This window comes from Cetorhinus maximus, chromosome 27, assembly GCF_964194155.1.
Source record: "Cetorhinus maximus chromosome 27, sCetMax3.hap1.1, whole genome shotgun sequence".
Taxonomy (NCBI): Eukaryota; Metazoa; Chordata; class Chondrichthyes; order Lamniformes; family Cetorhinidae; genus Cetorhinus; species Cetorhinus maximus.
The window spans coordinates 2501547-2573635 of NC_135905.1; the positions used below are offsets into that span (position 1 = coordinate 2501547).

Consider the following 72089-nt stretch of genomic DNA (forward strand, 5'->3'; position numbering starts at 1 on the left):
AAGACCATTCCAATGGTACAGGCCCCCACTTTCCCCAGTACTGGTGCCAGTGCCCCACAAACCGGAACCCACTTCTCCCACAGCAATCTTTGAGCCACGCATTTACCTCTCTAATCTTATTCACCCTCAACGAATTTGCATGTGGCTCAGGTAATAACCCAGATATTACCACATTTGAGGTTCTGCTTTTTAATTTAGTGTCTAGCTCCTCTTACTCTCCTCTTTCTTAGTCTTATCTATGTCATTGGCACCTACACGGACCACTCCCATTGCAAGTTTCTCTCTAGCCCTGAGCAGATGTTCTTAGCCCTGGCACTGGGCAGGCAACACAGCTGTCTGGACTCCTGCTCACGACTGAAGAGAACATTATCTATCCCCCTGACTATGCTGTCCCCTATCACTACCACATTCCTCTTCACTCCCCCGACTTGAAGGACATCCTTCACCATGGTGCCTTGGCCAGTCTGCTCATCCCCCTTGCATTCCTCCTCCTCCACACAGCACCTCGTACCTGTTAGGCAATGTCAGGGGCTGAGGGTCCTCTATTATTACGAGCTGATTGTCCTTCCCTGCCTGACTCACTGTCACACCCTCCTGTCCCTGATCATTAACCAACTCTAAAATTTTGCCTAACCCAAGGGGAGTGACTGCCTCCTGGAACAAAGTGCCCAGGTAACTCTTCCCCCTCCCTGATGCCCCACAGTGTTTGCAACTCAAGACTTCAGCTCAGCAACTCTGAGCCAAAGTTGCCTAAGCTGCAGGCACTTGCTCCAGATGTGGCTGCCTGGGATTGCAGTGCATTCCACAGATACCCACTTGCAGTCACGGCACACCACCAGCCCTGCGTTTCTGTCCAACCGTACTTATTTAATTAGTCAATTAGTTAATAATTAACACAGATAAAGTATTAGAAAGTTGCACTCACCGAGCTTGGAGGCAAAGGAAGAAAACTCACTAACTACCGGAGGCTGAAAAAAAGGAGCATTTCTTTGCCCCTGTGTCCCTCATTCACACCTGAACCAAATTCCCAGCTCCTCACCCAATCCACGTCTCCCTCAGGCCTGGTCTGGTGTCCGCGCTCCCCTTGCTGAAGATTAGGAAATAGTGTTTGACACCCAGCCCACAGAAAGATCCAGAGAGGGACCTGGCACACTCAGCAATGCTGACTGAAGAAGAAGGAGAAATTGCTGAAGTATATAAGCATTTTTATTTAACAGTGTTCACAAAAGGAATGGGGGGGAATGGAGAAATAGCGGAATTGGGACACAGTTTTGAAGGTGAATGGCGACAGAAACATTTCAAAATCACAAGAGAGGACATGTCGGCAGCTAAGGCTCCTGGTAACCTTCAACCAAGGGTCACATGACTGCAAATTGTCTTGTGGATGTTTTTCAGGGCTTACCGGGCCCTGGTCAGGGTCAACACAACCACCTAGAATGAGCTTGTGGATGGAAAGGCTTTGTTTCAAAGGCGAATGGTTCAGGGAGATGCAGAGAAGGATGGGTGGGAAGTGGGAGGGCTGAGTGGGCCGGGGGAGATGTCGGAAAGTTGCATTAATATTACACCTTTCACTGCCTCAGGACATCCCATCATCAAACCAAGGTGAACTGTCAAATTTGAGAGCTGTAAACCTCACCCATGTTGTTAGGATAATGTGTGATACTATGATAAGGGTTTAAATGGGGCAGCATTTTCAGGGACGTGAGTTAACATGAGGCAGCGAGCATAGCTTTTAGAGTGGGATATACTGCTTCATTGGATTTCCTAGAGAAGACAGACCAGGTGGCTGGGAGAGAGAGACAGTGGCTGTTGTCAACTTGAATTTCAAGGTGTCACATATAGAACACATTTCAGTCACATACACAAAACATGTTTCAGAGTCTGCCTGGCATCAGTCTGAATTCTTCCTGTATATCTTACCATTCATCCCACTCGTGCTTTTGTCTGTCCCTCATAAAATATAAGGAAAATATTTGCTAAACTGAAGCTTAAGCTACAGTTCTGATGTTTATAAAGCTTGGGTTAAAGTCTGAATAACAGGGTGAGCTCAATTTGTCCATCTGGTTTACCAGCCACTCGAAAAAGCTGCCTGGATTTTCTGTGTTTCTTTGATAGTTTTAGAATGATTTTGATCTCTTTTTTCCATTTTAATTGCACTACCCCTGTTTTATCCGCACCCCCCCCCACCCCCCACCCCACCACCTTCACGTTATTAGCTCCCAAAGCACTGTGTCTGCGAGAATGGGTCAGGTTCCGGTCAGCTGCAGTTCACCTCCGCTGCTGAGTCGGGCCTAGCTTGTACTCTGAGGCCTCCCATTTCCCTAACACTGAGTGTATAAGAGGCAGAAACAGACTTCCACCCAGGTACGAGATCCCACTGACACCTCTCTGCATTTCCCCCTAGCTGAGGGGCCGGGTGGGTGGGTCGGGTGTACATTGGGAACTATAGAATTCAGCTGTTGAGGTGCTGCAGGGTATCTGGAATCCAGGCCTTCCCTCTAGCTTCATCCTTGTAAAAGCCATAGACGGTGAAGTTATGAAGCCTTTAAGTTCAGTGCTCCAGAGTGAGCAGAGTTTCTACAGAAAACATTCTTTCTCTCATTCTAATAACGATTGGCTGACATGTTAGTGTGTTCTGCCACTCCCACACTCCAGGCTGGACTTCAACCTCTTGCTCACTGACAGACTGATTCCCGGGTGGTGCTGACTGTGCCCTCGCTCGCTGACCCGGCTCCTCTTTGACCCACACACCCCCCGCCCCTGCCCCCGGCCGCTTGATTCTCGATCTCACAGCCGGACGGAGAAAACCTTCCTATTGCAGCTGGAGCCCGGGGGGGGTGGGAGGGTAGTGAGGGGGTGAGGAGTGGGGGGAATACACAACCCAAACTGTGCTCCACAAATACTGGGAAAAAAAATTAAAAATGCACATTTGTTGCACTGTTTTAGTATTATTTTATTTTGTTGCATATTTGGCGATCCAGAGGGTGGTGAGAATGTGGAACTCGCTACCACTGAGAGTGGCTGAGGTGAATACAATAGAGCATTGAGGGGGAAGTTGGATAAACCCACAAGGCAGAAATGAACAGAAGGAAATGCCAACAAAGTGAAATGAAGAGGGGTGGGAGGAGGCTTGAGTGGAACATAAACACTGGCACAGACCAGGATAGCTGCAGGTTCCTGTATCGGTGCTGTAAACCTGGTCTGTAATCCTGTGACATGTGCATTTAATTGATCCGTGTGCATTTGTCTCTCTCTATTGGGGAAGTCCGATGGTAACTCTGATCCATTCATGGAAACCGCTTTAGATTTTCATAGACTGGTTCAGCTGGTGCTTGGTCCAGCTGGTCAGACCTGGGCTCCAGCATCTTATTACAGCCTGCTTCTGTCCGGCTGGGCTTCACGGGCTCAGCTTCTTTCTGTGAAACATTGACATACACAGCTTCGTTGATGGTGTTACAGTACACCTGCAAAACAACAAGGTCAACATTACACCAAACTCCTTCACCACTGAGGGGTCTCTTTATTTCATTGAACAAGGCCAGGCAGATTTCCTTCTTTGTCCCTGTCAACTTTCTCCGTCTCTCTCCTGAGTGCAGGAATTACTTTGAGGTTTCATGCTGTCCTCACTCATGTCAGTCAGAACAGTGAGTGTCGATAATCCATTCAATTGCTCGCTAACCCCCTGCCCCCTCTCCCGCCACTCCCCTCCGCACACCTCACCCACACACTCCATAACACCCAGGCAGGAATCAAGGAATGTTCTAGCACAGGAACAGGCCAATCGGCCCACCAAACCTGGTCAACGCTTTTTACAGCATCAATCGCCCAATCTCCCATCATTTCACTGGACTCCTTATTGTCCCTCTTTTTCAAACAACGTGCTTTTTTAAAGGAACTATGGACTCTGCCACAGAGAGACTCAAACCTGTGACAGTCTCTCCTGGAATTATAGAATCTTACAGAGCCAAATGAGGCCATACAGCCCATCAGGCAGGTGCTGATTCTTTGACAGAACTATCCAATTAGCTCCATGTCTCTCCTTTTTCCTTTAGCCTGACGATTTTTTCCTTTTCGAGTATTTATCCAATTCCCTTTTTGATAATCACATCTCCTCTGGTTACTTGCCTCCTGCCACTGAAACATTTCCACATATTTACTCTTATCAAAAGCCCTCTCATTTTGAACACCTCCATTAAATCTCCTCTTAACCTTCTCTGCTCAAAGGAGAACAATCCCAGCTTCTCAGGTTTACACCTCATCCCTCAGGCCATCCTCATCTGCATCTACTCCACAACCTTGACATCTTTCCTGAAGTGTGGTGCCCAGAGTAGAACACAATCCTACAGCAGGGCTCTAACGAGTGCTTTATAAATGGTCAGTGCAAATTCCTTCCTTCTCAATAACTCTATGTCTAAGCCCAAGTGCCCATGTGCCTTGTTAATGGTATTTTAACCTGTGACACTATACTTCAGTGGCTGACAAAGGATCTGTGGCTATTTGTCCTCATCTGACCCCATGTAAACCAGACCAGGAAAGGACTATGACTGACCACAGGACAGTGACTGATCATAGGACAGAGACTGACTGCAGGACAGGCTCTGACCGCAGGTCAGCGACTGACCACAGGACAGTGATGTCCACAGGACAGTGACTGATCATAGGACAGAGACTGACTGCAGGACCGAGACTGACCGCACGATAGCGACTGACCACATGACAGCTACTGACTGCAGGACAGCGACTGACCACAGGACAGCGGCTAACTACAGGGCAGAGACTTACAGCAGGACAGTGACTGACCACAAGACAGCGGCTAACCACAGGGCAGAGACTGACCACAGGACAGTGACCGACCACAGGACAGCGACTGACCACAGGACAGTGACCGACCATAGGACAGTGACCGACCACAGGACAGTGACTGACCATAGGACAGTGACCGACCACAGGACAGTGACTGGCCACAGGGCAGAGACTGACCACAGGACAGTGACTGACTACAGAACAGTGGCTAACCACAGGACAGCGACTGACCACAGGACAGATACTGACCACAGGACAGTGACTGACTGCAGGACAATTACTGAGAACAGGACAGATACTGACCACAGGACAGCTACTTACAGCAGGGCAGAGACTGACCATAGGACAGGGACTGACCACAGGACAGAGGCTTGCCACAGGACAGCGACTGACCGCAGGACAGTGACTTACCACAGGACAGTGACCGATTACAGGACTGTTACTGTCCACAGTATAGTGACTGACCACAGGAGAGTGACTGACCATAGGACAGCCACTGACCACATGACATTGACTAACCACAGGACAGGGACTGACTGCAGGACAGTGACCGACCTTTTGGTAGCAACTGACCTCAGGACAGTTACTGACCGCAGGACAGAGACTGACCGCAGGACAGTGATGAACACAGGACATCGACTGACCATAGGACAGAGACTGACTGCAGGGCAGTGACTGACCGCAGGACAGAGACTGACCACAGGACAGTCACTGACCGCAGGACAGCCACTGACCATGGGACAGCCGCTGACTGCAGGACATCGACTGACCGCAAGACAGCGACTGATCACAGGACAGCGACTGACCACAGGACAGTGATTGACCACAGGACAGCGACTGACCAGAGGACAGTTACTGACCACAGGACAGCCACTGACCATGGGACAGCCACTGACTGCAGCACATTTACTGACCACAGGACAGAAACTGACCACAGGATGGTGATTGACCACAGGAAAGCAACTGACCACAGGACAATGATTGTCTACAGGCCAGCAAATGACCACAGGACAGTGACTGACCATAGGACAGCGACTGACTGCAGGACTGCGAATGACCGCAGGACAGTGACTGACCACAGGACAGCGACTGACCATAGGACAGCGACTGACTGCAGGACAGTGACTGACCACAGGACAGTGACTGACCATAGGACAGCGACGGACTGCAGGACTGCAAATGACCACAGGACAGTGACTGACCGCAGGACAGTGACTGATCGCAGGACACCTACTTACAGCAGGTCAGCAACTGACCACAGGATGGTGATTGACCACACGACAGCGACTGACCACAGGTCAGCAACTGACCACAGGATGGTGATTGACCACACGACAGCGACTGACCACAGGACAGCAACTGACCACAGGACAGTGATTGTCCACAGGCCAGCGATTCACCACAGGACAGCGACTGACCACAGGACAGCGACTGACCGCAGGACAGCGACTGACCGCAGGACAGCGACTGACCGCAGGACAGTGACTGACCACAGGACAGCGACTGACCGCAGGACAGTGACTGACCACAGGACAGCGACTTACAGCAGGGCAGTGACTGACCACAGGACAGCGACTTACAGCAGGGCAGTGACTGACTATAAGACAGTGGCTGACCACAGGACAGAGACTGACCACATGACAGTGACCGACCGCAGGACAGTGACTGACCACAGGACAGCGACTTACAGCAGGGCAGTGACCAACCACAGGACAGTGGCTGACCACAGGTCAATGACTGACCACATGACAGTGACTGACCACAGGACAGTGACCGACCACAGGACAGCGACTGACTGCAGGACAATTACTGAGAACAGGACAGATACTGACCACAGGACAGCTACTTACAGCAGGGCAGAGACTGACCATAGGACACGGACTGACCACAGGACAGAGGCTTGCCACAGGATAGCGACTGACCACAGGACAGTGATTGACCACAGGACAGCCACTGACCATGGGACAGCCACTGACTGCAGCACATTTACTGACCACAGGACATAAACTGACCACAGGATGGTGACTGACCACAGGAAAGCAACTGACCACAGGACAATGATTGTCTACAGGCCAGCAAATGACCACAGGACAGTGACTGACCATAGGACAGCGACTGACTGCAGGACTGCGAATGACCACAGGACAGTGACTGACCGCAGGACTGCAAATGACCACAGGACAGTGACTGACCATAGGACTGCAAATGACCGCAGGACAGTGACTGACCATAGGACAGTGACTGACCACAGGATGGTGATTGACCACAGGACAGTGACTGACCACAGGTCAGCAACTGACCACAGGATGGTGATTGACCACAAGACAGTGACTGACCACAGGTCAGCAACTGACCACAGGATGGTGATTGACCACAGGACAGTGACTGACCACAGGTCAGCAACTGACCACAGGATGGTGATTGACCACAGGACAGTGACTGACCACAGGACAGCGACTGACTGCAGGACTGCGAATGACTGCAGGACAGTGACTGACCATAGGACTGTGAATGATCACAGGACAGCGACTGACCACAGGACAGCGACTGACCGCAGGACAGCAACTGACAACAGGACAGTGATTGTCCACAGGCCAGCGATTCACCACAGGACAGCGACTGACCACAGGACAGTGACTAACCACAGGACAGTGACTGACCACAGGACAGTGACTGACCACAGGACAGTGACTGACCACAGGACAGTGACTAACCACAGGACAGTGACCGAACACAGGACAGTGACTGACTGCAGGACAATTACTGAGAACAGGACAGATACTGACCACAGGACAGCTACTTACAGCAGGGCAGAGACTGACCATAGGACAGGGACTGACCACAGGACAGAGGCTTGCCACAGGACAGCGACTGACCACAGGACAGTGACTTACCGCAGGACAGTGACCGTTTACAGGACATTTACTGTCCACAGTATAGCGACTGACCACAGGAGAGTGACTGACCATAGGACAGCCACATGACATTGACTAACCACAGGACAGGGACTGACTGCAGGACAGTGACCGACCTTTTGGTAGCAACTGACCTCAGGACAGTTACTGACCGCAGGACAGAGACTGACCGCAGGACAGTGATGAACACAGGACATCGACTGACCATAGGACAGAGACTGACTGCAGGGTAGCGGCTGAACACAGGACAGTGTCTGACCACAGGGTAGTCACTGACTGCAGGACAGTGACTGACCGCAGGACTGCAAATGACCACAGGACAGTGACTGACCATAGGACAGCGACTGACTGCAGGACTGCGAATGACCGCAGGACAGTGACTGACCGCAGGACTGCAAATGACCACAGGACAGTGACTGACCACAGGACAGTGACTGACCATAGGACAGCGACTGACTGCAGGACTGCGAATGACCGCAGGACAGTGACTGACCATAGGACTGTGAATGATCACAGGACATCTACTTACAGCAGGTCAGCAACTGACCACAGGATGGTGATTGACCACAGGACAGTGACTGACCACAGGTCAGCAACTGACAACAGGACAGTGATTGTCCACAGGCCAGCGATTCACCACAGGACAGCAACTGACCACAGGACAGCAACTGACCACAGGACAGTGACTGACCACAGGACAGTGACTGACCACAGGACAGCGACTGACCACAGGACAGTGACTGACCACAGGACAGCAACTGACCACAGGACAGTGACTGACCGCAGGACAGCTACTTACAGCAGGACAGTGACTGACTATAAGACAGTGGTTGACCACAGGACAAAGATTGACCACAGGACAGTGACCGAACACAGGACAGCAACTGACCACAGGACAGTGACCGACCACAGGACAGTGACTGACCACAGGACAGTGACCGACCACAGGACAGTGACTGACCACAGGACAGTGACCGAACACAGGACAGCGACTGACTGCAGGACAATTACTGAGAACAGGACAGTGACTGACCGCAGGACAGTGACTGACCGCAGGACAGTGACTGACCACAGGACAGTGACTGACCACAGGACAGCTACTTACAGCAGGACAGTGACTGACTATAAGACAGTGGTTGACCACAGGACAAAGATTGACCACAGGACAGTGACCGAACACAGGACAGTGACCGACCACAGGACAGTGACTGACCACAGGACAGTGATCGAACACAGGACAGTGACCGACCACAGGACAGTGACTGACCACAGGACAGTGACCGACCACAGGACAGTGACCGAACACAGGACAGTGACTGACCGCAGGACAGTGACCGACCACAGGACAGCTACTTACAGCAGGACAGTGACTGACTATAAGACAGTGGTTGACCACAGGACAAAGATTGACCACAGGACAGTGACCGAACACAGGACAGTGACTGACCACAGGACAGTGACTGACCACAGGACAGTGACCGACCACAGGACAGCGACTGACCACAGGACAGTGACTGACTGCAGGACAATTACTGAGAACAGGACAGATACTGACCACAGGACAGATACTGACCACAGGACAGAGACTGACCACAGGACAGTGACTGACTGCAGGACAATTACTGAGAACAGGACAGATACTGACCACAGGACAGCTACTTACAGCAGGGCAGAGACTGACCACAGGACAGGGACTGACCACAGGACAGTGACTGACCATAGGACAGGGACTGACCACAGGACAGAGGCTTGCCACAGGATAGCGACTGACCACAGGACAGCGACTTACCGCAGGACAGTGACCGTTTACAGGACATTTACTGTCCACAGTATAGCGACTGACCACAGGAGAGTGACTGACCATAGGACAGGGACTGACTGCAGGACAGTGACCGACCTTTTGGTAGCAACTGACCACAGGACAGCGACTGACCGCAGGACAGAGACTGACTGCAGGACAGTGATGAACACAGGACAGTGATGAACACAGGACATCGACTGACCATAGGTCGGTGACTGACCACAGGACAGCGACTGACCACAGGACAGTGTCTGACCACAAGACAATGACTGACCGCAGGAGAGAGACTGACCACAGGACAGAGACTTGCCACAGGACAGCCTCTGACCACAGGACATTTACTGACCACAGGACAGCGACTGACCACAGGACAGCGACTGACCGCAGGACAGTGACTGAGAACTGAACAGATACTGACCACAGGACAGCTACTTACAGCAGGGCAGAGACTGACCATAGGACAGTGACTGACCATAGGATAGAGACTGACCATAAGAAAGCGGCTGACCACAGGGCAGAGACTGACCACAGGACCGTGACCGACCACAGGACAGCGACTGACCACAGGACAGCGACTGACCACAGGACAGTGACCGACCACAGAACAGAGACTGACCACAGGTCAATGACCGACCACAGGACAGCGACTGACCACAGGACAGTGACCGACCACAAAACAGAGACTGACCACAGGTCAGTGACCGACCACAGGACAGTGACTGAGAACTGAACAGATACTGACCACAGGACAGCTACTTACAGCAGGGCAGAGACTGACCATAGGACAGTGACTGACCATAGGATAGAGACTGACCATAAGAAAGCGGCTGACCACAGGGCAGAGACTGACCACAGGACCGTGACCGACCACAGGACAGCGACTGACCACAGGACAGTGACCAACCACAGAACAGAGACTGACCACAGGTCAATGACCGACCACAGGACAGTGACTGACCATAGGACAGAGACTGACCACAGGACAGAGGCTTGCCACAGGACAGCAACTGACCACAGGATGGCAACTGACCATAGGACAGCGACCGATTACAGGACTGTTACTGTCCACAGTATAGTGACTGACCACAGGAGAGTGATTGACCATAGACAGCCACTGACCACACGACATTGACTAACCACAGGACAGGGACTGACTGCAGGACAGTGACCGACCTTTTGGCAGCAACTGACCACAGGACAGTTACTGACCGCAGGACAGAGACTGACTGCAGGACAGTGATGAACACAGGACATCGACTGACCATAGGACAGAGACTGACCGCAGGGCAGCGACTAAACACAGGACAATGTCTGACCACAGGGTAGTCACTGACCGCGGGACAGTCACTGACCACGGGACAAAGACTGACCGCAGGACAGCCACTGACCACAGGATGGTGATTGACCACAGGACAGCGACTGACCACAGGACAGCGACTGACCACAGGACAGTGTCTGACCACAAGACAGCGACTGACTGCAGGACTGTAAATGACCACAGGACAGCGACTGACCACAGGACAGCGACTGATCATAGGACACCTACTTACAACAGGTCAGCACCTGACCACAGGATGGTGATTGACCACAGGCCAGCGATTCACCACAGGACAGCAACTGACCGCAGGACAGCGACTGACCGCAGGACAGCGACTGACCACAGGACAGCGACTGACCGCAGGACAGCGACTGACCACAGGACAGCGACTGACCACAGGACAGTGACTTACAGCAGGACAGTGACTGACCACAAGACAGTGGCTGACCACAGACAGCGACTGACCACAGGACAGCGACTGACCACAGGACAGTGACTGAGAACGGGACAGATACTGACCACAGGACAGCTACTTACAGCAGGGCAGAGACTGACCATAGGACAGGGACTGACCACAGGACAGTGACTGACCATAGGACAGTGACTGACCATAGGACAGCGACTGACCACAGGACAGAGACTGACCATAGGACAACGACTGACCACAGGACAGAGACTGACCATAGGACAGCGACTGACCACAGGACAGCGACTGACCACAGGACAGTGACTGAGAACGGGACAGATACTGACCACAGGACAGCTACTTACAGCAGGGCAGAGACTGACCATAGGACAGGGACTGACCACAGGACAGTGACTGACCATAGGACAGTGACTGACCATAGGACAGCGACTGACCACAGGACAGAGACTGACCATAGGACAGCGACTGACCACAGGACAGTGACTGAGAACGGGACAGATACTGACCACAGGACAGCTACTTACAGCAGGGCAGAGACTGACCATAGGACAGTGACTGACCATAGGATAGAGACTGACCACAGGACAGAGACTGACCACAGGACAGCTACTTACAGCAGGGCAGAGACTGACCACAGGACAGTGACTGACCATAGGATAGAGACTGACCACAGGACAGCGACTGACCACAGGACAGTGACTTACCGCAGGACAGCGACCGATTACAGGACTGTTACTGTCCACAGTATAGTGACTGACCACAGGGGAATGACTGACCATAGGACAGCCACTGACCACACGACATTGACTAACCACAGGACAGGGACTGACTGCAGGACAGTGACCGACCTTTTGACAGCAACTGACCTCAGGACAGTTACTGACCGCAGGACAGAGACTGACCGCAGGACAGTGATGAACACAGGACATTGACTGACCATAGGACAGAGACTGACCGCAGGGCAGTGACTGAACACAGGATAGTGTCTGACCACAGGGCAGTCACTGACCACAGGACAGCCACTGACCATGGGACAGCCACTGACTGTAGGACAGAGACTGACCGCAGGACAGCGACTGACCGCAGGACAGAGACTACCACAGGACAGAGACTTGCCACAGGACAGCCACTGACCACAGGACAGTTAATGACCACAGGACAGTGATGAACACAGGACATCGACTGACCATAGGACAGAGACTGACCGCAGGGCAGCGACTAAACACAGGACAGTGTCTGACCACAGGGTAGTCACTGACCGCAGGACAGCCACTGATCATGGGACAAAGACTGACCGCAGGACAGCCACTGACCACAGGATTGTGATTGACCACAGGACAGCGACTGACCACAGGACAGCGTCTGACCACAAGACAGCGATTGACCGCAGGACAGAGACTGAACACAGGACAGAGACTTGCCACAGGACAGCCACTGACCACAGGACAGAGACTGACCACAGGACAGTGACTGACCGCAGGACATTTACTGACCACAGGATAGCGACTGACCACAGGACATTTACTGACCACAGGACAGCAGGACATTTACTGACCACAGGACAGAGACTGACCACAGGACAGTGACTGACCGCAGGACATTTACTGACCACAGGATAGCGACTGACCACAGGACATTTACTGACCACAGGACAGCAGGACATTTACTGACCACAGGACAGTGTCTGACCACAAGACAGCGACTGACTGCAGGACCGAGACTGACCACAGGACAGAGACTTGCCACAGGACAGTGACTGACCGCAGGACAGCCACTGACCACAGGTCATTTACTGACGACAGAAAAGTGACTGACCGCAGGACAGCGACTGACCGCAGGACATTTACTGACCACAGCACAGCTACTTATAGAAAGACGGTGACTGACCACAGGACAGCGACTGACCGCAGGACATTTACTGACCACAGCACAGCTACTTATAGAAAGACGGTGACTGACCACAGGACAGCGACTGACCGCAGGACATTTACTGGTCACAGCACAGCTACTTACAGAAAGACGGTGACTGACCACAGGACAGCGACTGACCGCAGGACATTTACTGGTCACAGGGCATTTACTGACCACAGGACAGAGACTGACCATAGGACAGTGACTGACCACAGGACAGAGGCTGATCACAGGACAGTGACTGACCACAGGACAGTGGCTGACCGTAGGTCGGTGACTGACCACAGGACAGCGACTGACCACAGGGCAGTGGCTGACTGCAGGACAGTTACTGACCATAGGACATCGACTGACCACAGGACAGCGACTGACCACAGGACAGTGACTTACCGCAGGACAGCGACCGATTGCAGGACTGTTACTGTCCACAGTATAGCGACTGACCACAGGAGAGTGACTGACCATAGGACAGCCACTGACCACACATGTTGACTAAGCACAGGACAGGGACTGACTGCAGGACAGTGACCGACCTTTTGGCAGCAACTGAGCACAGGACAGCCACTGACCGCAGGACAGAGACTGACCACAGGACAGTGACTGACTGCAGGACAGCCACTGACCACAGGACATTAACTGACCACAGGACAGCGACTTACCGCAGGACAGCGACTGACCGTAAGACATTTACTGACCACAGGACAGTTACTGACCACAAGACAATGACTGACCACAGGACAAAGACTGACCACAGGATGGTGATTGATCACAGGACAGTGACTGACCACAGGACAGCAACTGACCACAGGACATTTACTGACCACAGGACAGTTACTGACCACAAGACAATGACTGACCACAGGACAAAGACTGACCGCAGGACAAAGACTGACCACAGGCAGGATGGTGATTGATCACAGGACAGTGACTGACCACAGGACAGCAACTGACCACAGGACATTTACTGACTACAGGACAGTTACTGACCACAAGACAATGACTGACCACAGGACAAAGACTGACCACAGGACAAAGACTGACCACAGGATGGTGATTGATCACAGGACAGCGACTGACCACAGGACAGCGACTGACCACAGGACAGCAACTGACCACAGGACAGTTACTGACCTCAAGACAATGACTGACCACAGGACAAAGACTGACCGCAGGACAGAGACTTGCCACAGGACAGCCACTGACAGCAGGACATTTACTGACCACAGGACAGCTGCTTACAGCAAGACGGTGACTGACCGCAGGACAGTGACTGACCGCAGGACATTTACTGACCATAGGACAGCAGGGCATTTACTGACCACAGGACAGTGACTGACCGCAGGACAAAGACTGACCGCAGGACAGCCACTGACCACAGGACAGCAACTGACGACAGGACAGTGATTGTCCACAGGCCAGCGATTCACCACAGGACAGTGACTGACCACAGGACAGCGACTTACAGCAGGACAGTTGCTTTGGCAGATAATGTGAAGGTAAACCCGAAGGGTTTCTACAAGTATGTTAAGAGTAAAAGGATAGTAAGGGACACAATTGGTCCCCTTGAAGATCAGAGTGGTCGTCTATGTGTGGAGCGTCACGAGATGGGGGAGATCTTAAACAGTTTTTTTGCATCAGTATTTACTCAGGAAACTGGCATAGTGGATAAGGAAGGAAGGGAAACAAGCAGTAGTTTCATGGAACATATAGAGATTAAAGAGGAGGAGGTTCTTGCTGCCTTACAGCGAATAAAGGTAGATAAATCCCCCGGGCCTGACATGATATTCCCTCGGACCTTGAGGGAGACGTGTAGAAATTGCAGGGGCCCTGGCAGAAATATTTAAAATGTCCTTAGCCACGGGTGAGGTGCCGGAGGATTGGAGGGTAGCTCATGTTGTTCCGTTGTTTAAAAAAGGCTCCAAAAATAAACCAGGTAATTACAGGCCAGTGAGCCTGACGTCAGTAGTAGGTAAATTATTGGAAGGTGTTCTGAGAGATCGGATATATAATTATTTGGACAGCCAAGGGCTGATTAAGGATAGTCAGCATGGCTTTGTGCGTGGTAGGTCGTGTTTAACGAACCTTGTAGAGTTTTTCGAGGAGGTTACCAAGAAATTAGATGAAGGAAAGGCTGTGGATGTTGTCTACATAGACTTTAGTAAGGCCTTTGACAAGGTCCCACATGGGAGGTTAGTTCAGAAGGTTCAGACACTTGGTATCCATGGAGAGGTTGTAAACTGGATTCGAAATTGACTGTGTGGGAGAAGACAGAGAGTGGTAGTGGATGATTGCTTCTCAGGCTGGAGGCCTGTGACTAGTGGTGTGCCTCAGGGATCTGTACTGGGACCATTGTTGTTTGTTGTCTATATCAATGATGTGGATGATAATGTGGTGAATTGGATCAGCAAGTTTGCTGATGACACTAAGATTGGAGGCGTTGTGGACAGTGAGGAAGGCTTTTAAAGCTTGCAGAGGGATCTGGACCAACTGGAAAAATGGGCCAGAAAATGGCAGATGGAATTTAATGCGGAAAAGTGTGAGGTGTTGCATTTTGGAAGGACAAACCAAGGTAGGACATACACAGTAAATGGTAGGGCACTGAGGAGTGCAGAGGAACAAAGGGATCTGGGAGTTCAGATACATAATTCCCTGAAAGTGGCGTCACAGGTAGACAGGGTTGTAAAGAAAGCTTTTGGCATACTGGCCTTCATAAATCAAAGTATTGAGTATAGGAGTTGGGATGTTACGGTGAGGTTGTATAAGACATTGGTGAGGCCAACTTTGGAGTATTGTGTGCAGTTCTGGTCGCCTAACTACAGGAAGGATATCAGTAAGATTGAGAGAGTGCAGAGAAGATTTACTAGGATGTTGCCGGGTCTTAAGGAGTTGAGTTACAGGGAAAGATTAAACAGGTTAGGACTTTATTCCTTGCAGCGTAGAAGAATGAGGGGAGATTTGATAGAAGTTTACAAAATTATGAGGGGTATAGACAGAGTAAATGTGAGTAGGCTCTTTCCAATTAGATTAGGAGAAATAAACACGAGAGGACATGGCCTTAGGGTGAAAGGGGAAAGGTTTAGGGGGAACATTAGGGGGAACTTCTTCACTCAGAGAGTGGTGAGAGTGTGGAACGAGCTACCATCTGACGTGGTAAATGCGGGCTCACTCTTAAGTTTTAAGAATAAATTAGATAGATACATGGATGGGAGAGGTCTGGAGGGTTATGGACTAGGTGCAGGTCAATGGGACTAGCGGAATAATATTTCGGCACAGACTAGAAGGGCCGAATGGCCTGTTTTCTGTGCTGTAGTATTCTATGGTTCTATGGTTCTATGGTTCTATGGACAGTGACTGACCACAAGACAGCGGCTGACCACAGGGCAGAGACGACCACAGGACAGTGACCGACCATAGAACAGTGACTGACCACAGGACAGTGACCGACCAGAGGACAGTGACCGACCACAGGACAGTTACTGAGAACAGGACAGATACTGACCACAGGACAGCTACTTACAGCAGGGCAGAGACTGACCATAGGACAGTGACTGACCATAGGACAGAGACTGACCACAGGACAGAGACTGACCACAGGACAATGACCAACCACAGGACAGCAACTGACCATAGGACAGTGACTGACCACAGGGCAGAGACTGACCACAGGACAGTGACCAACCACAGGACAGTGACCGACCACAGAACAGAGACTGACCACAGGACAGTGACCGACCACAGGACAGCGACTGACCACAGGACAGTGACCGACCACAGAACAGCGACTGACCACAGGACAGTGACCGACCACAGGACAGTGACTGACCACAGGTCAGTGACTGAGAACAGGACAGATGCTGACCACAGGACAGCTACTTACAGCAGGGCAGAGACTGACCATAGGACAGTGACTGACCATAGGACAGAGACTGACCACAGGACAGAGGCTTGCCACAGGACAGCAACTGACTACAGGCTGGCGACTTACCGCAGGACAGCGACCGATTACAGGACTGTTACTGTCCACAGTATAGCGACTGACCACAGGAGAGTGACTGACCATAGGACAGCGACTGACCACATGACATTGACTAACCACGGGACATGGACTGACTGCAGGACAGTGACCGACCTTTTGGTAGCAACTGACCTCAGGACAGTTACTGACCGCAGGACAGAGACTGACCGCAGGACAGTGATGAACACAGGACATCGACTGACCATAGGACAGAGACTGACTGCAGGGCAGCGACTGACCTCAGGACAGAGACTAACCACAGGACAGAGACTTGCCACAGGACAGCCACTGACCGCAGGACATTTACTGACCACAGGACAGCTACTTACAGCAAGACAGCCATTGACCTCAGGACACTTACTGACCACAGGACAGTTACTGACCACAAGACAATGACTGACCACAGGACAAAGACTGACCACAGGACAGCAAATGACCGCAGGACAGCAAATGACCACAGGATGGCGACTGACCATAGGACACCAACTGACCACAGGACAGTGATTGTCCAGAGGCCAGCAATTCACCACTGGACAGTGACTGACCGCAGGACAGCAACTGACCACAGGACAGTGATTGTCCAGAGGCCAGCAATTCACCACTGGACAGCGACTGACCGCAGGACAGCAACTGACCATAGGATGGCGACTGACCATAGGACAGCGACCGATTACAGGACTGTTACTGTCCAAAGTATAGCGACTGACCACGGGATAGTGACTGACCATAGACAGCCACTGACCACACACATTGACTAAGCACAGGACAGGGACTGACTGCAGGACAGAGATTGACTGCAGGGTAGTGACTGAACATAGGACAGAGACTGACCACAGGGCAGTCACTGACCACAGGACAGCCACGGACCATGGGACAGCCACTGACCATGGGACAACCACTGACTGCAGGAAAGAGACTGACTGCAGGACAGTGATGTACACAGGACATCGACTGACCATAGGTCGGTGACTGACCACAGGACAATGACTGACCACAGGACAGTGTCTGACCACAAGACAGCGACTGACCGCAGGACAGAGACTGACCACAGGACAGAGACTTGCCACAGGACAGCCACTGACCGCAGGACAGAGACTGACCACAGGACAGCGACTGACCGCAGGACAGCCACTGACCGCAGGACAGAGACTGACCACAGGACAGCGACTGACCGCAGGACAGCCACTGACCGCAGGACATTTACTGACCACAGGACAGCTACTTACAGCAAGACGGTGACTGACCGCAGGACAGCCACTGACCTCAGGACATTTACTGACCACAGGAAAGTTACTGACCACAAGACAATGACTGACCACAGGACAAAGACTGACAGCAGGACAAAGACTGACCACAGGATGGTGATTGACCACCGGACAGCAACTGACCACAGGGCAGTGATTGTCCAAAGGCCAGCGATTCACCACTGGCCAGCGACTGACTGCAGGACAGCAAATGACCACAGGATGGCGACTGACCATAGGACAGTGAATGACCACAGGACAGCTACTTACAGCAGGGCAGAGACTGACCGCAGGACAGTGACTGGCCAAGGGACAAATATTAAGTGCAGGATAGTGACTGACCATAGGACAGGGACTGACCACAGGACAGAGACTTGCCACAGGACAGCTACTTACAGCTGGTCTGCAACTGACCAAAGGTCGGTGACTGACCACAGGACAGTGACTGACCACAGGATGGTGACTGACCATAGGACAGCTACTTACTGCAGGTCAGCAACTGACCACAGGATGGTGACTGACCACAGGACAGTGACTGACCACAGGATGGTGACTGACCATAGGACAGCTACTTACTGCAGGTCAGCAACTGACTACAGGATGGTGATTGACCACAGGACAGTGACTGACCACAGGACTTCAACTGACCACAGGACAGTGACTGGCCACAGGACAGTGACCAACCACAGGACAGTGACTGACCACAGGACAGTGACTGACCACAGGACAGTGACTGACTGCAGGACAGTGACTGAGAACAGGACAGATACTGACCACAGGACAGTGACTGGCCACAGGACAGTGACCGACCACAGGACAGTGACTGACCACAGGACAGTGACCAACCACAGGACAGTGACCGACCACAGGACAGTTACTGACCACAGGACAGTGACTGACCACAGGACAGTGACCAACCACAGGACAGTGACCGACCACAGGACAGTTACTGACCACAGGACAGTGACTGGCCACAGGACAGTGACCGACCACAGGGCAGCGACTGACCACAGGACAGTGACCAACCACAGGACAGTGACCGACCACAGGACAGTTACTGACCACAGGACAGTGACTGACCACAGGACAGATACTGACCACAGGACAGCTACTTACAGCAGGGCAGAGACTGACCACAGGACAGGGACTGACCACAGGACAGTGACTGAGAACAGGACAGATACTGACCACAGGACAGCTACTTACAGCAGGGCAGAGACTGACCATAGGACAGTGACTGACCATAGGACAGCCACTGACTGCAGGACAGCCACTGACTGCAGGACATTTACTGACCACAGGACCGCGACTGACCGCAGGACAGTGTCTGACCATAGGACAGCCACTGACCTCAGGACATTTACTGACCACAGGACAGTGACGGACCACAAGTTAATGATTTACCATAGGACAAAGACTGACCACAGGACAGCCACTGACCACAGGATGGTGATTGACCGCAGGACAGCGACTGACCACAGGACAGCAACTGACCACAGGACAATGATTGTCCACAGGCCAGCGATTCACCACTGGACAGCAACTGGCCATAGGATTTTGACTGACCACAGAACAGCTACATACAGCAGGGCAGGGTCTGACCGCAGGACAGTGACTGGCCAAAGGACAGAGATTAAGTGCAGGGTAACGACTGACCATAGGACAAAGACTGACCACAGGACAGAGACTTGCCACAGGACAGCCACTTACAGCAGGTCAGCAACTGACCATAGGTTGGTGATTGACCACATGACAGAGACTGACCACAGAACAGTGACTGACTGCAGGACAGTGACTGAGAACAGGGCAGATACTGACCGCAGAACAGCTACTTACAGCAGGGCAGAGACTGACCATAGGACAGAGACTGACCACAGGACAGAGACTAACCACAGGACAGAGACTGACCACAGGACAGCCACTGACCGCAGTACATTTACTGACAACAGGACAGTGAGTGACCACCGAACAGCGACTGACCACAGACAGCTACTTGCAGCAAGACGGCGACTGACCACAGGACAGCGACTCACCATAGGACAGCCACTGACCACTGGACATTTACTGACCACAGGACAGTGACTGACCACAGGACTGTTACTAACCACAGGACGGCAACTGACCATAGGACGGCAACTGACCACAGGACAGCTATTTATAGCAGGTCAGCAACTGACCATAGGTCGGTGACTGACCACAGGACACCGATTGAAAGCAGGACAGTGTCTGACCACAAGACAGTGACTGACCACAGAACAGCGACTGACCACTGGACAGCTACTTACAGCAAGACGGTGGCTGACCACAGGACAGTTACTGACCACAGGACAGTGGCTGACCGCAGGACGGTGATTGACTGCAGGACATTTACTGACCACAGAACAGAGACTGACCACAGGACTGTTACTGGCCACAGGACAGTGTCTGACCACAAGACAGTGATTGACTGCAGGACAGTGACTAACCATAGGTCGGTGACTGACCACAGGACAGTGACTGACCGTAGGACAGTGTCTGACCACAGGACAGCGACTGACCGCAGGACAGCCACTGACCGCAGGATATTTACTGATCACAGGACAGTGACTGACCACAGGACCAAACTGACCACAGGACAGTGAATGACCGCAGCATGGTGACTGACCACAGGACAGCTACTGACTGCAGGACATTTACTGACCGCAGAACAGAGACTGACCACAGGACTGTTACTGGCCACAGGACAGTGTCTGACCACAAGACAGTGGTTGACCACAGGACAGTGACTGACCACAGGACAGCTACTTACAGCAAGACGGCGACTGACCACAGGACAGTGTCTGACCACAAGACAGTGGTTGACCACAGGACAGTGACTGACCACAGGACAGCTACTTACAGCAAGACGGCGACTGACCACAGGACAGTGACTGACCACAGGACAGCTACTTACAGCAAGACGGCGACTGACCACAGGACAGTGACTGACCACAGGACAGCTACTTACAGCAAGACGGCGACTGACCACAGGACAGTGACTGACCACAGGACAGCTACTTACAGCAAGACGGCGACTGACCACAGGACAGTGACTGATGCAGGATGGTGACTGACGCAGGATGGTGACTGACCATAGGACAGCTAATGACCACAGGACAAATACTGACCACAGGACATTTACTGACCACAGGACAGTGACTGACCATAGGTCGGTGACTGATCACAGAACAGTGACTGACCGTGGGACAGTGTCTTACCACAGGACAGCCACTGACCACAGGACAGCCACTGACCGCAGGATATTTACTGATCACAGGACAGTGACTGACCACAGGACCATACTGACCACAGGACAGCGAATGACCGCAGGATGGCGACTGACCACAGGACAGCTACTGACTGCAGGACATTTATTGATCGCAGGACAGTGACTGACCATAGGTCGGTGACTGACCACAGGACAGCGACTGATCACAGGACAGTGTCTGACCACAAGACAGTGACTGACTGCAGGACAGAGACTGACCACAGGACAGCAACTGACCACAGGACAGCTACTTACAGAAAGACGGCGACTGACCACAGGACAGCTACTGACCACAAGACAAATACTGACCGCAGGACATTTACTGACCACAGGACAGTGACTGACCATAGGTCGGTGACTGGCCACAGGACAGTGACTGACCGTAGGACAGTGTCTGATCACAAGACAGTGACTGACCACAGAAGTGCGACTGACCGCAGGGCAGCGACTGACCACAGGACAGCGACTGACCACAGAACGGCCACTAACCCCAGGATTTTTACTGACCACAGGACAGGGACTGACCACAGGACTCTGATTGTCCACAAGACAGCGATTCACCACAGGACAGTGACTGATCATAGGACAGCTACTTACAGCAGGTCAGCAACTGACCATAGGTTGGTGACTGACCGCAGGACAGTGTCTGACCACAGAACAGTGACTGACCACAGGACAGCTACTTACAGCAAGACGGCAACTGACCACAGGACAGCCACTGACTGCAGGATATTTACTGACCACAGGACAGTGACTGACCACAGGACCATACTGACCATAGGACAGCGACTAACTGCAGGGCTGCGAATGACCACAGGACAGCGACTGACCACAGCACAGCGACTGACCGCAGGACAGCTACTTACAGCAGGTCAGCAACTGACCACAGGATGGTGATTGGCCACAGGACAGCGACTGACCACAGGACAGCAACTGACCACAGGACAGTGATTGTCCACAGGCCAGTGATTCACCACAGAACAGTGACTGACCGCAGAACAGCAACTGACCACAGGACAGCTACTTACAGCAAGACGGCAACTGACCACCGGACAGTTACTGACCACAGGACAGTGACTGACCACAGGACGGCGACTGACCACAGGACAGCCACTGACCGCAGGACAAATACAGACCGCAGGACATTTACTGACCGCAGGACAGTGACTGACCATAGGTCGGTGACTGACCACAGAAGAGTGACTGATCACAGGACAGCGACTGACCGCAGAATGGCCACTGACCCCAGGATTTTTACTGACCGCAGGACAGAGACTGACCACAGGACAGTGATTGTCCACAAGACAGTGATTCACCACAGGACAGCGACTGATCATAGGTCAGTGACTGACCGCAGGACAGTGTCTGACCACAGGACAGCAACTGACCACAGGACAGCTACTTACAGCAAGACAGCAACTGACCATGGGACAGCCATTGACTGCAGGACAGCCACTGACCACAGGACATTTACTGACCACAGGACAGTGACCGACCACAGGACTGTTACTGACCACAGGACAGCGACTAACTGCAGGGCTGCGAATGACCACAGGACAGCGACTGACCGCAGGACAGTGACCGACCGGAGGACAGCTACTTACAGCAGGTCAGCAACTGACCACAGGATGGTGATTGACCACAGGACAGCAACTGACCACAGGACAGTGATTGTCCACAGGCCAGCGATTCACCACAGGACAGCGACTGACCACAGGACAGCGAATGACCGCAGGATGGTGACTGACCACAGGACAGCTACTGACCGCAGGACATTTACTGACTGCAGGACAGTGACTGAACATAGGTCGATGACTGACCACAGGACAGTGTCTGACCACAAGACAGTGACTGATCGCAGGACAGAGACTGACCACAGGACAGAGACTGATCACAGGACTGTTACTGACCACACGACAGTAACTGACCACAGGTCGATGACTGACCACAGGACAGTGACTGACCATAGAACAGTTACTGACCACAGGAGAGCAACTGGCCACAGGACAGCTAATTACAGCAAGATGGCAACTGACCACAGGACAGTTACTGACCGCAGGACAGCGACTGACCACAGGACAGTTACTGACCACAAGACAATTACTGACCACAGGACAGCTACTGACCACAGGACAATTACTGACCGGAGGACATTTACTGACCACAGGACAGTGACTGACCACAGGACCAAACTGACCACAGGACAGCGAATGACCACAGGACAGCTACTGACCACAGGACAGTGACTGACCGCAGGACAATTACTGACCGCAGGACATTTACTGACCACAGGACAGCAACTGACTGCAGGACAATTACTGACCGCATGACATTTACTGACCACAGGACAGCTACTGACCGCAGGACAATTACTGACTGCAGGACATTTACTGATCACAGGACAGTGACTGACCACAGGACCAAACTGACCACAGGACAGTGAATGACCGCAGGGCGGCGACTGACCACAGGACAGCTACTGACCGCAGGACATTTACTGACTGCAGGACAGTGACTGACCATAAGTCGATGACTGACCACAGGACAGTGTCTGACCACAGGACAGTGTCTGACCACAGGACAGTGTCTGACCACAGGACAGCAACTGACCACAGGACAGTGATTGTCCACAGGCCAGCGATTCACCACAGGACAGTGACTGACCGCAGGACTGTTACTGACCACAGGACAGTGTCTGACCGCAGGTCGATGACTGACCGCAGGACAGTGACTGACCACAGAACAGCAACTGACCACAGGACAGCTACTTACAGCAAGATGGCGACTGACCACAAGACATTTACTGACCGCAGGACAGTGTCTGACCATAGGTCGGTGACTGACCACAGGACAGTGACTGACCCTAGGACAGTGTCTGACCACAAGACAGCGATTGTCCACAGGACAGCGATTCACCACAGGACAGTGACTGATCATAGGACAGCGACTGACCGCTGGACAGTTACTGACCACAGGACAGCGACTGCCCAGATGTTGTGAAGAGGGAAGACTAGGGAACCAATCCAAGACTGAATTGTTTTGAAATCAACTTACCGGTTGGTCTGGAGTCTCATGAGCTGCAGCCTACAGGAGAGAGAGAAACAGGTTAGAATCTCAGTAAAGACGGGACAATCAGATTCATTCGCGTTAGGGTAAGTCATGTCAACTAATTTAGTTGAATATTTGAGGAGGTCACTAAAAAGGTGGATAAGGGAGTGTCTATGGATGTTATCTCTATAGATATCCAGAAAGCCAAAAGTAAAACTGAACGGCAAAAATTAGTAGCAAAGCTGAGAGAGAGAGCATGGAATTGGATGTGACCGTTTGACTTGGGTTAGAAATTGATTGGGAGGTAAAGGATGAAAGGGGACAGGAATTCCTGAAATGTGTGCAGGACTTACTAGACGAGCGTGTGTCCAGCCCCCTGAGGAAGGAAGCAGTGGTCAATGTGATGGAGTGGGCCAAGCGGAACATGTTTCAGTCCGAGAGCATTTGGGAAACAGCAGTTTGGTTTAGAGTAGCTATGCAAAATTGGCAATGGGCAATCAAATGTGGAAAAATACTGAACAGAAAGGGGGCTAAATCCAGTGAGATAAGAAATCTGGTCACGGTCAATTGGAAATGAAGGTTGGCAGCTAAATGAGCAATGAGAGACCTTCAAAGAAAATATGGCTGGTGCACAGATGAGACACATGAGATAGAAAGGGAGGGCACCTAAAGCCAGAGTTCCTTGGATGACGAGTGGTGCAGGAGTAGAGTTCAGTGGACACATTCAGCAAATTCCAGCGCAATCGTATCGAAAACTGTGGCTGTTTTGAAAAGCGATGTTCCCCTCTCCCCCCACCCCCGCCACTCCAAGATTTTTGCTCAGTCATTTGCACAGCATCGAACACAAAGCCTGCCACGAGCCAGAGCAATTGGACACAGTTTTAAAACATAACTCCGGTAAAAAGAATGTTGCTTTCAAAATATTCCTGGATATCTATAAGAGCAGTAACTCAGAAGTTTGATTAATGCAACTGAAAATGGATTGATTGCAAAAATATAGCCACTTATCATCACAGCGTCAGTCCATGTAAGCAACCCAATTTTAAATTACTGAAAATAAGATTTAAAACACAGGCAGAACTGTTAGCCCATTAGAATGGGTCACAGTAAATTAGTAAATTTAATTCATTGTAAACCTTTCAGCAAGTCCCCATTTACATTCTTACTTCCAAAGTGGAGGAGTTTCCAAACTGCGCTACAGCTGATACAAGAATAGGGAAGTGGGCTGAATGGACATCACTTTCAAGGAGGTGGCACAATGTCCAAACGGCCTTTTCCTGAGCTGCCTTATTCAATGGTAACACAAGTTTCTAGATTACCATCCCTCATTCCTTCCTGTTTCAACGCAACATGGATTTAACTGTGTCAAACTCTTAAATTCTAATAAAGCTGTATAAGTATCTCCACTGAATGAAGCTCCAATTTCAGGATGTGAGATCAGTGAACTGTTGCCCCAGAACAGACACTGGTGACAATCTGGGGCTCAGTGCAGCTGCTGGCTGTAGGTGAGGAACAGGACCACACGGACCCTCGAGCCTACTCCGCCATTCAGTACGACCATGGCTGATCTTGGACTTCAACTCCATTTTCCCTCCTGCTCCCCATACCCCGTGATTCCCTGAGAGACCCGAAATCTGTCTATCCCAGCATTAATTATATTCAATGATGGAGCATCCACAACCCACTGGGGTAGAGAATTCCAAAGATTCTCAACCCTTAAAGTGAAGAAATTTCTCCTCATCTCAGTCCTGAATAATTGGCCCCTTATCCTGAGACTGTGTCCCCCCCCCATGTTTTGGACTCCCCAACCAGGGGAAACAACCTCTCAGAGTGCACCCTGTCAAACGCCTTCAGAATCTTATACATTCCAATGAGATCACCTCTCATTCTTCTAAACTCCAGAGGATATCGGCCCAATTTACTCAGCCCCTCATCATAGGCCAAATCCCTCAGCCCAGGGGCCAATCTAGTGAACCTTCGCTGTACCAACCCCAAGGCAAGTATATCCTTCCTTAAATGTGGAGGCCAAAACTGTGCACAGAATTCCAGATATGGAGTCACAAACGCCTGTACAACAGCAGCAAGACTTGCTTATTCCTGTACTCCCATCCCCTAACAATAAAGGCCAGCATACCATTTGCCTCTGTAATCACTTGCTGCTTCTGCCTGCTAACTTTCTGTACTCCTTGTGAAAGTACACCAAGGTTCACTGAACATCAACACTTATACGTTTCACACATTTTAAAAAAGAATCTGACTTTCAAAAAGTGGAAAGTAAAACAACACTTGCCACATTATACTCGATCTGCCACTTAGTTATTTAACCACTTCACCTGTCACAGCCTCTGTGTCCTCATCACAGATTATATTCCCACCCACTATGTACTGACAGCAAATCTGGATACATTATTCTCTGTCTCTTCACCGAAGACATTAACATAGATTGTAAAGAGCTGAGGCCCCATTCAATTCATTATCTGTAGCACTGTACCTCAGAGGGAGTCAGTGTGTGTAAAACTGTGGCCCAGTGACAGTTGCTGCCTGCCGAACTGTACCCCAGAGGGAGTAACTGTGCATGGAACTGTACCCCAGGGAGAGTCAGTGTGTGTGGAACTGTACCCCAGTGAGAGTCAGTGTGTGTGGAACTGTACCCCAGTGAGAGTCAGTGTGTGCGGAACTGTACCCCAGTGAGAGTCAGTGTGTGTGGAACTGTACCCCAGTGAGAGTCAGTGTGTGCGGAACTGTACCCCAGTGAGAGTCAGTGTGTTGTACAGTACCCCAGTGAGAGTCAGTGTGTTGTACAGTACCCCAGTGAGAGTCAGTGTGTTGTACAGTACCCCAGTGAGAGTCAGTGTGTTGTACAGTACCCCAGTGAGAGTCAGTGTGTGTGGAACTGTACCCCAGTGAGAGTCAGTGTGTTGTACAGTACCCCAGTGAGAGTCAGTGTTTCTGGAACTATATCCCAGTCAGAGTCAGTGTGTGTAGCAATGTATGACAGTGAGAGTCACTGCCTGTTCAAATGTATCCCATTGAGAGTCAGTGTGTATGGAACTGTACCCAGATGAGAGTCAGTGTGTGCACAACTGTACCCCAGTGAGTGTCAGTGTGTGTGGAACTGTACCCAGATGAGAGTCAGTGTGTGCACAACTGTACCCCAGTGAGAGTTAGTGCATGTGGAACTGTACTCCAGTGAGAGTCAGTGTGTGTGGGACTGTACCCCAGTGAGAGTCAGTGTGTGTGGGACTGTACCCCAGTGAGAGTCAGTGTCTGTGGATCTGTATCCCAGTGAAAGTCAGTGCAGGTGGAACTGTACCCCAGTGAGTGTCAGTGTGTGTGGAACTGTACCCCAGTGAGAGTCAGTGTGTGTGGAACTGTACCCCAGTGAGAGTCAGTGTGTGTGGAACTGTACCCCAGTGAGAAGTCAGTGTGTGTGGAACTGTACCCCAGTGAGAGTCAGTGTGTGTGGAACTGTACCCCAGTGAGTGTCAGTGTGTGTGGAACTGTACCCCAGTGAGAGTCAGTGTGTGTGGAACTGTACCCCAGTGAGAGTCAATGTGTGTGGAACTGTACCCAGTGAGAATCACTGTGTGTGGAACTGTGTCCCAGTGAGAGTCAGTGTTTGTGGAACCTGCACCCCAGTGAGAGTCAGTGTGTGTGGAACTGTACCCCAGTGAGAGTCAGTGTGTGTGGAACTGTACCCCAGTGAGAGTCAGTGTGTGTGGAACTGTACCCCGGTGAGAGTCCATATCTTCCTTGCTAAAGCAGAAAGGGGAAGGTGAGTTTTTGTAAATTAAGGTGGGGGTGGTTGCTGGTGGAGTATAGTTTCAGTTAATTGAGAGAAGTGGTTAAATTCTCACCTGGTTGTGATGAATTATAGCGTGTGCATAGTCATCATTTGGATTTCTTCGCTTAGTCTGATGAAGAAATATAAAGATGTTAAAACTGTGGTTGTACATGTGACGTACAGGACTCAGAAATCAACAATCACAGGGAGTTTGGTCAGACACTGACCTCCCTCCTTGTCATACACCCCAGAGTAAGAGTGATGAGGTGAAATGCCCCTTGCTGGACAGGCCATTGTCCAGACAAACCTCATGCCTTTTCAGAGCTGTTTTAAAAGAGAAGGAACTTGCAAAAAACCCAAGCCTTCTCTGGGTGTCCCATTGACTGAGGTACATTTGAGGGAATCTGTAGCCACTGGTGTAATGTAGCAGACGCAGCAGTCAATTTGTACACAGCAAAATCCCATAAACGGCAATGTCATCACGACTAGATAACCTGTTCTAGTCACGAAAATAAAAGCAAAATACTGTGGATGCTGGAAATCTAAAATAAAACCAGAAAATGCTGGAAATACTCAACAGATTGGCAGCATCTGTGGAGCAAGAAATAGTTAACATTTTAATTCTGTTTGACTCTTCATCAGAACTTTGACAGGTTAACTCTGTTTCTCTCCCCACAGACACTGCCAGACCTGCTGAATTTTTCTGGCATTTTCTGGTTTTATATCTGTTTTAGCAATGTTGGTTGAGGGATAAATTTTGGCCAGGACACTAGGGAGAACCCCTTTGCTCTCCTCCCAATCACGCCGTGGGATTTTTTTTTTTACATCCACTTGAGATGGGAGCCGGGCCTCAGTTTAACATCTCATCCGAAAGATGGCACCTCTGACAGTACGGCACTCCCTCAGTACTGTCCAGCTGTGTGGGGATGGTGATCCTGAGCACATGAGGTGCACAGGGAGTGACCCCTGCACCTGGACGGTGAGCCTGAGACACAACCAATATTGGGTGTTCAGTGTCATTATCATTGGGCTGGCCACATGTATTCATGGTTAAAGATCAGACCTCTCCAAAAGCAAGTAAATGAAACGCCAGTGAATGGGGGGTGTTATTGGTAAGGACGCAGTGGCTAGGGTGAGGTAAGGCAGCAATGGACCTACCGTCAAGTGTTGATCATCGCTTTGCTTCTCATTAGCATCTCTTGGCTTTCTCTGGAACAAGAAATCGAATTCAAATCTCCAATTTCCAATCTCCTCACTCCGAAAGTAACAATGTCTTCACTGAAACAATGAACCATTCACAACAGTGCGGACTGCTGTGCGAGGGGAGTTATACTGCCCGCTGTGCGAGGGGAGTTATACTGCCCGCTGTGCGAGGGGAGTTATACTGCCCGCTGTGCGAGGGGAGTTATACTGCCCGCTGTGCGAGGGGAGTTATACTGCCCGCTGTGCGAGGGGAGTTATACTGCCCGCTGTGCGAGGGGAGTTATACTGCCCGCTGTGCGAGGGGAGTTATACTGCCCGCTGTGCGAGGGGAGTTATACTGCCCGTTGTGCGAGGGGAGTTATACTGCCCGCTGTGCGAGGGGAGTTATACTGCCCGCTGTGCGAGGGGAGTTATACTGCCCGCTGTGCGAGGGGAGTTATACTGCCCGCTGTGCGAGGGGAGTTATACTGCCCGCTGTGCGAGGGGAGTTATACTGCCCGCTGTGCGAGGGGAGTTATACTGCCCGCTGTGCGAGGGGAGTTATACTGCTCGCTGTGCGAGGGGAGTTATACTGCCCGCTGTGCGAGGGGAGTTATACTGCCCGCTGTGCGAGGGGAGTTATACTGCCCGGTGTGCGAGGGGAGTTATACTGCCCGCTGTGCGAGGGGAGTTATACTGCCCGCTGTGCGAGGGGAGTTATACTGCCCGCTGTGCGAGGGGAGTTATGCTGCCCGCTGTGCGAGGGGAGTTATACTGCCCGCTGTGCGAGGGGAGTTATACTGCCCGCTGTGCGAGGGGAGTTATACTGCCCGCTGTGCGAGGGGAGTTATACTGCCCGCTGTGCGAGGGGAGTTATACTGCCCGCTGTGCGAGGGCAGTTATACTGCCCGGTGTGTGAGGGGAGTTATACTGCCCGCTGTGCGAGGGGAGTTATACTGCCCGCTGTGCGAGGGGAGTTATACTGCCCGCTGCGCGAGGGGAGTTATACTGCCTGCTGTGCGAGGGGAGTTATACTGCCCGGTGTGCGAGGGGAGTTATACTGCCCGGTGTGTGAGGGGAGTTATACTGCCCACTGTGCGAGGGGAGTTATACTGCCTGCTGTGCGAGGGGAGTTATACTGCCTGGTGTGCGAGGGGAGTTATACTGCCCGGTGTGCGAGGGGAGTTATACTGCCCACTGTGCGAGGGGAGTTATACTGCCCGGTGTGCGAGGAGAGTTATACTGCCCGCTGTGCGAGGGGAGTTATACTGCCCGCTGTGCGAGGGGAGTTATACTGCCGGGTGTGAGGGGAGTTATACTGCCCGCTGTGCGAGGGGAGTTATACTGCCGGGTGTGAGGGGAGTTATACTGCCCGCTGTGCGAGGGGAGTTATACTGCCCGGTGTGCGAGGAGAGTTATACTGCCCGGTGTGTGAGGCGAGTTATATTGCCCGCTGTGCGAGGAGAGTTATACTGCCGGGTGTGCGAGGGGAGTTATACTGCCCGGTGCGCGAGGGGAGTTATACTGCCCGCTGTGCGAGGGGAGTTATACTGCCCGGTGTGTGAGGGGAGTTATACTGCCCGGTGTGTGAGGGGAGTTATACTGCCCGGTGTGCGAGGGGAGTTATACTGCCCGGTGTGTGAGGGGAGTTATACTGCCCAGTGCGAGGGGAGTTATACTGCCCGCTGTGCGAGGGGAGTTATACTGCCCGGTGTGTGAGGGGAGTTATACTGCCCGATGTGTGAGGGGAGTTATACTGCCCGCTGTGCGAGGGGAGTTATACTGCCGGGTGTGCGAGGGGAGTTATACTGCCCGGCGTGTGAGGGGAGTTATACTGCCCGGTGTGTGTGGGAAGTAATAATGCCTGTTGTGTGAGGGGAGTTATACTGCCCGCTGTGCGAGGGGAGTTATACTGCCCGCTGTGCAAGGGGAGTTATACTGCCCGGTGTGTGAGGGAAGTAATAATGCCTGTTGTGCGAGGGGAGTTATACTGCTCGGTGTGCGAGGGGAGTTATACTGCCCGGCGTGTGAGGGAAGTAATAATGCCTGTTGTGCGAGGGGAGTTATACTGCCCGGTGTGCGAGGGGAGTTATACTGCCCAGCGTGTGAGGGAAGTAATAATGCCTGTTGTGCGAGGGGAGTTATACTGCCCGGTGTGTGAGGGGAGTTATACTGCCCGCTGTGCAAGGGGAGTTATACTGCCCGGTGTGTGAGGGGAGTTATACTGCCCGGTGTGTGAGGGGAGTTATACTGCCCGCTGTGCGAGGGAAGTTATACTGCCCGGTGTGCGAGGGGAGTTATACTGCCCGGTGTGTGAGGGAAGTTATACTGCTCGGTGTGCGAGGGGAGTTATACTGCCCGGTGTGCGAGGGGAGTTATACTGCCCGGTGTGTGAGGGGAGTTATACTGCTCGGTGTGCGAGGGGAGTTATACTGCCCGGTGTGTGAGGGGAGTTATACTGCCCGGTGTGTGAGGGGAGTTATACTGCCCGGTGTGCGAGGGGAGTTCTACTGCCCGGTGTGTGAGGGGAGTTATACTGCCCGGTGCGAGGGGAGTTATACTGCCCGCTGTGCGAGGGGAGTTATACTGCCCGGTGTGTGAGGGGAGTTATACTGCCCGATGTGTGAGGGGAGTTATACTGCCCGCTGTGCGAGGGGAGTTATACTGCCCGGTGTGCGAGGGGAGTTATACTGCCTGGTGCGAGGGGAGTTATACTGCCCGCTGTGCGAGGGGAGTTATACTGCCCGGTGCGAGGGGAGTTATACTGCCGGGTGTGCGAGGGGAGTTATACTGCCCGGTGTGAGGGGAGTTATACTGCCCGATGTGTGAGGGGAGTTATACTGCCCGGTGTGCGAGGGGAGTTATACTGCCCGGCGTGTGAGGGGAGTTATACTGCCCGGTGTGTGAGGGAAGTAATAATGCCTGTTGTGTGAGGGGAGTTATACTGCCCGCTGTGCGAGGGGAGTTATACTGCTCGCTGTGCAAGGGGAGTTATACTGCCCGGTGTGTGAGGGAAGTAATAATGCCTGTTGTGCGAGGGGAGTTATACTGCTCGGTGTGCGAGGGGAGTTATACTGCCCGGCGTGTGAGGGAAGTAATAATGCCTGTTGTGCGAGGGGAGTTATACTGCCCGGTGTGCGAGGGGAGTTATACTGCCCAGCGTGTGAGGGAAGTAATAATGCCTGTTGTGCGAGGGGAGTTATACTGCCCGGTGTGTGAGGGGAGTTATACTGCCCGCTGTGCAAGGGGAGTTATACTGCCCGGTGTGTGAGGGGAGTTATACTGCCCGGTGTGTGAGGGGAGTTATACTGCCCGCTGTGCGAAGGGAGTTATACTGCCCGGTGTGCGAGGGGAGTTATACTGCCCGGTGTGTGAGGGAAGTTATACTGCTCGGTGTGCGAGTGGAGTTATACTGCCCGGTGTGCGAGGGGAGTTATACTGCCCGGTGTGTGAGGGGAGTTATACTGCTCGGTGTGCGAGGGGAGTTATACTGCCCGGTGTGTGAGGGGAGTTATACTGCCCGGTGTGCGAGGGGAGTTATACTGCCCGGTGTGTGAGGGAAGTAATAATGCCTGTTGTGTGAGGGGAATTATACTGCCCGGTGTGCGAGGGGAGTTATACTGCCCGGTGTGTGAGGGGAGTTATACTGCTCGGTGTGTGAGGGGAGTTATACTGCTCGGTGTGTGAGGGGAGTTATACTGCCCGGTGTGTGAGGGGAGTTATACTGCTCGGTGTGTGAGGGGAGTTATACTGCTCGGTGTGTGAGGGGAGTTATACTGCCCGGTGTGTGAGGGAAGTAATAATGCCTGTTGTGTGAGGGGAATTATACTGCCCGGTGTGCGAGGGGAGTTATACTGCCCGGTGTGTGAGGGGAGTTATACTGCTCGGTGTGCGAGGGGAGTTATACTGCCCGGTGTGTGAGGGGAGTTATACTGCTCGGTGTGTGAGGGGAGTTATACTGCCCGGTGTGTGAGGGAAGTAATAATGCCTGTTGTGTGAGGGGAATTATACTGCCCGGTGTGTGAGGGGAGTTATACTGCCTGTTGTGAGCTCTTGGCCACGTAGTTCAGTATCACTTTCGGTTGAATTCACAGTCTGTGCTAAGTTAGTTGCCCTCAACAGTGTTGGTCCCAAAGACTGTGTTAGAGAGAAGGAATCAGCCAGTGTTCCTGCTCCTCATCACTGTCCAGTGACCACTGGGTTAGAGAGAGGGGGAGTGAGCCAGGGATCCAGTTCCTGACCAGTGACCACTGGGTTAGAGAGAGAGGGAATCAGCAGATTATGAATCACAGCCTCTGTGTCCAAACAATGGTTGTGATGACTGTCACTTTAAGACGAGTTCAACTGCGTAGGGGTAACATGATTTGTTCAACCAATGTGTGGCTAGCACAGGGGAACCAATTCTGTGGCTGGGTCTCCTGGGAAGCGATGGCTGTATGAGGGGGAGGGGCTGGCTAAATACAAACAGCCCTGGAAGCTCCCATACAAATAAAGTTTGTTTTGTTTGGCTAAGAAGCCTCCCAGAGCCCTGGTTCTCCAATTATACAATCCAATTTCAGCCTAAAGAGATGAACAGAGTTGGAGAGGAAAGGATGTTTGACTATGGGCCAGTAGTTAGTGTGAACAATGGGTTCAGGGTAGGTTATTTGTTGACAGTTTATATGGGAGGGGTCAGTGTCTGAAAAGAGGAAAACATTTCCAATCTCAACAAATTTGGGAACTAAACCCCAGCCCTTCTTCATGGCTGTTCTCTGCTGATGTTTATTTTTAAACCTTGTTTCTCATGTCGAGTTTGTTGGCGATGTCGCTGGCATTGGTGAAGGTGCTGGCAAGGGCCATAGCCAGAGCGTTGGTGAGGTTATGGTGTTGGTGTGGGCAGTGTGTCTGTGCTGGTACTGATGTATGTCGATAACTCCAATACCATTGTCTGATTGTCTGTAATGACCATATTGAAATGACTGTAATATTCATTGATTGTATTGATGCACCTTGTGATCCATGTGTAAAAGTTGAATCTGATTGTACTTTGTGATGGTGATTTTGAAATGTTTTGAAATGTTCTTCCAGATATTTTATGAATAAAGTATATTTTTCAACAAAAAAAAATGTGTCTGTGCTGGTACTGCCTGAGGTACTTGCAGGGCTGCAGATTGTCCCTGCTGCAATCTCAATGGGCCGAATGGCCTCCTTCCCTGCTGTACCATTCTGTGATTCTATTCTATAGCTGGAGAGCTGCGGACAGCATGATACATGCCTGTGAACACAAAGTTCAGGAATAGCACTGATCAGGTTACAGGGATTCTTGTTTCTATGAAACAGAAGAGGAAGTAACGAGACATTAAAAAAGAAAACAATCAGCCCCAGCTGATAAATTAACATGCAGCTTATTAAATGCAAACTCAAGAGGCACTAGGTCCCAGGCTAAGACAATTCTCAGCTTGGTTTCTTCTCACTCTTGTTGAGAATCATTCCAGTTTGAGATGAGGGCAGTGACAGAATCAGGGAGCTGTGGAGACTAACTCTTTCCAAAAGTTGTTGGGTAAATATTTGGTGCGGAGATGATTAGAGATTAAGGGGAGAGAGTTCAGGTGACCAAATGCCCACTGATCAGAATCAGCATTGCCTGGAGATGGGGAGACAGTGGTGCAGTGGTAATATCACTAAACTAGTAATCCTGAGGTCCAGGGGATGTTGGTTCAAATCTCACTGTAACAGCTGGTGGGATTTAAATTTAATTAATAAAATAGGAATATAAAGCTAGCTTTTTTAAATGCTTTAACGGGATGTGGGCTTCGCTGGCTGGGCCAGTATTTATTGCCCATCCCTAGTTGCTCTTGAGAAGGTGGTGGTGAGCTGCCTTTCCTGAATCGCTGCAGTTCATGTGGCATAGGGACACCCACAGTGCTGTTAGGGAGGGAGTTCCAGAATCTTGACCCAGTGTCAGTGAAGGAACGGCGATATATTTCCAAGTCAGGAGGGTGAGTGACTTGGAGGGGAACTTGCAGGTGGTGGTGTTCCCATGTACCTGCTGCCCTTGTCATTATAGATAGTAATGGCTGTCAGCTTGGAAGGTGCTGTCTAAGGAGTCTTGGTGAATTCCTGCAGTGCATCTTGTAGATGGTATATACTGCTGCTACTGTGTGTCGATGGTGGTGGAGGGAGTGAATGTTTATGGATGTGGTGCCAATCAAGCGGCTGCTTTGTCCTGGACGGTGTCGAGCTTCTTGTGTGTTGTGGGAGCTGCACTCATCCAGGCAAGTGGGGAGAATTCCATCACACTCCTGACTTGTGCCTTGTAGATTGTGGACAGGCTTTGAGGAGTCAGGAGGTAAGTTACTTGCCACAGGATTCCTAGCCTCTAACCTGCTCTTGTAGCCACAGTATTTATATGGCTAGTCCAGTTCAGTTTCTGGTCAATGGTAACCCCCCAGGATGTTGATAGTGGGGGATTCAGTGATGGTAATGCCATTGAATGTCAAGGGGCGATGTTTAAATTTTCTCTTGTTGGAGATGGCCATTGCCTGGCACTTGTGTGGTGTGAATGTTACTTGACAGCACCATTGATGAACCCTTCCATCACTTTACTGTGCACAGGACATATCTGGGCAATTTTCCACATTGCTGGGTAGATGCCAGTGTTGTAGCTGTACTGGAACAACTTGGCTAGGGGCATGGCAAGTTCTGGAGCACAAGTCTTCAGTACAATTGCCGGAATATTGTCAGGGCCCATAGTCTTTGCACTATCCAGTGCCTTCAACTGTTTCTTGATGTGATTTGGAGTGAATCGAATTGGCTGAGGACTGGCATCTGTGGTACTGGGAACCTCTGGAGGAGGCCGAGATGGGTCATCCACGATGGAGGGTATCCTCAATGTGAATACGGGACTTCATCTCCACAAGGACTGTGCGATGGTCACTCCTACCGATACTGTCATGGACAGATACATCTGCGACAGGCAAGTTGGTGAGGATGAGGTCAAATGTGTTTTTCCCTCTTGTTTCTTCCCTCACTACCTGCCGCAGACCAAGTTTAGCAGCTATGTCATTTAGGACTTGGCCAGCTCAGTTAGTAGTGGTGCTACTGAGCTACTCTTGGTAATGGACACTGAAGTCCCCCACCCAGAGTACATTCTGCACCCCTGTCACCCTCAGTGCTTCTTCTAAATGATGTTCAACATGGAGGAGCACTGATTCATCAGCTGAGGGAGGGCGGTATGTGGTAATCAGCAGGAGGTTTCCTTGCCCATGTTTGCCCTGATGCCATGAGACTTCATGGAGTCTGGAGTCGATGTTGAGGACTCCCAGGGCAACTCCCTCCTGACTGTATAACACTGTGTCACCACCTCTGCTGGGTCTGTCCTGGACAGGACAAACCCAGGGGTGGTGATGGTGGTGTCTGGGACATTATCTGTAAGGTATGATTCTGTGAGGATGACTATGTCAGGCTGTTGCTTGACTAGTCTGTGAGACAGCTCTCCCAATGTTGGCACCAGCCCCCAGATGTTAGTAAGGAGGACTTTACAGGGTTGACAGGGCTGAGTTTACTGTTGTCGCTTCTGGTGCCTAGGTCAGTGCTGGGTGTTCTGTCTGGTTTCATTCTTTTTTATTGACTTTTTAGTGGTTTGTTACAACTGAGGCCATTTCAGGGCAATTAAGAGTCAATCACATGGTTGTGGGTCCGGAGACACATGTAGGCCAGGCCAGGCCAGGTAAGGGCGGCAGATTTCCTTCCCTGAAGGTCACTAGTGAACCCGATGAGTTTTTACAACAATCGACAATGGTTTCATGGTCACCATTAGAATTTTAATTGCAGATTTTCTGCTGTGGTGGGGTTTGAACCTAACTCCCCAATTACCCTGGGTCTTTGGATTACAAGTTCAGTGACAATGCCAGTATGGCATCGCCTCCCCTAGTCTCAGTGAAACATCCTGCCCAGTATTTCTCTATTGACTCAAAGACTTAAAACCAGCTGTTAAATCCCCTCCTTGACTCCCTCTCTGGAGTATTGTTCATCTCTGTCTTTTTAATTATATTTGCTCCTCCTGTAACAATGCAGAAAAAAGGACAAACCAATCAATTGCATCCCTGTCTCTTACATCAATAACTGATACATTGACTGTCAGACTAATGACCCTCTGAGAGAAGAAATTCCTCCTCATCTCCGTCTTAAATGGGAGACCCCTTATTCTGAAACTGTGCCCCCCTAGTTCTAGATTCCCTCCACGAGGGGAAACATCCTCTCAGCATCCACCCTGTCAAACCCCCTCAGGATCTTACATGTTTCAATAAGATCACCTCTCATTCTTCTAAACTCCGAAGAAGTTAAGGTTCTGTTTTTACCTGGTTTTTCTTTTTCTGATAAACATAAGCAGTTGCTGCGAGGAGTCCCATCACCAACAGAAACAACGGTAAACCCACGCCGAGTCCGATCACCAGGTCCTGATCTATCTTGAAATAAAAACACCAAAACACTTTACACAGCATTGGCAGGGCTTCTAAACTCCGACTTGGGTGAGACCCATTTTAATTCTGTCCAATGAGTTAAAATCTCACCCCCACTCCCCTCCCCGTCCCCACACCCTATTCATACCCCTCCCACCCCCAAAAATTACATCGCCCTCATTTTAAACAGCCCCTCAATTTAAACACAGCGCCGTGTTACAGCCATTTTAACCCACCTGTTTCATAACCCTGATTTACATCTCTCCTTGTTTTATGTCTCTCTGGTTAACTAGGCCCCCATGTTATAAAAATGGTACTTTATTCAAGAAGCAGGTATACAGCCTGAATTGCAGTGTAATTTACAATGAAAAATTTACTAAATAATCAGGTTTATAACATGCAACAAGTGACAATTACATATTAGCAAAAATAGATAAACAAACTCAGTAGGTAACGGGAGTGGTGGGAGGGATATTAAAGGAAGGCTAATGTTGAATTGAAATTATATAAAAATTACAAACCAATACACCATTACTACATTCCAGGCGCTGAAGTAGGTATAAATTTCATAATTTAAATGCTTCATTGAGGCCCCTGCCATTGCCATGTTAAGGAATAAGGCTACGTCGGTGGTTTTCTGTCCTACATCTTATGGGGCTGAATTTATTTGAATTTCTGAATGGCCTCGATTGCCCTGGGTGAAGTGGGGGGTAACCAGTTCTGAAATTGGGTCGATTGCGTAAGGGATTTTCCAAACTTAGTGGAAATATTGTCTCTTCTTGGTGCAGAGTTTTGAGTTTTGTGGCATGAGGGGGGTTGTCCTACCACTGGTACCCGGGGCCCAACATCAGTTTTGACGTGAGTGTCTGTATTCTTCCGATTTGGGCAGTTAGTGCGCGCGAGGAGAGGATGTCACACAGGCACAGTGTGTTCAATCGCGGGAGCGGGGTGGTCAGTGTGGGTCAACAGCAGGTCATGGGCAGGGAGTCTGAAAGGGATGAGGGATCCGAAGGTGAATATCCATTTGTTTGGGGTTTTTTTTTGGCCATCCCACATCAAGTCAGTTTGAATGTGTTTAGCCATCAGGATGTTCATGGCTTCCACCTCTGTCAGGGTGTAACTGCCTGATTAATGTCAAGGGACATGTGCTCATCCTGTATTTCCCACACACACTGAGGACGTTAAGATTTCCAGAACCTCAGTGTCTGCACCCCATGACCCAGGCTCTGCGACTGTTTCCAGTGTGAGGCCTGAAGGATAGAGCGCATCAGGATTGGGAAAAGGATCGCTCGGAGCTGTGTCAGCTGCGGTTAATTAAAGACGTTCGGATGGACACCCATGGGATCTGACATACTCAACGCTTTCAGTTACTCCTATTAACACCCCATCCCAATTTACACTGCCCCTCGCCCACCCGATTTATACCCCTCCCTGATTTACACTGCCCCTCGCCCACCCGATTTATACCCCTCCCTGATTTTCACTGCCCCCCCCACCCAATTTATACCCCTCCCTGATTTTCACAGCCCCCCCACCACCCCCAATTTATACCCCTTCCTGATTTTCACTGCCCCCCCCGCCCCGGTTTGTGGTCCAGCCGTGTTCTCGGCTGGTGGGTTAGGTCTGAAGTGGGGGAGGTAGACTCGCCATCGCGAGCACTTTATCAACATCAAATCATTCCAAAGAAGGAATCAATGGGAAAGGGAAGTTGCGGAGGGGATAGAGGCACCTTTTACTCAGGACATTGACCTGTTTTATACCTCAGAAACAAATTTAAAAACATGAAAACTCAATTGCTGTAGAATTTCCCTGGGGTACATTGCCGAGGTCCCTGATAGATCAGCTCCCAGGGATCGTGGGGTGGATGAGGATTGAAATGCCGAGGGGCCCATTGCTTTCTGGTAACCATGGAGACCCTGGCCTCCAAACCTGGCTACAACAGGACATCACCTTTATCGCTCTAGTTCAGAAGCTCTCAGTTCAGTGTGAGGATTCACCCACTCTCCCTCCAGCGAAGCAATACGAGGCCCTCACCCGGCACTTTGAAAGCTTTTTATTCCCTTTCAGATGTGAAGGAACACAATCTTGCATCCCAACATTCCTCCAATCTTTCTTCCCCTTCCCTTTCCTCTGACACCATCCCTTCTTCCAATCTCACCCCTTGCAAGTTTCAATAACCCCCTCTGATCGTCCTCCCTCTGGCTCTGAACAACCTGTCCTCAAAGGGTTCAGTTTTACCCCTTGCGCCCCCATCTCAATGACTTTCGAGTTGAGTGTGATGCTGAGCTTCTCTCCCATCACCGCTTCACTCGCCTCCTCACCCAGGGGCCTGCCCTCTGCACAGCGCACCTTTTTACCCATCTCCAGGATTCTCCCTCCGCCTGGACCCCTCCCTTTGGTCTCTTACCCTCTCTAAAGTGTTGGTGTAACATCGACAGTCTCAATTTCTCTGTACCCATCACTCACTCGAACCGACCTCCCTCTGAACTTCCTGCATTCCTTTCTCTCAATCAGTAAACCTGCCGACAAGGAGGGGGTGGGGGGAGCTGTTGTTGTTTGACAAACCGGCCTGTACCTTCCAGAGGCTGAACGTTAACTCTCCGACACTTTCTCCTACCCCCCTGCTGACCATGACCCCACTACCAAACATCAAGCCAGGACTCTCACTGACCTCATCTCCTCTGGAGATCTCCCCTCCTCAGTCTCCAGCTTCATAACCCCCTGACCCCGAGAAGCCCACTCCTACCTCCTTCATGAGATCCACTAACAGAACTGCCCTGGCAGAATGTTTGTTTCAGCCTGTTCTCACCCAACAGAAGTGATTTCTTTCTATCTCATAAAGAAACAGACACAGAGGGAGGCCATTCGGCCCATTGTACTTCTGCCAGCCAGTGAAACATTACCCAGTCTAATCCCACCTTCCAGCTCTTGGTCAGTAGCCCTGTTGCTCACTGCAATTCAAATCATAGCCAAGTGTTTTTTTTTAAATGCAGTGGGGGTTCCAGCCTTCACCATCTTTCAGGCGGTGAGTTCCGATCCCCCACCACCCTCTGGGTGTAATATTACTCCTCAAACTCCTCTCTAAATTTTCACCAGTTACATTAATTCTATGCTCCCTTGTTATTGTTCTCTCTGCTAAGGTTAATAGATCCTCCCTTCACTCTGTCTCAGTCCCTCATAACTTTAAGCAGCTCAATTAAACCTCCCCTCAGCCTCCTCTGTTCTAAAGAAAGCAAAACCAGCCTATTCAATATTTCCTCACAAATAAAATTCACCAACCCTTTCCCTTCCTATAGCACCTTCCCATGCAAATACAGGGGATGCAACACATAAAAACAGAACCTTCTTCATTCCTAGCAACATCCTCATAAATCTCCTCTCTAACTGTGATCACAACCTTCATGTAACGCGGTGTCCAGAACTGCACACAATACTCTAGTTGCAGTTTAACTAGTGTTTGTTACTGTCCTAGCATAACCTCCCAGCTCTTATATTCCAGGCCTTGGCCAATAACTATCCTGTACACCTCAAGACTGCCTTATCCACCTGTTCTGCTACCTTCAGGGATCTGTAGACATCTCTGTTCCTCTACACTTCTCAATATCCGATCATTTATTGTATTCCCTTGCCTTGTTTTTCTTCCCCAAATGCCTGACCTCACACTTCTCTGGTTGGAATTCCATTTGCTACTTCTCTTACCACCATTAATATCATCCTGCAGTCAAACAGCTCTCTCCCTCACTAATACCACAGGGTCAATTAGTGTATCATCTGCAAACCTTTTAATCATGTCCCCATATTTAAGTCTGAATCATTGAAATATGCCACAAAAAGCAAGGGGCCAGCACTGAGCCAAATGGAACCTCACTGGAAACAGCCGTCCAGTCACAAAACTGCCCATCAACTGTAACCTTTTGCTTCCTGTCACTGAGTCTGGTTTGGATCCAGTTTGCCACTTGTCCTTGGATCTCATGAACTTTTCATTCATTGACCAGTCTGCCATGCGGAACTTAATCAAAAGCTTTGCCAAAACCTATGTAAATTACATCAAACCCACTACCCTCATTGACCCTCCTTGTTACCTCTTCAAAAAATTCAAACAATTTAATCAGACACGATCTTCCCTTAACAAACCCACGCTGGCTCTCCTCGATTATTGTGTGCCTTTCTAAATGATGTGCCTTACTGTCACTAAGAACTCTTTGCAATAATTTTCCCACCACCGAGTTAGGCTGTTTGGCCTGTAATTGTCCATCCAATTCCTCCTTTTTTAAACAATGGTACAACATTATCGGTCCTCCACATCTGGCGCCACACCTGTGGCCAGAGAGGATTGGAAAACAGCAGCCAGAGTCTCCACTATTTTCTCCCTTAGCAGCCTTGGATACAATTCCACTTTCAAAGATGCTTAAATCTCTTTATATTTCCTCTCTTGCTATGCTTACCCCATCCAATATTCCACATTCCTCCTTCTATACTACAATGCCTGCTTCATCCCACTCTCTTGTGAAAATTGATGTAAAGGATTCATTAAGAACCATATCTGTGTCTTATCCCTCCAGACACAAGTTACCTTTTAGGCCTCAATTCTAGTTTTTCTCCTCTTGTCCAGACTCTTCCCACCTAAATCGGAATTCTTCCAACATCCTTCGCCACACCCACAGTCTCCAGTTTCCTGGGCCTAGACGTCCCCTTTTAACCTTGGGCCAATCTCTGCACCTCCACATCCCGATTCAGAGTGAGCGCCTACCTTGACAACCAGCCTCCATCCATCGCCATCCCTCCCCTGCCTGAACTTGTTCTCACACTGACCAGCCTCTTCTTCGAACATCTTCACTCACTCCCTCCAAGAAAAAGATGTTGCTATGGGAACGCATGTGGGTCCTATCCACGCCTGCCTTTGTGTGGTCCTGCTCAGGCCCCTCCCTCACATCCTTTTCCGGTCTATCCTGTATCAGTGCCGCGTCCTGCTCTCACCCTGAACTGGAAAATTTCCTCAACTTTACTTCCCATTTCCACCCTCCTCGGTTTGACGTGGTCCATTTCTGACTCTTCCCTTCTCTTCCCTGACTTTCCTGTCTCCATTCCTGGGGATAGGCTGTGGACCAATACCCACTGAATCCCACAGCCACGTCAGTGACGCCTCCTCAGACCTGGGGCAGACTCTTGCCCTTATTGGACGGGCCCACTATGGACGGTCAGGAAGCCGCCCACGATCGAGGCCGGAAGGTGATTTCAGGCTGGTGGGCCAATTAAAGCCCGCCCGGCATGAATGGCGAGTGGCAGCGCTCAGCGCCTACCTGTGCAGGTGGGGGCAGGAGGGCCAACATGCGTGTGAATAAGCACTTGAAAATCTCCCTGAGGCACAGAGCTGCCTCGGGGAGATGGAGAGCTTTTTTAAAATAATAAAGAAATTAAAAATGTTATAAAACACAGGGACATGTTATTAATTAAGTTTTGAAATTTTTATTTAATATTTAATTGCTGTTGGAAACCTCATCCCGCCCGGGGATGAGGCTTCCTAAAAAGTGCAAAGGCCGCTTGGCCTTTTCGCCAACCGTAAGGTTGGATTGGCAGCGAAAAATTTCTTTTCATCGGCCTCTTCATTTTCAGTGGGCGCACTGCCAACTCCAGCGCCTGCCCACTGACCGGAATATCGTGCTACTGCACGTTGACATTGCGACACTCGCTGGTCATTTTACGCTCACCCGCCAAGGTAAAAATTTTACCCCAGGGTTCCTGCAAGCACTCGATTCCATTCTCACAGTTTCTGCATAGCCATTGTATCTGTTCTGATGATGTAACCTGTCCTACTTGTGCTTCTGAGGTGACTTCCTTCTTCCTCAACTGAGGATTCCCTCTCCACCATGGTTGACAGGGCCCTTGACTATGTCTGACCCATTTCCCGCATTTCTGCTCTCACTCCTTCCCCTCCCACCCAGCACCATGAGAAGGTGTTCCTTATCCTTACCTTCAACCCTATTGTATTCAATGGATCATCCTTCACTATTTCCACCATCTCCAGCGTGATGTCACCACCAAACACATCTTCCCCTCCCCTTTCAGAGTTCTGAAGGGATCATTCTCTCCATGACTGCCTCAATCACCCTCGACAAACCTTCCCCTTCCTATTGCACCTTCCCATGCAAGCACAGGAGGTCCAATAGATAGGAACATAAGAAATAAGAGCAGGAGTAGGCCTTTCGGCCCCTCGAGCCTTTCATGGCTGATCTGATTGTGACGTTCCTGTCTACCCCCCCATAACCCTTGTCGATCAAAAATCTGTCTAACTCAGCCCTGAATATATTCAATGACCCAGCCTCTACTGCTCTCTGGGGAATAGAATTCCAAACACTACAGCTCTCAAGAGTTGAAATTCCTCCTCATCTCTGTCTTAAATGGGAGACCCCTTATTGTGAAACTGTGCCCCCTAGTTCTAGATTCCCCCACGAGAGGAAACATTCAGCATCTACCCTGTCAAACCCCCTCAGAACCTTATATGCTTCGATAAGATTACCTCTCACTCTTCTAAATTCCAGCGAGTACCGGCCCAATCTAAAACAGAATTACCTGGAAAAACTCAGCAGGTCTGGCAGCATTGGTGGAGAAGAAATCAGTTAACGTTTCGGGTCTTCATGACCCTTCGGCAGAACTGAGTATAGTCAGGAGAAAAGTGAAATATAAGCTTTTTGTTTTTATCTCAGGCCCAATCTGCTCAACCTTTCCTCATAAGCCAATCCCTTCATCCCAGGAATCAACCTAGTGAACCTTCTCTTCCATTGTGAATATATCCATCCTTACATAAAGAAACCAGAACTGTATTGAGTACTGTAGGTGCAGTCTTACCAATGCTCTGTACAGCTGTAGCAAGACCATCCTAATTTTATATTCCGCCCCCCGTTACCATAAAGGCCAATATTCCATTTGCCTCCCCGATTACTTGCTAACACATACGCACTTTTTGTGATCTTTTAGCTCCTCTCTCCTCACAGTCCGATACTCCAAACATTCCTTGGAGGTGAAGCAGCGATGTACCTGTTCAATTTAGTATCACTGCCCACCATGCAGCCACCTCTACATTGGGAAGCCAAATGCAGATTGCGTGACTGCTTTGTTGAATGGTTCCATTCAGTCTGCAAGTGCAGCCCGAGATTTTGGTCGCTGTCGTTTTAATTTTCTGCCCCACTCTCACTCTGACTCGCGGCCCTCGGTCTCCTGCTCTATTCTAATGAAGGTCGACACAAGCTCTGGGGACAACACCTCACCTTTCGATGAGGTAGTTTATAGCCTTCTGGAATCCATTATTTTGGACAGTAGCTGCTGGTGACGATTCTGCCACTACCATTTACACCTCCTCTAGACACATCTTTTGTTTCTTTCCTTGTCCCATTATCACCCCCTTTTGTCTTGCATCATCATCCCTTTCGTCATTTAATCTCTCCTGCATCCAGCCAATCACACACCTTCCCTTTTGTTCTTTACCCACCACCTCTCTTTTTATGCCTCTGCACTTACTTAAAACCTGTGACCTCTCTAACTTTCCCGGCTCTAATGAAAGGTCATCGACCTGAAATGTTAACTCTGTTTCTCTCTCCACAGATGCTGCCGGACCTGTTTTTATTTAATCCAAATGAGACTTTAGCAATTTAATTTTAAAAAGGACAGTGAAATTTGCGCAGGATGTTTATTTTTTATTCATTTATGGGATGTGGGCATCGCTGGCTGGGCCAGCATTTATTTCCCATCTCTAGTTGCCCTTGAGAAGGTGGTGGTGAGCTGCCTTCTTGAGTCACTGCAGTCCATGTGGTGTAGGTACACCCACAGTGCTGTTAGGGAGGGAGTTCCAGGATTTTGACCCAGCGACAGTGAAGGAACAAGTCAGGATGGTGAGTGGCTTGGAGGGGAACTTCCAGGTGGTGGTGTTCCCATGTGCCTGCTGCCCTTGTCCTTCTAGATGGTAGTGGTCGTACTGTCTAAGGACCTTGGTGAATTCCTGCAGTGCATCTTGTAGATGGTACACACTGCTGAAACTGTGCGTCGGTGGTGGAGGGAGTGAATGTTTATGGATGTGGTGCCAATGAAGTGGGCTGTTTTGTCTTGGATGGTGTCAAGCTCCTCGAGTGTTGTGGGAGCTGCACTCATCCAGGCAAGTGGGGTGTATTCCATCACACTCCTGCCCTGTGATTGGTAGATGGTGGACAGGCTTTGGGGAATCAGGAGGTGAGTTACTCGCCACAGGGTTACCAGCCTCAGACCTGTTGACAATCACTGCAAAATTTGTTGTGTAGTGCCTGTAATTTTAGCACCTTCAGGTCCAAAGTGGCGTCTGCTCTGAATGTGAACATGTCTCGAGCTGGCCACACTGTGTTGCTCAGGGTGTTAGTGTTGGTCCTGGGAGCTTGTGCATCAATCCTGTAGATTAGAGAGATGGTGACATCAGTCAGTGTGTGATGCTGCTTTGTTCCAGTGGTACCATTTTGGACCTTGTTGCTCTGGTTAATGCCCTCTCTTAACCTTGAACAGCTTGAAAAGTGTGTTGGGCAGCAGGAAGGGACCCTCACCAGCGTTACTTAAAGGGACCAACTCCTCCCAGGTTAATTACTGATTGATTTCTATTGGCTGTTGCTAAGTTAGTCGATATGCTTGGTGGTTTGAATTCCTATTTAAATGTGCCGAACTCTTCGGGAATGGAGCAGCATGTGGTGAAAGCCTCTGTCCTGACCTCGAGGACACTGCATAAACCCCCATACCCGGGTTCAGTAGTTACTGCAGTGAGCTGCGGCATTCCAAGGAGGATGAACAGAGGGTGACACGTTGCTCAGAGAGGGAGAAGGAGGACCGGGGTGGGGGTTAGGAGAATGGCTCTCAACAGCTGGCCATATCCACCTCCAATCTTCAGGGAGCATTTCTCAGCCTTAGTGAGGACGAGCGTGTTAGACATTTCCTCTTCACCAACTGGGTAAACATTCAAGGCTGCCGCCCTTACTTGGCTGAACTGCAACTGCGGAGCAGGGCGAGGATGGCATTGTCAGCAGCTGTAAAAATGGCATTAACATTTAGGCATTGAGCTTCTTCCAGGTTGGGACAGGGAATGTTTGAAGCAGCTCCCAGTTTATTGTCCAGTGACATGTGAAGGGAGACAGTGAGGTTGTACATGTGGAGAGCTGACCATGTTCTCTCTTACCACACAGGAGGAGATGGAACAGCACATGGTTTCTTCAGCATTGTAGGCTCCTCCATGGTTTGGGCACCATTGACAGTAAATACATCACATTGTGGGCACCACTTGTAAATTCTGATATTTACCACAAACAGAAGGAATTCCTCCAGCTGGTGTGAGACAGTACTCATTGTGCCAGGCAGGTCACTACCTGCTATCCTGGAAACATTGTATTCTGTGGAATTCCATTGTACCATCACTATTTGAACCACCATGGCAAAACAAAGGGCAATAAGTGCTATTGTTGACCATCTAACTCAAGCACCTCCAGTGCCCAATCCACCCACACATGGGCAACAGGAACTGTCATTGAGCAGACCACCGGGGTGCTTAACAGTGCACTCACTGCTTGGCCCATTCTGGGGGAACCCTCCCATACACACCAGAGCACGAGTCATAATTCATCCTGGTCTGCCCTACCCTACACAACCTGACCATCATGAAGGTGCGGCCCTTTCCACCAGGTGTCCAGCTGAGGAGGGGGAGGGATGGAGGGAGGGGGGAAGCAGCCATCACATCCCCTTTGGAGCCAGTCTATCCCCGATCATCCGTCTGTGGTACCAGTGAACATAATCCCAATTCACCAAGCGCCAGCCCCACACCTTACCGTTCCTCAGTTACTGACCATCACAGAGACCTCTTGGCCACAATGCTGAAAAGAAGGACACCACAAAACAAACATTGCAAATCAATGTTACAAATCAAACCAGCCAACATTCCTTGTGCGTTCCCTTAGCGCCTGTCGATTGAGTGCCACTGCCTGCCCTAGCGTTCCTCCATAGCGTTACCCCAGTGGCTACAGCATGGGCTGTCGGAAGCCTGCTGACTTGCAGTAACTGCCTTGGAGAATGACCTCACACAGCTCGGACCCTAGAAGTCCTGACTTTGGACTGCACCGCCTGGCAGTACTCTGGACTAGCTGATTGGCAACAACAAGGACACTGGCAGAGTGCTTCTGGTGGCATGACATGTGCTGTCATCCATTAGGACATTACGTCTGTGCCTCACAGAACCACTGTCACTCCCAATAGGGAAACTCTAAGTAATGTGTTGGAGGACAGATTACCGGGTTGTTGTGAGGCATTGCAAATGTCTTTGAACACTAGCATCTGTAGTCATGTTGTGGCAATCTTAGTTTGCGTGAAAATTAGCTACATTTGCATAGCTTCAGAAATAATAGCAACTATAGTACGGGATAAAATCAATAATCACTTAGACGAGTGCAGGATAATTAAGGAAAGCCAGCATGGATTCATCAAGGGAAAATCATGTTTAACTAACGTGCTGGAGTTTTTTGAGGAGGTAGCAGAGAAGGTTGATAAGAGAAACGCTGTTGATGTGGCGTATCTGGATTTTCAATAGGCATTTGATACAGTGCCACACAACAGACTTGTGAGCAAAATTCTAGGCCATGGAATAAAAGGGAAAGTAGACAGTTGGATAAGAAATTGGCTGAATGATAGGAAACGGAGCGTAATGATGAGTTGTTGTTTTTCAGATCAGAGGAATGCTTGTAGTGGAGTTGCCCAGGGGTCAGTGTTGGGACCTTTGCTCTTCCTGATATATATTAATGACCTAGACTGTGGTGTGCATGGCATGATTTCAAAATTTGCAGATGAAACGAAGATTGGAAACATTGTCAACTGTGATGGGGATAATCTTGAACTTCAAAAAGACATAGACAGGTTGGTGGACTGGGCAGACAAGTGGCTGATGAAGTTCAATGCAGAGAAGTGTGAGGTGATTCGTTTTGGCTGGAAAGATATGGTAAGACAGTATAAAATAAAGGGAGAGCCTCTAAAGGAGGTGCAGGAACAGAGGGGCCTCAGTGTATACGTACATAGGTCATTGAAGATGGCAGGGCCTGTAGAGAGAGCAGTTAATAAAGCATATAGTTTCTTAGGCTTTATTAATAGGGGCATTGACTACAAGGGTAAGGAGGTCATGATGAACTTGTATAAGACACTAGTTAGGCCTGATCTGGAGTACTGCATCCAGTTCTGGGCACCTTACTTGAGGAAGGATATGAAGGTATTGTAGAGAGTACAGAGATTCACAAGAATGATTCCCAGGATGAAGACCTGTAGCTATGAGGATAGATTGGAGAGGTTGGGACTGTTTTCGTTGGAGAAAAGGCTGAGAGGAGACTTGATTGAGGTATTCAAGATCCTGAGGGGTATGGACACGGTAAATAGTGAGAAACTGTCCCCTCTCAAGAGAACATCAAGAACTAGAGGTCACAGATTCAAAATAATTGGCAAAAGGAGTAAATGTGATGTGAGAAAAAATTTTTTTCACCCAGTGGGTGGTTGGAGCCTGGAACAAACTTCCTGAAAGGGTGGGAGAGGCAGGTTCGATTGAGGTATTGAAAAGGGAATTGGAATGCTACCTGAAAAGAGAGAATGTGCGGGGTTACGGGATAAGGCAGGGGAGTGGGACTAAGTGGAATGCTCAGAGAGCCAGTGCAGAGTCCATGGGCCGAATGGCCTCCTTCTGCCCTGTAAAGATTCTCTGATACTGGGATGATGTTGGAAATGCTCAGTAGGTCAGGCGGCATCAGTGAGGAAAAACATTGGTGTTCAATATTCAAGTTGATGATCTGCATCAGAGCAGAAAGATCATCGGGAACTGAAACATTAACTTTGGGCAGGAATCTTGCCCTCATTGGGTGGGTCTGGCGGGGGTGAGCGGGAATGGTCGGGAAGCCGTCTGCTGCCTGCAATCGGATTTTGAACAATGAAAGTAAAGAATTTTAAAATATTTATAACATGTCCCCTCATGTGACTCTGTCACATGAGCAGGGATGTGTTAGAAATTAGTTTGAAACCTTTTAATTTATTAAAAACACTGATTGAAACCTTATCCCACCCGTGGATGAGGTTTCACAAAAAATCCAAAGGCTGCTTGGCCTCTTCGCCTGCCTGCCTGCCATAACGTTGGGCGGGCTGTGAAAAATTGGAATCAATGACATTGTTAATTACCTTAACAGGCCGAAATATCACGTGAGTGCGATGATGTCGTGATGCTTGCTCGTTGTCATCACGCATTATTTTACACTTGCTCAGGTCTGGCGCGCACCTGTCCAATGAACAGAAAATTCTGGCCTCTGTTTCTTATCCCGCTAATGCTGTTTGACCTGAAGGGTTTGACCAGCATTTTCTGTTCTGATTTCAGATGCCCATATCGGCAACATTTTACTTATTATTGTGTAACCTCAGTCTGAGCTTCCACTGCAGCAGGAGCTGAGACTTCTACATGTGTTACAGTAGCTCAGACATCTTCATGTGTTACAGTAGGAGCTGAGAATTCTACATGAGTTACAATAGAAGCTGAGACTTCTACATGTGCTACAGTAGCTGAGACATTTACATGTGTTACAGTAGCTGAGACTTTAACATGTGTTACAGTAGGAGCTGAGACTTCAACATGTGCAACAGGAGGTCAGACTTCTACATGTGTTACAGTAGATGAGATTTCTGCATGTGTTACTGTAGGAGATGAGACTTCTACATGAGTTACAGTAGGAGCTGAGACTTCTACATGTGTTACAATAGCAGAGACTTCTACATGTGTTACAGTAGGAGCTGTGAATTCTACATGTGTTACAGTAGCTGAGACTTCTACGTGTTACAGTAGCTGAGACTTCTACATGTGTTACACTAGCTTAGATTTCTACATGTGTTACAGTAGGAGCTGAGACTTCTACATGTGTTACAGTAGCTGAGACATCTACGTGTTACAGTAGCTGAGACTTCTACCTGTGTTAAAGTAGATAGACTTCTCCATGTGTTACAATAGGAGCTGAGACTTTTGCATGCATTAGAGTAGCTGAGACTTCTACATGTGTTACAGTAGCTGAGACTTCTACATGTGTTAATGTCGCTGAGATTTCTACATGTGTTACAGTAGGAGCTGAGACTTCTACATGTGTTACAGAAGGAGCTGAGACTTCTACATGCATTACAGTAGCTGAGACCTCTACATGTGTTACAGTAGGAGGTGAGACTTCCACATGTTTTACAGTAGGAGCTGAGAAATCTACAGGTGTTGCAGTAGCTGAGACTTCTACATGTGTAACAGTAGCTTAGATTTCTACATGTGTTACAGTAGGAGATGAGCCTTCTACATGTGTCATAGTAGCTTAGATTTCTACAGGTGTTACAGTAGGAGCTGAGACTACTACATGTGTTACAGTAGCTTAGATTTCTACATCTGTTACAGTAGCTGAGACTACTACATGTGTTACAGTAGGAGCTGAGACTTCTACCTGTGTTACAGTAGTAGCCGAGACTTTTACATGTGTTACAGTGGCTGAGACTTCTATATGTGTTACAGTAGCTCAGACCTCTGCACGTGTTACAGTAGGAGCTGAGACTTATACCTGTGTTACAGTAGGAGCTGAGACTTCTACATGTGTTACAGTAGCGGAGACCTCTACATGTGTTACAGTAGGAGCTGAGACTTCTACATGTGTTATAGAAGCTGAGACTTCTACATGTGTTACAGTAGGAGCTGAGACTTCTACATGTGTTACAGTAGCAGAGACATCTACATGTGTTACAGTAGGAGCTGAGAAATCTACATGTGTTACAGTAGGAGCTGAGAATTCTACATGTGTTACTGTAGGAGTTGAACTTCTACATGTGTTACAGTAGCTGAGACTTCTACATGTGTTAAGGGAGGAGCTGAGAATTCTACATGTGTTACTGTAGGAGCTGAGACTTCAACAAGGGTTATAGTAGCTGAGAATTCTACATGTGTTACAGTAGGTGCTGAGACTTCTACATGCGTTACAGTAGCTGGGACGTCCACATGTCTTACAGTAGGAGCTGAGAATTCTACATGTTACTGTAGGAGCTGAGGCTTCTACATGAGTTACAGTAGGAGCTGAGACTTCTACATGTGTTACTGTAGGAGCTGAGACTTCTACATGTGTTACAGTAGGAGCTGTGAATTCTACATGTGTTACAGTAGCTGAGACTTCTACGTGTTACAGTAGCTGAGACTTCTACATGTGTTACACTAGCTTAGATTTCTACATGTGTTACAGTAGGAGCTGAGACTTCTACATGTGTTACAGTAGCTGAGACTTCTACCTGTGTTAAAGTAGATAGACTTCTCCATGTGTTACAATAGGAGCTGAGACTTTTGCATGCATTAGAGGAGCTGAGACTTCTACATGTGTTACAGTAGCTTAGATTTCTACATGTGTTACAGCAGGAGCTGAGACTTCTACATGTGTCACAGTAGCTTAGATTTCTACATGTGTTACAGTTGGAGCTGAAACTTCTACATGTGTTACAGTAGCTGAGACTTCTACATGTGTTACAGTAGGAGCAGAGACTTCTACATGTTTTAACGTCACTGAGATTTCTACATGTGTTACAGTAGGAGCTGAGACTTCTACATGTGTTACAGAAGGAGCTGAGACTTCCACATGTTTTACAGTAGGAGCTGAGAAATCTACAGGTGTTGCAGTAGCTGAGACTTCTACATGTGTAACAGTAGCTTAGATTTCTACATGTGTTACAGTAGGAGATGAGCCTTCTACATGTGTCATAGTAGCTTAGATTTCTACAGGTGTTACAGTAGGAGCTGAGACTACCACATGTGTTACAGTAGCTTAGATTTCTACATCTGTTACAGTAGCTGAGACTACTACATGTGTTACAGTAGGAGCTGAGACTTCTACCTGTGTTACAGTAGTAGCCGAGACTTTTACATGTGTTACAGTGGCTGAGACTTCTAAATGTGTTACAGTAGCTCAGACGTCTGCACGTGTTACAGTAGGAGCTGAGACTTATACCTGTGTTACAGTAGGAGCTGAGACTTCTATATGTGTTACAGTAGCGGAGACCTCTACATGTGTTACAGTAGGAGCTGAGACTTCTACATGTGTTATAGAAGCTGAGACTTCTACATGTGTTGCAGTAGGAGCTGAGACTTCTACATGTGTTACAGTAGCAGAGACATCTACATGTGTTACAGTAGGAGCTGAGAAATCTACATGTGTTACAGTAGGAGCTGAGAATTCTACATGTGTTACTGTAGGAGTTGAACTTCTACATGTGTTACAGTAGCTGAGACTTCTACATGTGTTACAGTAGCTGAGACTTCTACATGTGTTACAGCAGGAGCTGAGACTTCTACATGTGTTACAGTAGCTGAGCCTTCTACATGTGTTACAGTAGGAGCTGAGAATTCAACATGTGTTAATGTAGGAGCTGAGACTTCTACATGTGTTACATTAACTGAGACATCTACATGTGTTACAGTAGGAGCTGAGAATTCTACATGTGTTACAGTAGGAGCTGAGACTTCTACACGTGTTACAGTCAATGAGACCTCCACATGTGTTACAGTAGGAGCTGCGACTTCTACATGTGTTACAGTAGGAGCTGAGAAGTCTACATGTGTTACAGTAGCTGAGACATCTACAAGTGTTACAGTAGGAGCTGAGACTTCTACATGTGTTACAGTTGCTGAGACTTCTACATGTGTTACTGTAGGAGCTGAGAATTCTACATGCGTTACAGCAGCTGATACCTCTACATGTGTTACAGTAGGAGCTGAGAATTCTACATGTGTTACAGTAGGAGCTGAGACTTCTACATGTGTTACAGTAGGAGCTGAGACTTCTACATGTGTTACAGTAGCTGAGAGTTCTACATGTATTACAGTAGGAGCAGAGGCTTCAACATGTGTTATAGTAGCTGAGACTTCTACATGTGTTATAGTAGGAGCTGAGACTTCTACATGTGTTACAGTAGCTGAGAATTCTATATGTTTTACAGTAGGAGGTGAGACGTCTACATGTGTTAGAGTTGCTGAGCTTTCTACATGTGTTACAGTAGGAGCTGAGAATTCTACATGTGTTACAGTAGCGGAGATTTCAACATGTGTTACAGTAGGAGCTGAGATTTCTACATGTGTTACAGTAGCTGAGACGTCTACATGCGTTACAGTAGGAGCTGAGACTTCCACATGTGTTAGAGTTGGAGCCAAGACATCTACATGTCTTGCAGTAGGTCAGACTTCTACATATGTTACAGTAGGAGCTGAGACATCTACATGTGTTACAGTAGGAGCCGAGACTTTTACATGTGTTACAGTGGTTGAGACTTCTACATGTGTTACAGTAGCTGAGACTTCTGCATGTGTCACAGTAGGAGCTGAGACTTGTACATGTGTTACAGTAAATAGAGTACTACATGTGTTACAATAGGAGCTGAGACTTCCACATGTGTAACAGTTGATGAGGCTTCTACATGTGTTACAGTAGATAGAGTTGTACATGTGTTACAACAGGAGTTGAGACTTCTACATGTGTTACAGTAGCTGAGACTTCTACATGTGTTACAGTAGGAGCTGAGAGTTCTAAACGTGTTATAGTAGCTGTGACTTCTACATGTGTTACAGTAGCTCAGACGTCTACATTTGTTACAGTAGGAGCTGTGAATTCTACATGTGTTACAGTAGCTGAGACTTCTACGTGTTACAGTAGCTGAGACTTCTACGTGTTACAGTAGCTGAGACTTCTACATGTGTTAAAGTAGATAGACTTCTCCATGTGTTACAATAGGAGCTGAGACTTTTGTATGCATTAGAGTAGCTGAGACTTCTACATGTGTTACAGTAGCTTAGATTTCTACATGTGTTACAGCAGGAGCTGAGACGTCTACATGTGTCACAGTAGCTTAGATTTCTACATTTGTTACAGTTGGAGCTGAGACTTCTACATGTGTTACAGTAGCTGAGACTTCTACATTTGTTACAGTAGGAGCAGAGACTTCTACATGTGTTAACGTCGCTGAGATTTCTACATGTGTTACAGTAGGAGCTGAGACTTCTACATGCGTTACAGAAGGAGCTGAGACTTCTACATGCGTTACAGAAGCTGAGACCTCTACATGTGTTACAGTAGGAGCTGAGACTTCTACATGTGTTACAGTAGCAGAGACATCTACATGTGTTACAGTAGGAGCTGAGAAATCTACATGTGTTACAGTAGGAGCTGAGAATTCTACATGTGTTACTGTAGGAGTTGAACTTCTACAATTATTACAGTAGCTGAGACTTCTACATGTGTTAAGGTAGGAGCTGAGAATTCTACATGTGTTACTGTAGGAGCTGAGACTTCAACAAGGGTTATAGTAGCTGAGAATTCTACATGTGTTACAGTAGGTGCTGAGACTTCTACATGTGTTACAGTAGCTGAGACTTCTACATGTGTTACAGCAGGAGCTGAGACTTCTACATGTGTTACAGTAGCTGAGCCTTCTACATGTGTTACAGTAGGAGCTGAGAATTCAACATGTGTTACTGTAGGAGCTGAGACTTCTACATGTGTTACATTAACTGAGACATCTACATGTGTTACAGTAGGAGCTGAGAATTCTACATGTGTTACAGTAAGAGCTCAGACTTCTACATGTGTTACAGTAGCTGAGACTTCTACATGTGTTACAGTAGGAGCTGAGACTTCTACATGTGTTACAGGAGGAGCTGAGACTTCTACACGTGTTACAGTCAATGAGACCTCCACATGTGTTACAGTAGGAGCTGCGACTTCTACATGTGTTAGAGTTGGAGCTGAGAAGTCTACATGTGTTACAGTAGCTGAGACATCTACAAGTGTTACTGTAGGAGCTGAGAATTCTACATGTGTTACAGTGGGAGCTGAGACTTCTACATGTGTTACAGTAGGAGCGGAGACTTCTACATGTGTTACAGTAGCTGAGAGTTCTATATGTATTACAGTAGGAGCTGAGGCTTCTACATGTGTTATAGTAGCTGAGACTTCTACATGTGTTATAGTAGGAGCTGAGACTTCTACATGTGTTACAGTAGCTGAGAATTCTACATGTGTTACAGTAGGAGGTGAGACGTCTACGTGTGTTACAGTAGCTGAGATTTCAACATGTGTTACAGTAGGAGTTGAGACTTCCTCATGTGTTAGAGTAGGAGCTGAGATTTCTACATGTGTTACAGTAGCTGAGATTTCAACATGTGTTACAGTAGGAGCTGAGATTTCTACATGTGTTACAGTAGCTGAGACCTCTACATACGTTACAGTAGGAGCTGAGACTTCCACATGTGTTAGAGTAGGAGCTGAGACATCTACATGTCTTGCAGTAGGTCAGACGTCTACATATGTTACGGTAGGAGCTGAGACATCTACATGTGTTACAGTAGGAGCCGAAACTTTTACATGTGTTACAGTGGTTGAGACTTCTACATGTGTTACAGTAGCTGAGACTTCTGCATGTGTCACAGTAGGAGCTGAGACTTGTACATGTGTTACAGTAAATAGAGTACTACATGTGTTACAATAGGAGCTGAGACTTCCACATGTGTTACAGTTGATGAGGCTTCTACATGTGTTACAGTAGATAGAGTTGTACATGTGTTACAACAGGAGCTGAGACTTCTACATGTGTTACAGTAGCTGAGACTTCTACATGTGTTACAGTAGGAGCTGAGAGTTCTAAACGTGTTACAGTAGCTGTGACTTCTACATGTGTTACAGTAGCTCAGACTTCAACATGTGTTACACTAGCTTAGATTTCTACATGTGTTACAGTAGGAGCTGAGACTTCTACATGTGTTACAGTAGCTGAGACTTCTACGTGTTACAGTAGCTGAGACTTCAACATGTGTTAAAGTAGATAGACTTCTCCATGTGTTACAATAGGTGCTGAGACTTTTGCATGCATTAGAGTAGCTGAGACTTCTCCATGTGTTACAGTAGCTTAGATTTCTACATGTGTTACAGCAGGAGCTGAGACTTCTACATGTGTCACAGTAGCTTAGATTTCTACATGTGTTAAAGCTGGAGCTGAGACTTCTACATGTGTTACAGTAGCTGAGACTTCTACATGTGTTACAGTAGGAGCCGAGACTTCTACATGTGTTAACGTCGCTGAGATTTCTACATATGTTACAGTAGGAGCTGAGACTTCTACATGTGTTACAGAAGGAGCTGAGACTTCTACATGCGTTACAGTAGCTGAGACCTCTACATGTGTTACAGTAGGAGGTGAGACTTCCACATGTTTTACAGTAGGAGCTGAGAAATCTACAGGTGTTGCAGTAGCTGAGACTTCTACATGTGTAACAGTAGCTTAGATTTCTACATGTGTTACAGTAGGAGATGAGCCTTCTACATGTGTCACAGTAGCTTAGATTTCTACAGGTGTTACAGTAGGAGCTGAGACTACTACATGTGTTACAGCAGCTTAGATTTCTACATCTGTTACAGTAGCTGAGACGACTAAACGTGTTACAGTAGGAGATGAGACTTTTACCTGTGTTACAGTAGTAGCCGAGACTTTTACATGTGTTACAGTGGCTGAGACTTCTACATGTGTTACAGTTGCTCAGACCTCTGCACGTGTTACAGTAGGAGCTGAGACTTATACCTGTGTTACAGTAGGAGCTGAGACTTCTACATGTGCTACAGTAGCGGAGACCTCTACATGTGTTACAGTAGGAGCTGAGAATTCTACATGTGTTAATGTAGGAGCTGAGACTTCTACATGTGTTACATTAACTGAGACATCTACATGTGTTACAGTAGGAGCTGAGAATTCTACATGTGTTACAGTAGGAGCTGAGACTTCTACACGTGTTACAGTCAATGAGACCTCCACATGTGTTACAGTAGGATCTGCGACTTCTACATGTGTTACAGTAGGAGCTGAGAAGTCTACATGTGTTACAGTAGCTGAGACATCTACAAGTGTTACAGTAGGAGCTGAGACTTCTACATGTGTTACAGTTGCTGAGACTTCTACATGTGTTACAGTAGGAGCTGAGAATTCTACATGCGTTACAGCAGCTGATACCTCTACATGTGTTACAGTAGGAGCTGAGAATTCTACATGTGTTACAGTAGGAGCTGAGACTTCTACATGTGTTACAGTAGGAGCTGAGACTTCTTCATGTGTTACAGTAGCTGAGAGTTCTACATGTATTACAGTAGGAGCAGAGGCTTCTACATGTGTTATAGTAGCTGAGACTTCTACATGTGTTATAGTAGGAGCTGAGACTTCTACATGTGTTACAGTAGCTGAGAATTCTATATGTTTTACAGTAGGAGGTGCGACGTCTACATGTGTTAGAGTTGCTGAGCTTTCTACATGTGTTACAGTAGGAGCTGAGAATTCTACATGTGTTACAGTAGCGGAGATTTCAACATGTGTTACAGTAGGAGCTGAGATTTCTACATGTGTTACAGTAGCTGAGACGTCTACATGCGTTACAGTAGGAGCTGAGACTTCCACATGTGTTAGAGTTGGAGCTGAGACATCTACATGTCTTGCAGTAGGTCAGACTTCTACATATGTTACAGTAGGAGCTGAGACATCTACATGTGTTACAGTAGGAGCCGAGACTTTTACATGTGTTACAGTGGTTGAGACTTCTACATGTGTTACAGTAGCTGAGACTTCTGCATGTGTCACAGTAGGAGCTGAGACTTGTACATGTGTTACAGTAAATAGAGTACTACATGTGTTACAATAGGAGCTGAGACTTCCACATGTGTAACAGTTGATGAGGCTTCTACATGTGTTACAGTAGATAGAGTTGTACATGTGTTACAACAGGAGTTGAGACTTCTACATGTGTTACAGTAGCTGAGACTTCTACATGTGTTACAGTAGGAGCTGAGAGTTCTAAACGTGTTATAGTAGCTGTGACTTCTACATGTGTTACAGTAGCTCAGACGTCTACATTTGTTACAGTAGGAGCTGTGAATTCTACATGTGTTACAGTAGCTGAGACTTCTACGTGTTACAGTAGCTGAGACTTCTACATGTGTTAAAGTAGATAGACTTCTCCATGTGTTACAATAGGAGCTGAGACTTTTGTATGCATTAGAGTAGCTGAGACTTCTACATGTGTTACAGTAGCTTAGATTTCTACATGTGTTACAGTAGGAGCTGAGAATTCTACATGTGTTACAGTAGGAGCTGAGACTTCTACATGTGTTACAGTAGGAGCTGAGACTTCTACATGTGTTACAGTAGCTGAGAGTTCTACATGTATTACAGTAGGAGCAGAGGCTTCTACATGTGTTATAGTAGCTGAGACTTCTACATGTGTTATAGTAGGAGCTGAGACTTCTACATGTGTTACAGTAGCTGAGAATTCTATATGTTTTACAGTAGGAGGTGCGACGTCTACATGTGTTAGAGTTGCTGAGCTTTCTACATGTGTTACAGTAGGAGCTGAGAATTCTACATGTGTTACAGTAGCGGAGATTTCAACATGTGTTACAGTAGGAGCTGAGATTTCTACATGTGTTACAGTAGCTGAGACGTCTACATGCGTTACAGTAGGAGCTGAGACTTCCACATGTGTTAGAGTTGGAGCTGAGACATCTACATGTCTTGCAGTAGGTCAGACTTCTACATATGTTACAGTAGGAGCTGAGACATCTACATGTGTTACAGTAGGAGCCGAGACTTTTACATGTGTTACAGTGGTTGAGACTTCTACATGTGTTACAGTAGCTGAGACTTCTGCATGTGTCACAGTAGGAGCTGAGACTTGTACATGTGTTACAGTAAATAGAGTACTACATGTGTTACAATAGGAGCTGAGACTTCCACATGTGTAACAGTTGATGAGGCTTCTACATGTGTTACAGTAGATAGAGTTGTACATGTGTTACAACAGGAGTTGAGACTTCTACATGTGTTACAGTAGCTGAGACTTCTACATGTGTTACAGTAGGAGCTGAGAGTTCTAAACGTGTTATAGTAGCTGTGACTTCTACATGTGTTACAGTAGCTCAGACGTCTACATTTGTTACAGTAGGAGCTGTGAATTCTACATGTGTTACAGTAGCTGAGACTTCTACGTGTTACAGTAGCTGAGACTTCTACATGTGTTAAAGTAGATAGACTTCTCCATGTGTTACAATAGGAGCTGAGACTTTTGTATGCATTAGAGTAGCTGAGACTTCTACATGTGTTACAGTAGCTTAGATTTCTACATGTGTTACAGCAGGAGCTGAGACGTCTACATGTGTCACAGTAGCTTAGATTTCTACATTTGTTACAGTTGGAGCTGAGACTTCTACATGTGTTACAGTAGCTGAGACTTCTACATTTGTTACAGTAGGAGCAGAGACTTCTACATGTGTTAACGTCGCTGAGATTTCTACATGTGTTACAGTAGGAGCTGAGACTTCTACATGCGTTACAGAAGGAGCTGAGACTTCTACATGCGTTACAGTAGCTGAGACCTCTACATGTGTTACAGTAGGAGCTGAGACTTCTACATGTGTTACAGTAGCAGAGACATCTACATGTGTTACAGTAGGAGCTGAGAAATCTACATGTGTTACAGTAGGAGCTGAGAATTCTACATGTGTTACTGTAGGAGTTGAACTTCTACAATTATTACAGTAGCTGAGACTTCTACATGTGTTAAGGTAGGAGCTGAGAATTCTACATGTGTTACTGTAGGAGCTGAGACTTCAACAAGGGTTATAGTAGCTGAGAATTCTACATGTTTTACAGTAGGTGCTGAGACTTCTACATGTGTTACAGTAGCTGAGACTTCTACATGTGTTACAGCAGGAGCTGAGACTTCTACATGTGTTACAGTAGCTGAGCCTTCTACATGTGTTACAGTAGGAGCTGAGAATTCAACATGTGTTACTGTAGGAGCTGAGACTTCTACATGTGTTACATTAACTGAGACATCTACATGTGTTACAGTAGGAGCTGAGAATTCTACATGTGTTACAGTAAGAGCTCAGACTTCTACATGTGTTACAGTAGCTGAGACTTCTACATGTGTTACAGTAGGAGCTGAGACTTCTACATGTGTTACAGGAGGAGCTGAGACTTCTACACGTGTTACAGTCAATGAGACCTCCACATGTGTTACAGTAGGAGCTGCGACTTCTACATGTGTTAGAGTTGGAGCTGAGAAGTCTACATGTGTTACAGTAGCTGAGACATCTATAAGTGTTACAGTAGGAGCTGAGACTTCTACATGTGTTACAGTAGCTGAGACTTCTACATGTGTTACTGTAGGAGCTGAGAATTCTACATGCGTTACAGCAGCTAATACCTCTACATGTGTTACAGTAGGAGCTGAGAATTCTACATGTGTTACAGTGGGAGCTGAGACTTCTACATGTGTTACAGTAGGAGCGGAGACTTCTACATGTGTTACAGTAGCTGAGAGTTCTATATTTATTACAGTAGGAGCTGAGGCTTCTACATGTGTTATAGTAGCTGAGACTTCTACATGTGTTATAGTAGGAGCTGAGACTTCTACATGTGTTACAGTAGCTGAGAATTCTACATGTGTTACAGTAGGAGGTGAGACGTCTACGTGTGTTACAGTAGCTGAGATTTCAACATGTGTTACAGTAGGAGTTGAGACTTCCTCATGTGTTAGAGTAGGAGCTGAGATTTCTACATGTGTTACAGTAGCTGAGATTTCAACATGTGTTACAGTAGGAGCTGAGATTTCTACATGTGTTACAGTAGCTGAGACCTCTACATACGTTACAGTAGGAGCTGAGACTTCCACATGTGTTAGAGTAGGAGCTGAGACATCTACATGTCTTGCAGTAGGTCAGACGTCTACATATGTTACGGTAGGAGCTGAGACATCTACATGTGTTACAGTAGGAGCCGAAACTTTTACATGTGTTACAGTGGTTGAGACTTCTACATGTGTTACAGTAGCTGAGACTTCTGCATGTGTCACAGTAGGAGCTGAGACTTGTACATGTGTTACAGTAAATAGAGTACTACATGTGTTACAATAGGAGCTGAGACTTCCACATGTGTTACAGTTGATGAGGCTTCTACATGTGTTACAGTAGATAGAGTTGTACATGTGTTACAACAGGAGCTGAGACTTCTACATGTGTTACAGTAGCTGAGACTTCTACATGTGTTACAGTAGGAGCTGAGAGTTCTAAACGTGTTACAGTAGCTGTGACTTCTACATGTGTTACAGTAGCTCAGACTTCTACATGTGTTACAGTAGCTTAGATTTATACATGTGTTACAGCAGGAGCTGAGACTTCTACATGTGTTACAGTAGCTGAGACTTCTACGTGTTACAGTAGCTGAGACTTCAACATGTGTTAAAGTAGATAGACTTCTCCATGTGTTACAATAGGTGCTGAGACTTTTGCATGCATTAGAGTAGCTGAGACTTCTCCATGTGTTACAGTAGCTTAGATTTCTACATGTGTTACAGCAGGAGCTGAGACTTCTACATGTGTCACAGTAGCTTAGATTTCTACATGTGTTACAGTTGGAGCTGAGACTTCTACATGTGTTACAGTAGCTGAGACTTCTACATGTGTTACAGTAGGAGCCGAGACTTCTACATGTGTTAACGTCGCTGAGATTTCTACATATGTTACAGTAGGAGCTGAGACTTCTACATGTGTTACAGAAGGAGCTGAGACTTCTACATGCGTTACAGTAGCTGAGACCTCTACATGTGTTACAGTAGGAGGTGAGACTTCCACATGTTTTACAGTAGGAGCTGAGAAATCTACAGGTGTTGCAGTAGCTGAGACTTCTACATGTGTAACAGTAGCTTAGATTTCTACATGTGTTACAGTAGGAGATGAGCCTTCTACATGTGTCACAGTAGCTTAGATTTCTACAGGTGTTACAGTAGGAGCTGAGACTACTACATGTGTTACAGCAGCTTAGATTTCTACATCTGTTACAGTAGCTGAGACGACTAAATGTGTTACAGTAGGAGATGAGACTTTTACCTGTGTTACAGTAGTAGCCGAGACTTTTACATGTGTTAGTGGCTGAGACTTCTACATGTGTTACAGTAGCTCAGACCTCTGCACGTGTTACAGTAGGAGCTGAGACTTATACCTGTGTTACAGTAGGAGCTGAGACTTCTACATGTGTTACAGTAGCGGAGACCTCTACATGTGTTACAGTAGGAGCTGAGAATTCTACATGTGTTACTGTAGGAGCTGAGACTTCTACATTTGTTACAGTAGCTTAGACTTCTACATGTGTTCCAGTAGGAGCTGAGACTTCTACATCTGTTTAAGTAGCTGAGACCTCTACATGTGTTACAGTAGGTGCTGAGACTTCTACATGTGTTACAGTAGGAGGTGAGCATTCTACATGTGTTACAGTAGCTGAGATTTCTACATGTGTTATAGTAGGAGCTGAGACTTCTATATGTGTTACAGTAGCTGAGATTTCTACTTGTGTTACAGTAGGAGATGAGACGTCTACATGTGTTGCAGTAGCTCAGACTTCTACATATGTTACAGTAGGAGCTGAGACATCTTCATGTGTTATAGTAGGAGCCGAGACTTCTACATGTGTTACAGTATCTGAGACTTCTCCATGTGTTACAGTAGGAGCTGAGACTACGACATGTGTTACAATAGATCGAGTTCTACATGTATTACAGTAGGATCTGAGACTTCTACATGTGTTACAGCAGCTGGGTATTCTACATGTGTTACAGTAGGAGCTGAGACTTCTGCATGTGTTACAGTAGGAGCTGAGAATTCTACCTGTGTTACAGTAGCTCAGAATTCAACCTGATTTACATTAGGAGCAGAGATTTCTACATGTGTAACAGTAGCTGAGTCTTCTGCACGTGTTCCAGTAATAGCTGAGTCTTTTACAAGTGTTACAGTACGAGCTGAGACTTCTACATGTGTTACTGCAGTTCAGACCTCTGCACGTATTACAGTAGGAGCTGAGACTTTTACATGTGTTACAGTAGGAGCGGAGACTTCTAGTTGTGTTACAGTACATGGACTTGTACATGTGTTACAGTAGGTCAGACTTCTGCACGTGTTACAATAGGAGCTGAGACTTCTACATGTGTTACAGTAGCTGAGATTTCTACATGTGTTACATTAGGAGCTGAGACTTCTGCACTTGTTAGGTAGCGGAGTTCTCTACATGTGTTACAGTAGGAGCAGAGACTTATACATGTGTTACAGCAGCTGAGACTTCTACATGTGTTACAGTAGGAGCTGAGACTTCTACATGTGTTACAGCAGCTGAGACTTCTACATGTGTTACTGATGGAGCTGAGAATTCTACATGTGTTACTGTAGGAGCTGAGACCTCTACATGTGTTACAGTAGGAGCTGAGACTTCTACATGTGTTACAGTCGGAGCTGAGACTTCTACATCTATTAAAGTAGCTGAGACTTCTACATGTGTTAGAGTAGGAGCTGAGACTTCTACATGTTTTACAGTAGCTGAGACTTCTAAATGGGATACAGTAGGAGCTGAGACTTCTACATGTGTTACAGTAGCTGAGACTTCTACATGTGTTACTGATGGAGCTGAGAATTCTGCATGTGTTACTGTAGGAGCTGAGACCTCTACATGTGTTACAGTCGGAGCTGAGACTTCTACATCTATTAAAGTAGCTGAGACTTCTACATGTGTTACAGTAGGAGCTGAGACTTCTACATGTTTTACAGTAGCTGAGACTTCTAAATGGGATACAGTAGGAGCTGAGACTTCTACATGTGTTACAGTTGCTGAGACTTCTACATGTGTTACAGTGGGAGCTGAGACTTCTAAATGTGTTACAGCAGCTGAGACTTCAACATGTGTTACTGTAGGAGCTGAGACTTCTACATGTGGTACAGTAGCTGAGACTTCTACATGTGTTACAGTAGGAGATGAGACTTCTACATGTGTTACAGTAGGAGCTGAGAATTCTACATGTGTTAGAGTAGGAGCAGAGAATTCTACATGTGTTACAGTAGCTGAGACTTCTACATGTGTAACAGTAGGAGCTGAGAATTCTACATGTGTTACAGTAGGAGCTGAGAAATCTACATGTGTTACAGTAGGAGCTGAGACTTCTACATGTGTTACAGTAGGAGCTGAGACTTCTACATGTGTTACAGTAGCTGAGACTTCTACATGTGTTACAGTTGGAGCTGAGACTTCTACATGTGTTACAGTAGGAGCTGAGACATCTACAAATGTTACAGTAGCTGAGACCTTTACATGTGTTACAGTAGGATCTGAGAATTCTACATGTGTTACAGTAGGAGCTGAGACTTCTAAATGTGTTACAGTAGCTGAGACTTCTACATGTGTTACAGTAGGAGCTGAGAATTCTACATGTGTTACAGTAGGAGCTGAGACTTCTACACGTGTTACACTCACTGAGACCTCTACATGTGTTACAGTAGGAGCTGCGACTTCTACATGTGTTACAGTAGGAGCTGAGAAGTCTACATGTGTTACAGTTGCGGAGACATCTACATGTGTTACAGTAGGAGCTGAGACATCTACATGTGCTCCAGTAGCTGAGACTTCTACATGTGTTACAGTAGGAGCTGAGAATTCTACATGCGTTACAGCAGCTGATACCTCTACAAGTGTTACAGTAGGAGCTGAGAATTCTACATTTGTTACTGCAGGAGCTGAGACTTCTACATGTGTTACAGTCGGAGCTGAGACTTCTACATGTGTTACTGTAGCTGAGACATCTACATGTGTTACAGTAGGAGCTGAGAATTCTACATGCGTTACAGCAGCTGATACCTCAACATGTGTTACAGTAGGAGCTGAGAATTCTACATGTGTTACTGCAGGAGCTGAGACTTCTACATGTGTTACAGTCGGAGCTGAGACTTCTACATGTGTTACAGTAGCTGAGAGTTCTACATGTATTAAAGTAGGAGCTGAGGCTTCTACATGTGTTATAGTAGCTGAGACTTCTACATGTGTTATAGTAGGAGCTGAGACTTCTACATGTGTTACAGTAGCTGAGAATTCTAAATGTGTTACAGAAGGAGATGAGACGTCTACATGTGTTACTGTAGCTGAGCTTTCTAAATGTGTTACAGTAGGAGATGAGAGTTCTACATGTGTTATAGTAGGAGCTGAGACATCTACATGTCTTGCAGTAGCTCAGACTTCTACATATGTTACAGTAGGAGCTGAGACATCTACATGTGTTACAGTAGGAGCTGAGACTTCTGCACTTGTTAGGTAGCGGAGTTCTCTACATGTGTTACAGTAGGAGCAGAGACTTATACATGTGTTACAGCAGCTGAGACTTCTACATGTGTTACAGTAGGAGCTGAGACTTCTACATGTGTTACAGCAGCTGAGACTTCTACATGCGTTACTGATGGAGCTGAGAATTCTACATGTGTTACTGTAGGAGCTGAGACCTCTACATGTGTTACAGTAGGAGCTGAGACTTCTACATGTGTTACAGTCGGAGCTGAGACTTCTACATCTATTAAAGTAGCTGAGACTTCTACATGTGTTAGAGTAGGAGCTGAGACTTCTACATGTTTTACAGTAGCTGAGACTTCTAAATGGGATACAGTAGGAGCTGAGACTTCTACATGTGTTACAGTAGCTGAGACTTCTACATGTGTTACTGATGGAGCTGAGAATTCTGCATGTGTTACTGTAGGAGCTGAGACCTCTACATGTGTTACAGTCGGAGCTGAGACTTCTACATCTATTAAAGTAGCTGAGACTTCTACATGTGTTACAGTAGGAGCTGAGACTTCTACATGTTTTACAGTAGCTGAGACTTCTAAATGGGATACAGTAGGAGCTGAGACTTCTACATGTGTTACAGTTGCTGAGACTTCTACATGTGTTACAGTGGGAGCTGAGACTTCTAAATGTGTTACAGCAGCTGAGACTTCAACATGTGTTACTGTAGGAGCTGAGACTTCTACATGTGGTACAGTAGCTGAGACTTCTACATGTGTTACAGTAGGAGATGAGATTTCTACATGTGTTACAGTAGCTGAGAATTCTAAATGTGTTACAGAAGGAGATGAGACGTCTACATGTGTTACTGTAGCTGAGCTTTCTAAATGTGTTACAGTAGGAGATGAGAGTTCTACATGTGTTATAGTAGGAGCTGAGACATCTACATGTCTTGCAGCAGCTCAGACTTCTACATATGTTACAGTAGGAGCTGAGACATCTACATGTGTTACAGTAGGAGCTGAGACTTCTGCACTTGTTAGGTAGCGGAGTTCTCTACATGTGTTACAGTAGGAGCAGAGACTTATACATGTGTTACAGCAGCTGAGACTTCTACATGTGTTACAGTAGGAGCTGAGACTTCTACATGTGTTACAGCAGCTGAGACTTCTACATGTGTTACTGATGGAGCTGAGAATTCTACATGTGTTACTGTAGGAGCTGAGACCTCTACATGTGTTACAGTAGGAGCTGAGACTTCTACATGTGTTACAGTCGGAGCTGAGACTTCTACATCTATTAAAGTAGCTGAGACTTCTACATGTGTTAGAGTAGGAGCTGAGACTTCTACATGTTTTACAGTAGCTGAGACTTCTAAATGGGATACAGTAGGAGCTGAGACTTCTACATGTGTTACAGTAGCTGAGACTTCTACATGTGTTACTGATGGAGCTGAGAATTCTGCATGTGTTACTGTAGGAGCTGAGACCTCTACATGTGTTACAGTCGGAGCTGAGACTTCTACATCTATTAAAGTAGCTGAGACTTCTACATGTGTTACAGTAGGAGCTGAGACTTCTACATGTTTTACAGTAGCTGAGACTTCTAAATGGGATAAAGTAGGAGCTGAGACTTCTACATGTGTTACAGTTGCTGAGACTTCTACATGTGTTACAGTGGGAGCTGAGACTTCTAAATGTGTTACAGCAGCTGAGACTTCAACATGTGTTACTGTAGGATCTGAGACTTCTACATGTGGTACAGTAGCTGAGACTTCTACATGTGTTACAGTAGGAGATGAGACTTCTACATGTGTTACAGTAGGAGCTGAGAATTCTACATGTGTTAGAGTAGGAGCAGAGAATTCTACATGTGTTACAGTAGGAGCTGAGAAATCTACATGTGTTACAGTAGGAGCTGAGACTTCTACATGTGTTACAGTAGGAGCTGAGACTTCTACATGTGTTACAGTAGCTGAGACTTCTACATGTGTTACAGTTGGAGCTGAGACTTCTACATGTGTTACAGTAGCTGAGACTTCTACATGTGTTAAAGTTGGAGCTGAGACTTCTACATGTGTTACAGTAGGAGCTGAGAATTCTACATGTGTTACAGTAGGAGCTGAGAAATCTACATGTGTTACAGTAGGAGCTGAGACTTCTACATGTGTTACAGTAGGAGCTGAGACTTCTACATGTGTTACAGTAGCTGAGACTTCTACATGTGTTACAGTTGGAGCTGAGACTTCTACATGTGTTACAGTAGGAGCTGAGACATCTACAAATGTTACAGTAGCTGAGACCTTTACATGTGTTACAGTAGGATCTGAGAATTCTACATGTGTTACAGTAGGAGCTGAGACTTCTAAATGTGTTACAGTAGCTGAGACTTCTACATGTGTTACAGTAGGAGCTGAGAATTCTACATGTGTTACAGTAGGAGCTGAGACTTCTACACGTGTTACACTCACTGAGACCTCTACATGTGTTACAGTAGGAGCTGCGACTTCTACATGTGTTACAGTAGGAGCTGAGAAGTCTACATGTGTTACAGTTGCGGAGACATCTACATGTGTTACAGTAGGAGCTGAGACATCTACATGTGCTCCAGTAGCTGAGACTTCTACATGTGTTACAGTAGGAGCTGAGAATTCTACATGCGTTACAGCAGCTGATACCTCTACAAGTGTTACAGTAGGAGCTGAGAATTCTACATTTGTTACTGCAGGAGCTGAGACTTCTACATGTGTTACAGTCGGAGCTGAGACTTCTACATGTGTTACTGTAGCTGAGACATCTACATGTGTTACAGTAGGAGCTGAGAATTCTACATGCGTTACAGCAGCTGATACCTCAACATGTGTTACAGTAGGAGCTGAGAATTCTACATGTGTTACTGCAGGAGCTGAGACTTCTACATGTGTTACAGTCGGAGCTGAGACTTCTACATGTGTTACAGTAGCTGAGAGTTCTACATGTATTAAAGTAGGAGCTGAGGCTTCTACATGTGTTATAGTAGCTGAGACTTCTACATGTGTTATAGTAGGAGCTGAGACTTCTACATGTGTTACAGTAGCTGAGAATTCTAAACGTGTTACAGAAGGAGATGAGACGTCTACATGTGTTACTGTAGCTGAGCTTTCTAAATGTGTTACAGTAGGAGATGAGAGTTCTACATGTGTTATAGTAGGAGCTGAGACATCTACATGTCTTGCAGTAGCTCAGACTTCTACATATGTTACAGTAGGAGCTGAGACATCTACATGTGTTACAGTAGGAGCTGAGACTTATACCTGTGTTACAGTAGGAGCTGAGACTTCTACATGTGTTACAGTAGCGGAGACCTCTACATGTGTTACAGTAGGAGCTGAGAATTCTACATGTGTTACTGTAGGAGCTGAGACTTCTACATGTGTTACAGTAGCTGAGACTTCTACATGTGTCAAAGTAGGAGCTGAGACTTCTACATCTGTTTAAGTAGCTGAGACCTCTACATGTGTTACAGTAGGTGCTGAGACTTCTACATGTGTTACAGTAGCTGAGATTTCTACATGTGTTACAGTAGGAGGTGAGCATTCTACATGTGTTACAGTAGCTGAGATTTCTACATGTGTTACAGTAGGTGATGATACTTCTACATGTGTTACAGTAGCTGAGACCTTTACATGTGTTACAGTAGCTGAGACTTCTCCATGTGTTACAGTAGGAGCTGAGACTACTACATGTGTTACAGTAGATCGAGTTCTACATGTGTTACAATAGGAGCTGAGACTTCTACATGTGTTACATTTGCTCAGAATTCTGCATGTATTACAGTAGGAGCTGAGACTTCTACATGTGTTACAGCAGCTGGGAATTCTACATGTGTTACAGTAGGAGCTAAGAATTCTACCTGTGTTACAGTAGCTCAGAATTCAACCTGAGTTACATTAGGAGCAGAGAATTCTACATGTGTTACAGTAGCTGAGACTTCTGCACGTGTTACAGTAATAGCTGAGACTTTTACAAGTGTTACAGTACGAGCTGAGACTTCTACATGTATTACTGTAGTTCAGACTTCTGCACGTATTAGAGTAGGAGTGGAGACTTTTACATGTGTTACAGTAGGAGCTGAGACTACCAGTTGTGTTACAGTACATGGACTTGTACATGTGTTACAGTAGCTCAGATTTCTGCACGTGTTACAATAGGAGCTGAGACTTCTACATGTGTTACAGTAGATGAGATTTCTACATGTGTTACAGTAGGAGCTGAGACTTCTGCATTTGTTAGGTAGCGGAGTTCTCTACATGTGTTACAGTAGAAGCAGAGACTTCTTCATGTATTACAGCAGCTGAGACTTCTACATGTGTTACAGTAGGAGCTGAGACTTCTACATGTGTTACAGCAGCTGAGACTTCTATTTGTGTTACTGAAGGAGCTGAGAATTCTACATGTGTTACTGTAGGAGCTGACACCTCTACATGTGTTACAGTAGGAGCTGAGACTTCTACATGTGTTACAGTCGGAGCTGAGACTTCTACATCTATTAAAGTAGCTGAGACTTCTACATGTGTTACAGTAGGAGCTGAGACTTCTACATGTGTTACAGTAGGAGCTGAGACTTCAACATCGATTAAAGTAGCTGAGACTTCTACATGTGTTACAGTAGGAGCTGAGACTTCAACATGTGTTACAGTAGCTTAGACTTCTAAATGGGATACAGTAGGAGCTGTGACTACTACATGTGTTACAGTAGCTGAGAGCTCTTCATGTGTTATAGTAGGAGCTGAAACTTCTAAATGTGTTACAGTAGGAGCTGAGAATTCTACATGTGTTACTGAAGGAGCTGAGACTTCTGCATGTGTTACAGTAGGAGCTGAGACTTCTACATGTGTTACAGTAGCTGAGACGTCTACATGTGTTACAGTAGGAGCTGAGACTTTTACATGTATTACAGTAGGAGCTGAGACTTCTACAAATGTTACAGTAACTCAGACCTTTACATGTGTTACAATAGGATCTGAGACTTCTACATGTGTTACTGTAGTAGCTGCGACTTCTACATGTGTTACAGCAGCTGAGACTTCTACATGTGTTACAGTAGGAGCTGAGACTTCTACATGTGTTACAGTAGGAGCTGAGACTTCTACACGTGTTACAGTCACTGAGACCTCTACATGTGTTACAGTAGGAGCTGCTCTTCTACATGTGTTACAGTAGGAGCTGAGAAGTCAACATGTGTTACAGTAGCCTAGACATCTACATGTGTTACAGTAGGAGCTGAGACTTCTACATGTGTTACAGTAGCTGAGGCTTCTACATGTGTTACAGTAGGAGATGAGACTTCTACATGTGTTACAGTAGGAGCTGAGACTTCTACATGTGTTACAGTAGCTGAGACTTCTACATGTGTTACAGTAGGAGCTGAGAATTCTACATGCGTTACAGCAGCTGATACCTCTACATGTGTTACATTAGGAGCTGAGAATTCTTCATGTGTTACTGTAGGAGCTGAGACTTCTACATGTTTTACTGTAGGAGCTGAGACTTCTACATGTGTTACAGTAGCTGAGAGTTCTACATGTATTACAGTAGGAGCTGAGGCTTCTACATGTGTTATAGTAGCTGTGACTTCTACATGTGTTATAGTAGGATCTGAGACTTCTACATGTGTTACAGTAGCTGAGAATTCTACATGTGTTACAGAGGTAGATGAGACGTCTACATGTGTTACTGTAGCTG

General features: G+C 47.7%; 1 protein-coding gene across 1 annotated transcript; it reads right to left on the bottom strand.

Annotated features, from left to right (window-relative positions):
- Positions 1-2934: 2934 nt before the first annotated feature.
- LOC144668480 (uncharacterized) lies at positions 2935-40536 on the bottom strand. The gene is made up of 6 exons (XM_078530513.1): positions 40414-40536; positions 38074-38181; positions 29711-29761; positions 28626-28682; positions 24775-24804; positions 2935-3464 (listed from the first exon to the last, which is right to left on the bottom strand). Exons 1-6 carry the CDS (start codon positions 40534-40536, stop codon positions 3288-3290), a joined length of 546 nt encoding a protein of 181 aa, XP_078386639.1. The 3' UTR covers positions 2935-3287.
- Between the last annotated feature and the right edge of the window lie 31553 nt (positions 40537-72089).

Excerpts from the sequence above, each read along its gene's own strand:
- LOC144668480 (XM_078530513.1), bottom strand. The coding sequence starts at position 40,536 with ATGGGTAAAAAGGTGCGCTGTGCAGAGGGCAGGCCCCTGGGTGAGGAG. Across the intron at positions 24,805-28,625 it reads CTATAATTCATCACAACCAG|GCTGCAGCTCATGAGACTCC; the intron begins GTGAGAATTTAA and ends TCTCTCCTGTAG. Across the intron at positions 3,465-24,774 it reads ATGAGACTCCAGACCAACCG|GTGTACTGTAACACCATCAA; the intron begins GTAAGTTGATTT and ends GTTGTTTTGCAG.